The sequence below is a fragment of the Amblyraja radiata genome, chromosome 14 (genome assembly GCF_010909765.2).
Source record: "Amblyraja radiata isolate CabotCenter1 chromosome 14, sAmbRad1.1.pri, whole genome shotgun sequence".
Lineage (NCBI taxonomy): Eukaryota > Metazoa > Chordata > Chondrichthyes > Rajiformes > Rajidae > Amblyraja > Amblyraja radiata.
Window position 1 is genome coordinate 4,845,634 of NC_045969.1, and position 71,769 is coordinate 4,917,402.

Consider the following 71,769-nt stretch of genomic DNA (forward strand, 5'->3'; position numbering starts at 1 on the left):
TGACTTGGCTTCAGATTTCAGCTCTGAACAGGTGGACAGCCATCATCAAGGATATCAGGCCATGCGGAGTGTAACCTGTTTGTGTCGAGTGAATGACACAATGTTTTGACAATCTCCAGCCACTTTAAGTTGAGTGCGACTATAAAAGAGCACGACCAAGTCTCCGAGTCTCACGTTCAATGGGGTTGTACACCTGCAGGCACATATTCTAACTTAAGTAGCAAAGCGAAAAATTGTATTTTCAAAATGAGTACTGTATTGGGAATATAGAACATAGAACATAGAACGTATTACGGTGCAGTACAAGAACAGGCCCCTCATCCTGCAATGTTTTGCCCGCATATGAGCCACAGCCCTCCATTCCCTGCATATCCATGTACCTATTCCAAAACCCCTTAAATGCCATTGTTGTATCTGCCTCCACCAACACCCCTCGTTCAGTTTAGTTTATTGTCACATGTACCGAGGTACAGTGAAAAGTTTTTGCTGCGTGCTGACCAGTCGGAAAGACAATACATGTTTACAATCTTCATTGCGGGTGTGAATTTCAGACAGCGCTCCCCCGCTTTCCCTGGCCCCCGCCTTTGCGATGCGTTTGTGTGTGTGTGTGTGTGTGTGTGTGTGTGTGTGTGTGTGTGTGTGTGTGTGTGTGTGTGTGTGTGTGTGTGTGTGTGTGTGTGCGCGTGCGTGTGTGTGTGTGTGTGTGTGTGTGTGTGTGTGTGTGTGTGTGTGTGTGTGTGCGTGTGTGTGTGCGGTCGGTCGATCCAGCTCGCGGTTTCAACATGGACGGTCGATCCAGCTCGAGGTTTTCCGGGCGAGTGCCCTCGAGCTTGAAGGTCGAAGACACTCTTCTTAACTCGTGGATTAGGTCGCCGCAGTGGGACAGCCCCTTTATTGTTCTTGCCACCAAAGTGGATAATGGGTCACCGTAACCTTTGATGCCCTTTACTAATCAGCAAGCTATCAATCATTGCCCTAAAAATACCCAATGACTTGGCCTCCACAGCCGCACGTGGTAACGAATTTCCACAGATTCACCGCCCTCTGGTTAAAGAAATTCCTCCCCATCCCCATTTTGAAGATACGTCCTTTTATTCTGAGGTTACGGCCTCTAGTCCTAGACTCTCCCATTAATGGAAACATCCTTTCTATGTCCACTCTGTCCAGGCCTTTCACTATCCAATAAGTCTCAATGAGATCCCCCCACTCATCCATCTAAAGTCTAGCGCGTAGAGGCCTAGAGCCTTCAAAGGTTCTACAGATTCTTTGGGATCTTCTTGCCCACTGTGTCTATATCATGGCAATCCCTCCACAATGAAAGAATGGAAGCATTTTCACCAAAAGGACTGTGAAATAAAATGGTGGCTCACCACCACTATTACAAGGGTGATTAGGTATGTGAGATGAAGGCTGACTTTACCAATTATTTCGTTTTGTTTAGTTTGGAGATACAGCGCGGAAACAGGCCCTTCGGCCCACCGAGTCTGTGCCGACCAACAATCCCCGTACACTCGCACCATCCTACACACACCGGGGACAATTTACAATCTATACCTGAGCCAATTAACCTACAAACCTGTACGTCTTTGGAGTGTGGGAGGAGACCAGAGCACCCGGCAGAAACCCGCGTGGTCATCGGGAGAACGTACAAACTCCACACAGACAGCACCCATAGACTATCTATCAATCCATGCCGCCTATAGAAACATTGAAACATAGAAAATAGATGCAGGAGTAGGCCATTCGGCCCTTCGAGCCAGCACCGCCATTCAATATGAAGATGGCTGATCATCCTAAATCAGTACCCCGTTCCTGCCTTCTCCCCATATCCCTTGATTCCGTTAGCCCTGGGAGCTATAACTAACTCTATCAATGGCAAGATGAGGCCTATTAGTCATAAAATTAATTTAAAGAAAAAAATCCTGCTCAGAGGACGGGCCCATGCGTAAAATCTCCACATCAATCTGTTCTCAGGCCTTTCTTCAACCCTTTTCCCTTGTTTCCCTGCTCTCTGGGGAATTGGTCAAATTATGCCCTGAGCACTGTCACTTCCTCGAATCCCTTCCTCTGTTCTTTTCCCAGGCACTGACGTCCCAGATGCCAAACTGAGCCGAGACGTCAGGGAGGAAACATTCCCGACAATTGCGTCCAAGTACTTCACGCAAGTACGCAATGTTGTTTGTGGCACAGCGTTTGTGTTGATTCCCCAACAACTGAGATAGACAGAGAGAGAGCAAGATGGAGAGATAGATAGATAGATAGATAGATAGATAGATAGATAGATAGATAGATAGATAGATAGATAGATAGATAGATAGATAGATAGATAGATAGATAGATAGATAGATAGATAGATAGATAGATAGATAGTTTGAAAGATAGATAGATAGATAGATAGATAGATAGATAGATAGATAGATAGATAGATAGATAGATAGATAGATAGATAGATAGATAGATAGATAGATAGATAGATAGAGAAAGAGAGCGATAGAGAGAGAGAGGGAAAGAGAGAGAGGGAGAGAGAGAGAGACAGACAGAGAGACAGACAGACAGACAGACAGACAGACAGACAGACAGACAGACAGACAGACAGACAGACAGACAGACAGACAGACAGACAGACAGACAGACAGATACAGTGCCCTCCATAATGTTTGGGACAACGACCTATTATTTATTTATTTGCCTCTGTATTCAACAATTTGAGATTTACCAAATTGATCTGTTTGGGACATCATTAAGAAGAAAGAGAGCACTGGTGAGCTTACTAATCGCAAAGGGACTGGCAGGCCAAGGAAGACCTCCACAGCTGATGACAGAAGAATTCTCTCTATAATAAAGAAAAATCCCCAAACACCTGTCCGACAGATCAGAAACACTCTGCGGGAGTCAGGTGTGGATTTGTCAATGACCACTGTCCGCAGAAGACTTATTGAACAGAAATACAGAGGCAAGTTGCAAACCACTGGTTAGCTGCAAAAATAGGATGGCCAGGTTACAGTTTGCCAAGAAGTACTTAAAAGAGCAACCACAGTTCTGGAAAAAAGGTGTTGTGGACAGATGAGACGAAGATTAACTTATATCAGAGTGATGGCAAGAGCAAAGTATGGAGGAGAGAAGGAACTGCCCAAGATCCAAAGCATACCACCTCATCTGTGAAACACAGTGGTGGGGGTGTTATGGCCTGGGCGTGTATGGCTGCTGAAGGTACTGGCTCACTTATCTTCATTGATGATACAACTGTTGATGGTAGTAGCATAATGAATTCTGAAGTGTATAGACACATCCTATCTGCTCAAATTCAAACAAATGCCTCAAAACTCATTGGCCGGCGGTTCATTCTACAGCAAGACAATGATCCCAAACATACTGCTAAAGCAACAAAGGAGTTTTTCAAAGCTAACAAAATGGTCAATTCTTGTGGCCAAGTCAATCGCCTGATCTGAACCCAATTGAGCATGCCTTTTATATGCTGAAGAGAAAACTGATGGGGACTAGCCCCCAAAACAAGCATAAGCTAAAGATGGCTGCAATACAAGCCTGGCAGAGCATCACCAGAGAAGACCCCCAGCAACTGGTGATGTCCATGAATCGCAGACTTCATGCAGTCATTGCATGCAAAAGATATGCAACAAAATACTAAACATGACTACTTTCATTTACATGACATTGCTGTGTCCCAAACATTCTGGTGCCCTGAAATGGGGGGACTATGTATAAACACTGCTGTAATTTCTACATGGTGAAACCAAAATGTATAAAAATGGCCTTTATTAAAATCTGACAATGTGCACATTAATCACATTTCTTTTTTTAATATTACATATCTCAAATTGTGGAGTACAGAGGCAAATAAATAAATGATGGGTCTTTGTCCCAAACATTATGGAGGGCACTGTGGATTGACGGCAGTGTTCTCGCTGTGTGTACATGTGGGGTGATGCAGGATATTACACTGGCATAGTCGCCCACACACGAAATGTGCGTTTTCCACACGCGGTCTATGAACACTGCTCCCTACTGGGGAACACGGAGCATTGCCTCGTAGTTTCTCCAGCATTTTTGTCTACCTTCCGATTGTTCCAGCATCTGCGGTTCCTTCTTAAACATTCCCTTACCTTTCATCGCTGTACACCAAATATGCATGCAGGACGAGGAGCATTGCAGGAATTAACCCATGTGCGTCCGATGTTAAAATTGATTAAAAGCAAGAATTTGATGCAAAGGCGAGAATTTCATTGTCCTATCTGGGACATATGACAACAAACTCTCTTGACTTGACTTGACTAAATGTAAAATGTTGTGCGCGGGGCTTTTGATTTATTTTTTCATTCGGTGTGTGCGAATATCTGTTTATTTCGCCTCCAGATCTTATTAACCTTGAATATCGCAGCACACGCGGTAGCGGTGAAATCACAACATCTCGGATCATTGGCGGGCGGTAGTCGCTAGTCAGGTGGATTCGGTCACAGACAGGGGTCTTTTTTCACTTTGGTGTTGTGTTTAAATGAAACGCCGACTCAAGACTTAAGACGCGGGATAAAATACGCCAATAGCGTTCGCCCATTATAAACAAAACGGCAATTTGGGGGGGGAAATGGTCCCGGTTTTAAAAACATCTCCTTTCAGGAAGAAGTGATGTTTACACATTCCCCACATTCTCATCCAAGACATTATACACCAGTGTGTTGGAATGCTAAGGGCCTGTCCCACTTGCATGCGACTGCATGCGTTTGGCGCGACCAAACGGAAGCGGAGTTCCCACGAAGTACGGGCTAAGTACGCGCTAAGTACGCGTTAAATACGCGCTAAGTTCGCGCGTGACGGGAGATAGCTGGACACAAAATGCTGGGGTAACTCAGCGGGACAGGCTGCGTCTCTGGAGAGGAAGATACCTTCACTCACATACCATCTCTGCCTGTCCCGCTGAGTTACTCCAGCAATTGTTATGTCTCAATGATGCACCGGCTCAGACTGGGAATGAAAGATGTCCCGGCGCAGGTGGCTTCTCAATGGGTTAGTTCGGAGCGAGAGGGGGAGGCTTCTCGTGTCAGAGAACCAGTTTCGTGGGCTTCGGAGTCTGAAGAAGCGCCTCGACCCGAAACTTCACACCCACAGCTTCCTTTTCTCCAGAGATGCCGCCTGGGTCCGCCGACTTCCTCCACTACTTTATTGTGCTTTGCTCAAGATTCCTGCAGCTGCAACGTGCTGGAGGAACTCAGCGGGTCAGGCAGCATCTGTGGAGAGGGGAGACAAAAGTGCTGGAGGAGGAACTCAGCGGGTGCGGCAGCATCTATGGAGCGAAGGAAATAGGCAACGTTTCGTCCCGAAACGTTGCCTATTTCCTTCGCTCCATAGATGCTGCCGCACCCGCTGAGTTTCCCCTCCAGCACTTTTGTCTACCTTCGATTTTCCAGCATCTGCAGTTCCTTCTTGAACATCTGTGGACAGGCGATCTTCATGGCCGAACATGGACACCAAAATGCTGGAGTAACTCAGCGGGTCAGCTGGGGGAAAAATAAGGCGGATGGGTGACTTTTCGGGTCGGGATAGCCTGAAGAACCGAAACGAAACCCATCCTTTTTCTCCAGAGATGCTGCCTGGCCCGCTCAGTTACTCCAGCACTTTGTGTCTATCTTCGGCCTAAGCCGGCATCTGCAGTTCCTTGTGGTTCCATTGCTACTGGTATACTATGGTGGCATTTGAGAGACTGTTAGATGGGTTCACGGATATGCAGGGAATGGATAGGTTTACCGAGACGGTTGGTCTTGGCATCATGTTGGGCACGGACATTGTGGGCCGAAGGGCCTGTTCTTGTGCTGTACCGCTGGCCCATGTTCCATGACTCGCCTAGTCGGCCAGCGGCGCGGGAACTAATTGGAGATTACTAGACATTTAGACATTGGAGATTCAGCGCGGAAACAGGCCCTTCGGCCCACCGGGTTCGTGCCGCCCAGCGATCCCCGTGCATTAACACTATCCTACACACCAGGGATAATGTCCGATTTCACCGAAGCTAATTGACCTACAGACCCGACCGTCTTTGGAATGTGGGGGGAAACCTCAGATCCCGGAGAAAACCCACCCGGTCCCAGGGAGAAGGTACAAACTCCGTACAGACAAGCACCCGAAGTCAGGATCGAACCCGGGTCTCTGGCGCTGTGAGGCGGCAACTCTACCGCTGCGCCACCGTGCCGCCAGTACTTGAACCAGGCGCCTTCGGTCGGAGAGTCCCGACCCTAAACGTCGTTTAGCTTTGAGGCTAGTTCGGAGATACAGCATGGCAATAGACCCTTCCCCCATCGATCACACTATCCGAAGACAATTGACCTACAAACCCGCATGTCTTTGAGATGTGGGAGGAAACCGGAGCGCCCGGAGTAACCCCAGGTGTTCACCAGGAGAACGAGCAAACTCCACATCCTGACAGCACCCGAGGTCAGGATCGAACCCTGATCTCTGTCGCTGTAAGGCAGAAACTCTACCCGCCCGTCGGCAACAGTGTGTCATCTGTCCATTCCCTCCACAGGTGCTGCCTGGCCCGCTGAGTTCCTCCGGCACTTTGTGATTCGCTCGCGTTTGCAGCACTTGCAGTTCCTTGGGTTTCCAACTTGGCCGAGCGCTTTGTACCTGGGCGCTGGTTATACACTGAATGTAAACCCTTCCAAAACACTGTGCCCACCCCCATAACAGTCTGATACACATGGCAGCCAGCTTCTAAAACGCAACATGCCATAAACCAGTTATTTTAGCTACATGTAAAAGATACTTGGACAGGTACATAGTCATAGTGTCACACAGAGTGGAAACAGGCCCTTCGGCCCAACTTGCCCACGCCAACTAACATGCCCCATATCCCACCTGCCTGCGTTTGGCCCATATCCCTCCAAACTTGTCCTAACCATGTACCTGTTAAATGGTGGGGTAGCTCCTGCCTCGATTACCTCCTCTAGCAGCTCGTTCCATACTCCCACCACCCTTTGTGTGAAAAAAAGTTACCCCTCAGATTCCTATTAAACCTTTTCCCTTTCATCTTAAACCTGTGTCCTCTGGTCCTCCATTCGCCTACTCTGGGCAAGAGACTCTGTGCCTCTACCCCATGAGAGGAATAGATCGGGTAAATGCACAGAGTCTCTTGCCCAGAGTAGGGGAATCTAGAACCGGGGGACACAGGTTTCAGGTGAGGAGGGAAAGTCTTAATAGGAACCTACAGAGTAACATTTTCACACAGGTGGGTGTATGGAATGAGCTGCCAGAGGAGGTAGTTGACGCTGGGACTATCGCAACGTTTAAGAAACAGTTAGGTAGGTACATGGATAGGACAGGTTTGGAGAGATATGGACCAAACGCAGGCAGATGGGACTAGTGTAGCCGGGACACGTTGGCCGGTGTGGGCAAGTTGGGCCGAAAGGTCTGTTTGCACGCTGTATCACTCTATGGATTGGAAAGGTTTGGAGGGATATGAGCCAAACGGGAACAGGTGGGACTGGTGCAGACGGGGCATGTTGGTCGGCATGGGCAGGTTGGGCCGAAGGGCCTGCCCCCGTGCTGTGTGACTCTACGACCCTTCTCGACGTACAGTAAGAATAAATGGTATGTGCTGGGAAGCGGAGAGAGGAATCGTGATGTTTCCAAAGATAGACACAAAAAGCTGGAGTGAAAGGCAGCGTCTCGACCCGAAACTTTCAAGAGAGAGCTAGATAGGGCTGTTAAAAATAGCGAAGTCTGGGGATATGGGGAGAAGGCAGGAACGGGGTACTGATTGTGGATGATCAGCCATGATCACATTGAATGGCGGTGCTGGCTCGAAGGGCCGAATGGACTCTACTCCTGCACCTATTGTCTATTGTCTATTGAAACGTCACCCATTCCTTCTCTTCATAGATGCTGCCTGTCCCGCTGAGTTACTCCAGCATTTTGTGTCTGCCTTCGGTGTAAACCAGCATCTGCAGTTCCTTCTTGAACGTGATTTTTTTTTAATTGTCCAAATTGTGTTATGTTTGACAACCAGCCGTGTCTTTACGCTGGGTGATAATTTCAGTGATACCTGAACTTGGTGCCAAAGACACCGATTTTTAAACCATCAAGTCAAGTGAGTTTGTTGTCATGTGTCCCTGATAGGACAATGACATTCTTGCTTTGCTTCAGCACAACAGAACATAGTAGGAGGTACACAAAATTGCTGGGGAAACTCAGCGGGTGCAGCAGCATCTATGGAGCGAAGGAAATAGGCGACGTTTCGGGCCGAAACCCTTCTTCAGACGGAGAACATAGTAGGCATTGACTACAAAACAGATCAGTGTGTCCATATACCGTAATATAAATATATACATCAGTCGTGATGTGGTTAAACCCTGCCAGGTTTTTGGTGGCTGGCTCCGTGGATTCCGCGTCGCTTTGGCGAGGAGATCTCGGCTTGAGGAGGGGAGGGGAGGGGAGTTGGGGAAAGGGGAGGGGAGGCTGCTTGAGCCGGCGGCGATTGGGTTGTCGCCGGCCGGGGAGGAAAGGAGGGAGAGAGGGAGGAGCGCTGGGAAGCCTCCGCCTCCCTCACGCAGCCGTGACGAGCGGCAGCAGCCGGTGTTTTGAGGCTGCACACAACTCTCTATAAATTCAAATGCACCGATTGCTTCGCCTCTTACACACCCATTGATCCCTTTCCCCAATTCGCAGGGAGAGCGGACAAGAGAGGGGGGGGAAAACAAAAACAAAAAAAGCAGCAAGCAAGCAAGCAAAAGAAAAAAACAACAAAATATATATAGAGAGAGAGGGAGACAGAGGGAGAGAGAGCAAAGAAGTCTTCTTTGCAATAGAAGTTTACTTGCAAAATAAGCACTCATTGTCGCGATTAGTAACTTGGAAAGTTAGCTTTTTTGTTGTTGATAAAGCCGAGGAATAATTGTTTAGGAAACTGTGCGTTTTTTCAGCTTTCACCTGTAGGTTTAGCAAACCCCGGGACGATGTTGTGGCTGGTGTTCGGCGTGTGGTGTATCCCGGTGCTGTGCCTTGCTGGGGACGAGTCTAAACGCCCGGCTCGGCGGCTGCCGGACGAGAACCCGCGGCCGGGATGGAGGCGGACGAGCGGGCTGGTGAAGTCGGTGGACCGCATCTACGCCGGCGACGGCAAGCTGGGCTACATGGTGTACGCGGACGGCAAGAGGTTCCTGCTCGACCTGCAGCGAGACGAGGCGGTGGCTTCGGTCGGCTTCGGCCACCAACCTGTCACTCTGGCGGCGGGGGGCTGGCAGCCGGCGGACGGGCCGAGCGGCCGCTGCTTCTACCGGGGCACGGTGGACGGTAACCCCGAGTCACTGGCCGTGTTCAACGTGTGCGGGGCACTGGATGGCTTCTTCGCCCTGGGGAGCTGGCGATACACCATCAGCCCGCGGCAAGGCGAGGAGAGGCGGGGGGACAACCGGGCGTTCGGGGACGGTTCAGCCCCGGTGCATCACCTCTTCACCCGGGACTCGTTCAGCTTCCAGACGGTGGGGCACCCGAGCCGCTGCGAGATCCGTGGCTCCGGGCCGAGGGGCGGGGAGCCGCCGGGAGCCGCCGGGCAGCGGGGACACCGGACGGGGCGATCCAGGCGCTCGGTGTCCCGACCCCGCTACGTCAAGCTGCTGCTGGTGGCTGATGCCACCATGTCGGCCAAGTACGGGCGCCACCTCCAGCACTACCTGCTTACCCTGGCCTCCATCGCCTCCAAGTTGTACGGGCACGCCAGCATCGAGAACCCGCTGCGCCTGGCCGTGGTCAACATCACGGCGGTCAGGGATGCGGCCGACGGGCCGAAGGTCGACAAGAACGCGGCGGCCACCCTGAAGAACTTCTGCCGGTGGCAGCACTCCCGGTACAGCGGCGCCGGACAGCACGGAGACCGGCACGATGCAGCCCTGCTCTTCACCCGGGAGGTAGGTCCTCGGCTAGTAATATGCTCTCTAACACCCACGTTCCCCCAACCTCCCAACTCCCCCCCCCCCCCCCCCCCCCAACCTCTCACCACCCCCACCCACCCGTTCCCCTCCCCAACTTATCCCCTCGCCAATACCCCCCCCCCCCCCCCCCCCCCCCACCTTTCCCCCTCCAATCTCTCCCCCGGACCGCCCCAACCCCCCCCCCCCCCCCAATCTATCCCCTCTCCAATCTCCCCCACCTTTCCCCCTCCAATCTCTCCCTCTGTGTGTGTGTATCTGTGTGTGCGTGTATCTGTATCTGTGTGTGTGTGTATATGTGCGTGTTCAAGACACAAGGAACTGCAGATGCTGGAACATTGAGCAAAACACAAAGTGCTGGAGGAACTCAGCGGGTTGGGCAGCATTTGTGGAGGGAATGGGACATGATATTTTTGGGTCGGTAGCCTTCAGTATGTATTGCTGTTGATGGCTTGCACTCTGCATGAACCTCCAACACCCCCCCCCCCCCCCCCCCCCCCCTCCCTCCCTGTAAACAGAGAGACTGTAAGACAGACACAAAATACTGGAGTAACTCAGCAGGTCAGGCAGCATCTCTGGAGAACATGGAGAAGTGCCATTTCGGGTCGAAACCCTTCTTCAGGTGCCTATCCACGTTCTCCTGACCCGCTGAGTCACTCCAGCACTTTGTGTCTACCTTTGGTATAAACAGGCATCTGCAGTTCCTTGTTTGGACTTTCTGCTGCCTGTTATATTGGTTAGGAGTCAACAGAGACAGGTCCTTGGGTTCTGTCCGTCCCAGAGTAACTGGTTAACACATACCTCATGCATCAACTCTCATCTACCCCCTTCCCCAATCCTTCACTAATACCCTTGTCTCTATCTCGAATTAGCTCAAAGAGTGATAACCTCACAATTCTATCATGTAGAGGTCTATTCTGAAGTAGGGACCCAACCTGAAAGGTCGACTGTCCACCACCTCGGCGGATGCTGCCTGACCCACTGAGTCACTCCACCACGTTGTTTTCGGCTCAGTATGCCACCGTCTGTATCAATCAATCAATCAATCAATCAATCAGTTTTATTCATCACATACACATGTAAGTGCAGTGATATGAATTTGCCAGCAGCGACACACTTGAAAAGAACACACAATACACAATAAGATTTAACACAAACATCCACCACAGCATTCTTCACTGTGGTGTAAGGCACAAAGTACAGTCAGTCCTCCTCCTTTGTTCACCCGTGGTCGGGGCCATAACCCTCCGTAGTCGCAGCTACGGACGCCCCAGTGTACAGGCCCTCTCGTCGGGATGGTCGAAACTCCGACGTCGGGACGGTCGAACACTCTTGGAGGTCCCGAAACGGCCACTTTCCAACCTAGAGGCCGCGGCTTCAGGATGTTGTAGCCGCAGCCTCCGGCAGGAATGAGTAAACCAGTCAGGATCTGTATGATTTATACAATGGTTATTAAGCCACTGGATAGTGAACTGATCGGTTTTCCCTCCAAACCAATTTGCGGAAAAATAGACACAAATAGATCGGATCGATGGCCAGAGTAGGTGAATCGAGGACCAGAGGACATAGGTTTAAGGTGAATGGGAAAAGATTTAATAGGAATCTGAGGGGTATCTTTTTCACACAAAGCGTGGTGGGTGTATGGAATGAGTAGTTGAGGCCGGGACTATCCCAACGTTTAAGATACAGTTAGACAGGTAAATGGATTGTACACAAAAATGCTGGAGAAACTCAGCGGGTGCAGCAGCATCTATGGAGCGAAGGAAATAGGCAACGTTTCGGGCCGAAACCCTTCTTCAGGACAGGACAGGTTTGGAGGGCTGTGGGCCAAGCGCAGGCAGGTGGTACTGCAGTGTAGCTGGGACATGTTGGCCGGTGTGGGCAAGTTGGCCGAAGGACCTGTTTCCACGCTGTATCATTCTATGACTAAGACTCTAAATATTTGCAAAATGACACGTATTTGCAAAAGGAGCTACAAAATTTGTAATTTTATGACAGGGGAATAAAAAAAATAACACATTGCTGAGGTGTCATCTTGATGGAAATGTGTTGGAGGTGGGATCTTGAGTTGTATTTGGAGATGATTCAATTGGAGATGGTTTGTGCTGCTGAAGATGGTTTGGACTGGAGATGGTTTAGATTAGAAATGTTTGAGTCTGAAGAAGGGTCTCGACCCCGCAAAACGTCACCCATCCCTTCTCTCCAGAGAGGCTGCCTGGCCCGCTGAGTTTTACTCCAGCACTTTTTGAATATGTCAAATATAGAGTTGGACATGGCTTATTTTGGAGGCGGTTCGGTTCACTGGCTTGGCGCTGTCTCTGGTGCTTTGGAATGGGGCGGTAAAGGGATGCATTCTTTCCGCAGAGCGTCTTGGAGTCAACGTGAACCAGAAACACCCTCCCAATCTCGGTCAGCTGTTTGTAAACACAGCGCTGTGGATTTGCAAGCCTTGTGTAGCACGCGTGTGCAACATTAAAGGCAGCTCCAAGTTCATGAGTTATTTTCCACTGGTTCACAAACATGTCAGTGGAGTAAGTTGCAAGCTTGTCACGGCCGGGCAATTTATAGGCTATTCCCTCTGAGGAGCTCATGAGATTGTTTTTGCCAAACGTTTAATTTTCCTTTAAACACAAAAAAAAAAAGGCGGCGCCCCTTTAAGCCGGACCGCTGCTAATTCTGGAGCATTCGGTAAAGTGCCAGAGGTTTTTTTGACTCGGTCGGAATTTCAGCAGCAGATACAGTCTGTGACCGGGACCAGGTCACACACATACAGCACTTGCATAACATGCAACCCACCCCCACCCCCCCTGCACCCTCAGTGTTTCTGTGGCCGTGCATCGATAGGAAGCTTGTGGGATGTTTAATATAGGCTGCAGGTCACCCGTTAGAAACACAAGCACTGGATCAGGGATGGTGAAGGAGAGATAATACTCCAACCCTTCAATATTGAGGCGGAGGGAGAGACGGAGAGGGGAGTAGAGAGATGGGGGGGATAGGGAGAGAGAGGGGGGTAGGGGTAGAGAGAGAGAGAGAGGGGGGGTAGGGGTAGAGAGAGAGAGAGGGGGGGGGTAGGGGTAGAGGGGGGGGGTAGGGGTAGAGAGAGAGGGGGGGGTAGGGGTAGAGAGAGAGAGAGGGGGGGGTAGGGGGAGAGGAGGGGGGTAGGGGTAGAGAGAGGGGGGGTAGGGGAGAGGGGGTGGGGTAGAGAGAGAGAGAGAGAGAGAGGTAGAGCGATGGAGAGGGGGAGGAAGAGAGTGAGGGGAGGAGGAGGGAGAGGGGGAAGAGGAGAGAGAGGAGGGGAGGTAGAGAGAGGGAGGGAGGTTGAGAGATGGGAAGTAGAGAGAGAGGGAGGTAGAGAGAGAGGGGGTAGAGAGAGGGAGAGAGAGGGGAGGGGAGGAGAGAGAGGGGAAGAAGAGATAAGGGGGAGGTAGAGAGAGAGTGGGATGGAGAGAGAAGGGAGAGGAGGAGAGGGGAAGTAGAGAGAGAGGGAGGTAGAGAGAGAGAGAGAGAGAGAGAGAGAGAGAGAGAGAGAGGGGTAGAGAGAGAGGGAGGTAGAGAGAGAGAGAGAGAGGGAGGTAGAGAGAGGGGAAGTAATAATAATAATAATAATGGGTGGGATTTATATACCGCCTTTCTAATACTCAAGGCGCTTTACATCGCATTATTCATTCACTCCTCAGTCACACTCGGTGGTGGTAAGCTACTTCTGTAGCCACAGCTGCCCTGGGGCAGACTGACGGAAGCGTGGCTGCCATTCTGCGCCTACGGCCCCTCCGACCACCACCAATCACTCGCACACATTCACACACAGGCAAAGGTGGGTGAAGTGTCTTGCCCAAGGACACAACGACAGTATGCACTCCAAGCGGGATTCGAACCGGCTACCTTCCAGTCGCCAGCCGAACACTTAGCCCATTGTGCCATCTGTCGTCCCAAGTAGAGAGAGAGGGAGGGGAGAGGGGGAGATAGACATGAACATCAGTCTGAAGAAGGGCCCCAACATGAAACACCACCTATCCATATTCTCCAGAGATACCGCCGGACCCACTGAGTTACTCCAGCACTTTGTGTTTCTTTCACCCACAGATATCCTCTCCTAGTTAGTATTATTTGCGCAGGGATGCTGCCTTAGATTGGAGGGCTTTATCTAACGTGGAGATATTGGATAGGCCATGGCAGATCATTGGTGCAAGTTCATAGGCTCATAAGCAATAGGAGCAGAATTAGGCCATTCGGCCCATCGAGTCTACTCCGCCATTCAATGGTGGCTGATCTATCTCTCCCTCCCAACCCAATTCTCCTGCCTTCTCCCCGTATCCCCTGACACCCGTACTGATCAAAAATCTGCCAATCCCAGCCTTAAAAATGGCCAATGACTTGGCCTCTATCGCAACAACCCTAATAACAATACAGCAATCCTTCCAGTAATACACTAACTCCACTGATAACTCCGCTCGACTGACTTAGGATGAAAGAATGGGTCGACTGGGCTTGTATTCACTGGAATTTAGAGGGATTAGAGGAGATCTTATAGAAACATATAAAATTCTTAAAGGATTGGACAGGTTAGATGCAGGAAAAAATGTTCCTGATGTTGGGGGAGTCCAGAACCAGGGGTCACAGAATTAAGGGGTAGGCCATTTAGGACTGAGATGAGAAAAAATAAATCACCCAGAGAGTTGTGAAACTGTGGAACTCTCTGCCACAGAAGGCAGTGGAGGCCAATTCACTGGATGTTTTCAAGAGAGAGTTAGATTTAGCTCTTGGGGGCTAACAGAATCATGGGATTATGGGGGGGAAAAGCAGGAACGGGGTACTGATTTTGGATGATCAGCCGTGATAATATTGAATGGTGGTGCTGGTTCAAAGGGCTGATTGGCCTACTCTTGCACCTATTTTCTATTTTTCTATGTTTCTAAAGCATTAATCACCTTGCCAATGCTTTAACCATAATTCTATGGCTTTTACACAGCTGGATGTTTTGAGATGCATTAGGCTGAGGTCCTTTGTGGTCCAGAGTTCTGTTAATATGTGTCTAGTGGGACCTTTCATCAGACTTTAGTGTGCCTTTCATTGAAGCAACCTGCCCATGTTATTTCATATATTACAGGGGGGAAATGCCCATTAATTACTTATCTATCTGCCCACCATGTGATATTTTATTTCTGGTACTTTTTTAAGAAAAATCATTTAAAATGTCTATCCTGTAGAGGCAGGAAACATGTTCCCGATGTTGGGGGAGTCCAGAACCAGGGGCCGCACATTTTAAGAATAAGGAGTAAGCCATTTAGAACGGAGACGAGGAAACACTTTTTCTCACAGAGAGTGGTGAGTCTGTGGAATTCTCTGCCTCAGAGGGCAGTGTAGGCAGGTTCTCTGGATGCTTTCAAGAGAGAGCTAGATAGGGCTCTTAAAGATAGCGGAGTCAGGGGATATGGGGAGAAGGCAGGAACGGAGGTACTGATTGGGGATTATCAGCCATGATCACATTGAATGGCGGTGCTGGCTCGAAGGGCCAAATGGCCTACTCCTGCACCTATTGTCTATAGTCTGTTTTAGAGAGGGTGTGTGGATTCAGAGAACAGATAGAACCTCTTTGGTTGAGTTCAGGGGTTTATAGAGTCCTATCGCGTGGAAACAGGCCCTTCAGCCCAACTTGTCCATGCTGTACTAGATGCCTCATCAACGCAGGTCCCACCTGCCTGCGTTTGGCCATTATCCCTCTAAGCCTTTCCTATCCATGTGGCGTAGTTTAGAGATAGCATGGAAACTGGCCCTTCGGCCCACCCTCTCCATGCTGACCATCTATCACCCGTTCACATTAGTTCTATGTTTCCCCACCTTCTCATCCACTCCCCACACACTAGGGGCAATTTACAGAGGGCCAGTTAACCTACAAACCCACAGCGCCTTTGAGGATGTGGGAGGAAACCGGAGCACCCGGAGGAAACCCACGCAGTCACAGGGAGAACATGGAAACTCCACACAGGCAGCAGCCAAGGTCAGGATCAAACCTGGTTCTCTGTGCGCTGTGAGGCAGCGGCTCTACCAGCTGCGCCACCTGTCTAAATGACATTTAAATGCTTAAAGTACCTACCCGAACTACCTCCTGTGCCAGCTCAGCGGGTCAGGCAGCATCTCTGGAGAAAGGCGATAGCTGACGTTTTGGGTCGAGAGCCTTCTTCAGAGGTCCCAGGAAGTGTTTCGGCCCGAAACGTCACCGATTGCTTTTCCCCAGAGACGCTGCCTGACCCGCTGAGTTACTCCAGCACTTTGTGTCCATCTTCGGTGTAAACCAAGCACCTGCAGTTCCTTCCCGACACATCTCCACTGGCAGCTTGTATCAACCACCCTCTCTGGTGGTAAAAGGTTCCCGCTCCTGTTCCTGTTAAATCTCTCCCCTCTCACCTTAGGGTTCAGTTCATGAGTGGTCAGGAGCTTGTGTGTGTGTGTTTGTGTCAATAACTGCACTATGAATAGATGGCAGTTAGTTTCCCTCTGGGGATGCTAACTGCTCAACAAAACTTGCCATCAAATCCCACATGATTGTGACCGACAGCGTTGTGAGATTGTGTAAATATTAGACACCAAGGCTGTTTGTTTCCCCTGTGTTTGTCCACATATATTTGTGCATCTCTTCCTCATGTGCTGCGACACACTCTCACCGACATCTATTTATTTTCCTAAAGATATTTTGTCAGCCAAAAGAAAAAATGCACTGTTGCCCTGTGACTTTTATGGGATGTCCCATTGCAAATATCGGGCTGAGCAGCACCTGATTCATGGGTCTAGTGTAGTTTTGTGATACATAGAAAACACAGAAACATAGAAAATAGCAGGAGTAGGCCATTCGGCCCTTCGAGCCTGCACCGCCATTCAATATGATCATGGCTGATCATCCAACTCAGTATCCTGTACTTGCCTTCTCTCCATACCCCCTGATCCCTTTAGCCACAAGGGCCACATCTAACTCCCTCTTAAATATAGCCAATGGAACTGGCCTCAACTACCTTCTGTGGCAGAGAATTCCATAGATTCATCACTCTCTGTGTGAAAAATGTTTTTCTCATCTCGGTCCTAAAAGATTTCCCCCTTATCCTTAAACTGTGACCCCTTGTCCTGGACTTCCCCAACATCGGAAACAATCTTCCTGCATCTAGCCTGTCCAACCCCTTAAGAATTTTGAAAGTTTCTATAAGATCCCCCCTCAATCTTCTAAATTCTAGCGAGTACAAGCTGAGTCTATCCAGTCTTACTTCATATGAAAGTCCTGACATCCCAGGAATCAGTCTGGTGAACCTTCTCTGTACTCCCTCTATGGCAAGAATGTATTTCCTCAGATTAGGAGACCAAAACTGTACGCAATACTCCAGGTGTGGTCTCACCAAGACCCTGTACAACTGCAGTAGAATCTCCCTGCTCCTATACTTAAATCCTCTTGCTATGAATGCTAACATACCATTCGCTTTCTTTACTGCCTGCTGCACCTGCATGCCTACTCTCAATGACTGGTGTACCATGACACCCAGGTCACGTACAACATGGAACATTGGCCCACCGAGTCCATGCCGACCAGCGATCATCCCATGCACTAGCACTATCCTACACACACTCGGGATGGTTTAAAGCCCTGTCCCACTGTACGAGTTCATTCAAGAGCTCTCCCGAGTTTAAAAAAAAATCAAACTCGTGATAACCATATAACCATATAACAATTACAGCACGGAAATAGGCCATCTCGACCCTTCTAGTCCGTGCCGAACACGTATTCTCCCCTAGTCCCATATACCTGCACTCAGACCATAACCCTCCATTCCTTTCCGTCCATATAACTATCCAATTTATTTTTAAATGATAAAAACGAACCTGCCTCCACCACCTTCACTGGAAGCTCATTCCACACAGCCACCACTCTCTGAGTAAAGAAGTTCCCCCTCATGTTACTCCTAAACTTCTGTCCCTTAATTCTCAAGTCATGTCCCCTTGTTTGAATCTTCCCTACTCTCAGTGGGAAAAGCTTATCCACGTCAACTCTGTCTATCCCTCTCATCATTTTAAAGACCTCTATCAAGTCCCCCCTTAACCTTCTGCGCTCCAAAGAATAAAGACCTAACTTGTTCAACCTAGAATATACATAGCGAGTACATCGGAGGTAGGGGACGTCTCTTAGTGGCTCGTAACGCTAACGGCGGGTACTCGGGAAATGCGGTAAGCTCGGGAAGACTCGTGAAGATTTTTCAACGTGTTGAAAAATGTCCACGAGAGCCCCGAGTACCTGCGAGCGGCTGTTATCGTAAATCTCCGAGTTCGAATCAGGGCAAACTCGGGGGAAACACTTGAATGAACTCGTACAGTGGGGCAGGGCCTACAATTTACAGAAGTCAATTAACCTACGAACCTGAGATGGACACAAAATGCTGGAGTAAAGCCCCTGTCCCACTTTCCCGAGTAACTCACAAACTCTCCCGAGTTTTCCCCTTGATTCGAACTCGGAGAATTACGGCAATAGTCGTTCGTAGGTACTCGGGGCTATTTCTTTAACTCGTGGACATTTTTCAACATGTTGATAAAACGTCCCGACTTACCTGATGCCCCGAGTTCCTACGGCTGGCGTTACGAGCCGCTAGGAAACATCCACGGACTCCTACGGACTCGCTACCGATTATTTTCCGACATTCCTCAAGTTCGAATCAAGGGGAAAACTCGGGAGAGTTCGTGAGTAACTCGGGAAAGTGGGACAGGGCCTTAACCCAGTGGGTCAGGCAGCATCTGTGGAGAACGTGGATGGGTGACGTTTCAAGTCTTAAGATTGCTTTCTGCTCGACTTACAAACACGCACTGTGGTCAACTTGCAATTTTAGAAGCCAATTATAACCGAGAAACTTGCACGTCTTTGGAATATGGGCGGAGACCGGAGCACCCGGAGAAAACCCACGCAGGTCACGGGGAGGACGTGAAAACTCCGAACAGACAGCACCCGTGGTCGGGGTTGAGCCTGGGTCCCTGGTGCTGTAAGGCAGCAACTCTACCGCTGCGCCACTGTGCCACCATATTTTTCAGTATTTATTTTGTTCTATGTTGATTTAATTGTGCGTTCAACAGCAACTCTTCCACCACGCCTCTGTACTGATGCTTGTTTCAGGATCTTGGAGCTAATGCCAGCGACTTGCACAAAAACACCAGTCATTTGCTTTCCCTTTCTACCATGTTATTTTTATAATTATCATGTTTTGCTGGTTCTCTGCAGTGTTGGGTTTTTTTCTCTTCCTCTCCCTTTCCATTGCTCCACTGGTGACCAGTTTGCACAGTGCTCCATCTTCCTCGGTTAGCTGACAAGCCACCACTGTTGCCCACGGTGGGACAAGACTTCAGTCTCGTCAACTTCACAGAGCAACTTAGTTTAGTTTAGAGATACAACACGGAAACAGGCCCTTCGGCCCACCGAATGCATCGGCCAGCGATCCCCTACACATTAACACTATCCCACACACACTAGGGACAATTTACATTTATACCAAGGCAATTACCCTACAAACCCCGGCGATGTCTTTGGAGTGTGGGAGGAGACCGAAGATCTCGGAGAAAACCCAGGCAGGTCACGGGGAGAACATACAAACTCCGTACAAATTTCAGGAAGGACATTCTTGCTATTGAGGGAGTGCAGCGTAGGTTCACAAGGTTAATTCCCGGGATGGCGGGACTGTCGTATGCTGAGAGAATGGAGCGGCTGGGCTTGTATACTCCAGAGTTTAGAAGGATGAGAGGAGATCTTATTGAAACATATAAGATTATTAAGGGTTTGGACACGCTAGAGGCAGGAAACATGTTCCCGATGTTGGGGGAGTCCAGAACCAGGGGCCACCGTTTAAGAATAAGGGGTAAGCCATTCAGAACGGAGATGAGGAAGCACTTTTTCACACAGAGAGTTGTGAGTCTGTGGAATTCTCTGCCTCAAAGGGCCGTGGAGGTCGGTTCTCTAGATACTTTCAAGAGAGAGCTAGATAGGGCTCTTAAAGATAGCGGAGTCAGGGGATATGAGGAGAAGGCAGGAACGGGGTACTGATTGTGGATAATCAGCCATGATCACATTGAATATAGCCAATGTGGCAGAGAATGTAGTTGAGGCCAGTTCATTGGCTATATTTAAGAGGGAGTTAGATGTGGCCCTTGTGGCTAAAGGGATCAGGGGGTATGGAGAGAAGCCAGGTACAGGATACTGAGTTGGATGATCAGCCATGATCATATTGAATGGCAGTGCAGGCTCGAAGGGCCGAATGGCCTACTCCTGCACCTATTTTCTATGTTTCTAAGTTTCTATGAATGGCGGTGCAGGCTCGAAGGGCCTAATGACCTACTCCTGCACCTATTGTCTATTGTCTAACTCCGTGCAGACAGCACCCGTAGTCTGGATCGAACCCGGGTCTCTGGCGCTGTAAGACAGCAACTCTACCGCTGCCCCACGATGCCGCCCTAATAATCTGCAGCGTTGTTTTAATGTCTGGCTCTTTAAGCTAAAGTGTTTGTGTGTCCACTGCTCCAATCACTACTCCTCTGGGCTGTGCTCTAAATAAATAATTTTGGATAATCATAGCTGCTTGCTAATGTTAGATTCAATCTCGGAAGGATTCTGCAACAGATAATCAGTTTCCTTCCTGGTTTTATCTTTAAAATTGTTTGCATTGCCTGGCTCTTCACTAGTTTTCAAAAGTATCATAATTGTTACAGAGTGTTACAGCAGCACAGTGGTAGAGCTACTGCCTTACAGCGCCAGAGACCCAGGTTCGATCCCGACTACGGGTGCTGTCTGTACGGAGTTTGTACCTTCTCCCTGCTGTGACCTGCGCGGGTTTTCTCCGAGTGCTCCGGTTTCCTCCCACACTCCAAAGACGTACAAGTTAGCAGGTTAATTGGCTTGGTATAATTGTAAATCGTCCCCAGTGTGTGTAGGAAAGTGCTAGTAGTTGGGGGTCGCTGGTCAGCGCGGACTTGGTGGGACAAAGGGCCTGTTTCAGCGCTGCCTCTCTAAACTAAACTAAACTCTGGGTGATATGAACATTGACTTCTCTAATTTCAGGTAGTCATAGAAACATAGAAACATAGAAAATAGGCGCAGGAGTAGGCCATTCGGCCCTTCGAGCCTACACTGCCATTCAATATGATCATGGCTGATCATCCAACTCAGTATCCCGTACCTGCCTTCTCTCCGTACCCCCTGATCCCCCTAGCCACAAGGGCCACATCTAACTCCCTCTTAAATATAGCCAATGAACTGGCCTCAACTACCTTCTGTGGCAGAGAATTCCACAGATTCACCACTCTAGTCCTTACTTTCTACTCCCCTCCTCAGCTCTCCCTCAGCCCTCTGGCTCCACCAGTTCCTTTCTTCCTTCCCCCGCACCCTCACGTCAGTCTGAAGAAGGGTCTCGACCCGAAACGTTGCCTATTTCCTTCGCTCCATAGATGCTGCCTCACCCGCTGAGTTTCTCCAGCATTTTTGTCTTCCTTCGATTTTCCAGCATCTGCAGTTCCTTCTTAAACATAAACTCTGGGTGCTCCTGTTTCCTCCCGCACTCCAGGTTTGTCGGACAATTGGCTTGGTATAATTATAAAAATCTCCCTAGTGTGTGTAGGATAGTGTTAATGTGGGGGCTGGTTGGTCGGCGCAGACTCGATGGGCCGATGGGCCGAAGGGCCTGTTTCCGCGCTGTATCTCTAAACTAAAAAGGTGATGTTTCGGGTCAGGACCCTTCTTCAGACTGATGTTTCATGTTGGGAATCTTCTTCAGACAGGGTTTCCCAACCCGAGGAAGAAAGCTTCCGAATGTCTTAGTTTGAATCTAATAATTTTCCATCTGTCTTGTCGTCCTCTTCACAGAATCTGTGCGGCCACCATTCGTGTGACACGTTGGGGATGGCGGACGTGGGGACCATCTGTTCCTCTCACCGTAGCTGTGCGATCATTGAAGACGACGGGCTGCACGCCGCGTTTACCGTCGCTCATGAGATCGGTGAGTCGAAGAGAGCCCCCTGCCCCTTCGGGGAAACCCCTGGTGGACCCCAGACAAACTCGGCCCATATCACAGTATTAGAGTCGCTGCCTCAAAGCGCCACAGACCCGCGTTCGATCCTGACTACGGGCGTGCTGCCTGTACGGAGTTTGTACGTTCTCCCCGTGACCTGCATGGGGTTTCTCCGGGAGCTCCGGTTTCCTCCCACGCTCCAAAGACGTGCAGGTTTTGTAGGTTAATTGGCTCATAGGTAAAATTGTAAATTGTCCCTAGAGTGTGTGTGGGATAGTGTTAGTGTGCGGGGATTACTAGTCACCGCAGACTCGGTGGGCCGAATGGCCTGTTCCACGCTATATCTCTAAATTAAACTAAACTAAATCCCTCTAAACCTTTCCTATACATGTGCCTGTCCAAATGTATTTTAAATGCTGTTTAAGCTACCTGCCTCATTTATCTCCATTGGCAGCCCATTCCATAATCCCACCACCCTCTTCACTTAAAAAGTTGCCCCTCAGGTTCCTTTTAAATCTTTCCCCTCTCGCCTGAAACCTATTTACATTGTGCACCTTGTTGTCACCTTCCCCTCAGCTAACAATGATCCATTCTATATTTCCTTGAGCCTCATCCCCTTTGATCTCTAATTTTCACACCTTACCCTTCCATATCTCTATGTCCCCCTCTCCCCTGACTCTCAGTCTGAAGAAGAGTCTCGACCCGAAACGTCACCCATTCCTTTTCTGTAGAGATGCTGCCTGGTTAAGAATAAGGGGTAAGCCATTTAGAATGGAGATGAGGAGACTTTTTCACACAGAGAGTTGTGAGTCTGTGGAATTCTCTACCTCAGAGGGCAGTGGAGGCCGGTTCTCTGGATACTTTCAAGAGAGAGCTAGATAGGGCTCTTAAAGATAGCGGAGTCAGGGGATATGGGGAGAAGGACGAAACGGGGTACTGATTGGGGATGATCAGCCATGATCACATTGAATGGTGGTGCTGGCTCGAATGGCCGAATGGCCTACTCCTGCACCTATTATCTATTGTCTGTCCCGCTGAGTTACTCCAGCATTTTGCGTCTATCTTAGGTGTAAATGTTGTCAAGCTGGAAAGGGGACAAAGAAGATTTACGAGGATGTTGCCAAGACTAGAGGGTGTGAGCTACAGGGAGAGGTTGAGCAGGCTGGGACTCTATTCCTTGGAGCGCAGGAGGATGAGGGGTGATCTTATAGAGGCATATAAAATCATGAGAGGAATAGATCGGGTAGATGCACAGAGTCTCTTGCCCAAAGTACGGGATTCGAGGACCAGAGGACATAGGTTTAGGGTGACGAGGAAAAGATTTAATCTGAATCTGAGGGGTAACTTTTTCCACACAAAGGGTGGTGGGTGTATGGAGCAGGTAGTTGAGGTAGGGACTATCCCAATGTTTAAGAAACAGTTAGATGTTTATCCCAATGTTTAAGAAACAGACAGCCTGTTCCGCTGAGTTACTCCAGCACTTTGTACCTATCTTCGGTGTAAACCAGCATCTACAGTTCCTTCATAAACCCACCCTGGGTAAAAGACTCTGTGCACTCACCCTATCCATTCCCCTCATGATTTTCATATAATATCACCACAAAACCTCTTGCATTCTAATCAGCACATGGAACAGTAGAGATGGCCCTTCGGCCCACAATGTCCGTGCTGAACATGATGCCAAGTTAAACTCATCTCCTCCTTTAGTTTAGTTTAGAGATACAGCACGGAAACAGGCCCTTCGGCCCACCGGGCCCTCGATGATGCCAAGTTAAACTCATCTCCTCCTTTAGTTTAGTTTAGAGATACAGCACGGAAACAGGCCCTTCGGCCCACCAGGCCCGCGCCGACCAGCGATCCCCACACATTAACACCATCCTACACCCACTAGGGACAATTTTTACATTTGCCCGAACCAATTAATCTACAAACCTGCACGTCTTTGGAGTGTGGGGGGAAACTGAAGATCTCGGAGAAAACCCACGCAGGTCACGGGGAGAACGTGCAAACTCCGTACAGACAGCACCCATAGTCCGGATCGAACCCGGGTCTCAGGCGCTGCATTCGCTGTAAGGCAGCAACTCTACCGCTGCGCCACCGTGATATCACTCTCAATTAGCTCTCACTTTAAACTTGGTTTCACTATTTTAAGGCGTCACATTGGATAGAGAATAGAATAGAATAGAATGCCATTTATTGTCATTCAAACGTACATGGTTCGAACGAAATGTTGTGTTTGAACAGACGGCACTGTGGCGCAGCGGTAGAGTTGCAGCCTTACAGCGCCAGGGACCCGGGTTCGATACTGACCGGGGGTGCTGTCTGTACGGAGTTTGTACGTTCTCCCCGTGACCTGCGTGGGTTTTCTCTGGGTGCTCCGGTTTCCTCCCACACTCCAAAGACGTACGTTAGCAGGGTAATTGGCTTAGTATAATTGTAAATTGTCCCCGGTGTGTGTAGGAAAGTGCTAGTATACGGGGATCACTGGTCGGCACGGACTTGGTGGGACGAAGGGCCTGTTTCTGCGCTGTCTCTCTAAACTAAACTTCATAAGTTTAACTTCATAACTGTGGCCTCCAGAACCAGGGACCACAGTTTAAGAATAAGGGGTAAGCCATTTAGAACGGAGACGAGGAAACACTTCTTCACACAGAGAGTTGTGAGTCTGTGGAATTCTCTTCCTCAGAGAGCGGTGGAGGCCGGTTCTCTGGATGCTTTCAAGAGAGAGTTAGATAGGGCTCTTAAAGATAGCGGAGTCAAGGGATATGGGGAGAAGGCAGGAAAGGGGTACTGATTGTGGATGATCAGCCATGATCACAGTGAATGCTGGCTCGAAGGGCCGAATGGCCTACTCCTGCACCTATTGTCTATTGTCTATTTAGGAGCAGAATTAGGCCACTCGGTCCATCAAGTCTACTCAGCCATTCAATCACGGCTGATCCATCTCTCCCTCCTAACCCCATTCTCCTGCCTTCTCCTCATAACCCCTGACTACCCGTACCATATAACCATATACCATATAACCATATAACAATTACAGCACGGAAACAGGCCATCTCGACCCTTCTAGTCCGTGCCGAACACATAATCTCCCCTAGTCCCATATACCTGCGCTCAGACCATAACCCTCCATTCCTTTCCCATCCATATAACTATCCAATTTATTTTTAAATTATAAAAACGAACCTGCCTCCACCACCTTCACTGGGAAGCTCATTCCACACAGCTACCACTCTCTGAGTAAAGAAGTTCCCCCTCATCGTACTAATCAAGAATCTATCTATCTCCGCCTTCGAAATATCCACTGACTTGACCTCCACAGCCTTCTGTGACCGTAAGTTCCACCACCCTCTGACTGAAAACTAAAATTAAATAACGTTGTTGTTGATCGCAGGGCACCTGCTGGGTCTCTCGCACGATGATTCCAAGTTCTGCGAGGAGTCTTACGGCTTGACGGAGGATAAGCGATTGATGTCGTCCATCCTGACCAGCATCGACTCTTCCAAGCCCTGGTCCAAGTGCACCTCGGCCACGGTAACAGAGTTCTTCGATGACGGCCACGGTATGTACATTGACAGACGCGCTCTTGATGTCGTATCTTTTAATCCTCCACATGCGCAGCGTGGGCGGCGTGATGATTGCGTTCATGTACAGCCTTGTCTTTGAACAACGACTTTTCACTGCACCTCGTTTTCATAGAAACATAGAAAATAGGTGCAGGAGTAGGCCATTCGGCCCTTCGAGCCTGCACCGCCATTCAATATGATCATGGCTGATCATCCAACTCAGTATCCTGTACCTGCCTTCTCTCCATACCCCCCGATCCCTTTAGCCACAAGGGCCACATCTAACTCCATCTTAAATATAGCCAATGAACTGTGGCCTCAACTACCTTCTGTGGCAGAGAATTCCACAGATTCACCACTCACTGTGTGAAAAATGTTTTTCTCATCTCGGTCCCAAAAGATTTCCCCCTTATCCTTAAACTGTGACCCCTTGTTCTGGACTTCCCCAACAATCTTCCTGTATCTAGCCTGTCCAACCCCTTAAAAATGTTGTAAGTTTCTATAAGATCCCTCCCTCAATCTTCTAAATTCTAGCGAGTACAAGCCGAGTCTATCCAGTCTTTCTTCATATGAAAGTCCTGACATCCCAGGAATCAGTCTGGTGAACCTTCTCTGTACTCCCTCTATGGCAAGAATGTCCTTCCTCACATGGTCTTTCCTCATCTTTCGGTGCACATGGCAACAATAAACTAAACTAAAGTAAACACTCGCAGTGGTGCAAGCTTGAGAACAACAGGTCTGTATGGAGTTCTCTGTGTACAGTTCGGAATTCTGCCACACTCACCTACTCACCATTAGGAGAATCCTGATTATTTTACCGCTGTCCTTGATACCAGTGTTTATTGCTCCCGTCCCACCTTGCTGTATTAGTGACTGCTCATAACCCCTACCAACAGGGCACATCCCAAATCCTGAGGAAGGGTCTCGCTATTGAGGGAGTGCAGCGTAGGTTCACCAGGTTAATTCCCGGGATGGCGGGACTGTCATATGTTGATCGAATGGAGCGGCTGGGCTTGTATACTCTGGAGTTTAGAAGGATGCGAGGGAATCTCATTGAAACATATAAGATTATTAAGGGTTTGGACACGTTAGAGGCAGGAAACATGTTCCTGATGTTGTGAGAGGCCACAGTTTAAGAATAAGGGGCAAGCCATTTAGAGCGGAGATGAGGAAAAACTTTTTCACACAGAGAGTTGTGACTCTGTGGAATTCTCTGCCTCAGAAGGCAGTGGAGGACGGTTCGCTGGATGCTTTCAAGAGAGAGTTAGATAGAGCTCTTAAAGATAGCGCAGTCAGGGGATATGGGGAGAAGGCAGGAATGGGGTACTGATTGTGGATGATCACATTGAATGGCAGTGCTGGCTCGAAGGGCCGAATGGCCTGCTCCTGCACCTATTGTCTATTGACCCGAAACGTCACCTATTCCTTTTCCTTAGGAGATGCTGCCTGACCCAATAAGTTGCTCCAGCACCTTGTGTCTATCTTCGGTGTAAACCTGCCTCTGCAGTTCATTTTTATTACAACCCAAATCATGTTGTGTCCTCAAGAGGATGGATGCACCAGGGCTGCAGCAGGTTCATTAGGTTGAGGTGTGTTATTGTCACATGTGCTGAGGTACAGCAAAAAGCTTTGTGTTGCACGCTATCCAAACATATCAGTTATGGATACAACCATATGTAGATACAATCAGTTCAGGTGGAGCCAAGGGGAAGATACAGAGTGCAGAATATAGTTCTGAGCATCGCAGCGCATCACCTCCATATAAACAAAGTCCAATGTCCGCAATGGGTTAGAGGTGAATCGGACAGTCCCCTGGCTTGTGGTAGGAACTTTCAGAAACCTTATTATCAAGTGTAACAAGGTACAGTGGAAAACATTTTTTTAAGAAGGAACTGCAGATGCTGGAAAATCGAAGGTACACAAAAATGCTGGAGAAACTCAGCGGGTGCAGCAGCATCTATGGAGCGAAGGAAATAGGCAACGTTTCGGGCCGAAACCCTTCCGGGTTTCGGCCCGAAACGTTGCCTATTTCCTTCAGGGTTTCGGGCCGAAATGTTGCCTATTTCCTTCGCTCCATAGATGCTGCTGCACCCGCTGAGTTTCTCCAGCATTTTTGTGTACAGTGGAAAAAATTGTTTTGTTCACAAGTTATAGGAGTAGAATTAGGCCATTCGGCCCATCGAGTCTTCAAACATGGCTGATCTCTGCCTCCTAATCCCATTCTCCTGCTTTCTCCCCATAACCCTTGACACCCGTTCTAATCAAGAATGTGTCTATCTCTGCCTTAAAACTATTTACTGGCTTGCCCTCCACAGCCCTCTGTGGCAATGAGCTCCACAGATTGACTAAAGAAGTTCCTCCTCACCTCCTTTCTAAAAGAGCGCCCTTTAACTCTGAGGCTGTGACCTCTGGTCCTAGACTCTCCCACCAGTGGAAACATCCTCTCCACAACCACTCTACCCAGGCCTTTCATTATTCTGTACGTTTCAATGAGGTCCCCCCCCTCAACCTTCTAAACTCCAACGAGTAGAGGCCCAGTGCTGTCAAACGCTCGTCGTATGCTAATCCGCTCATTCCTGGGATCATTCTTGTAAACCTCATCTGGACCCTCTCCAGAGCCAGCACATCCTTCCTCCAATATGGGGCCCAAATTTGCTCACAGTACTCCAAATGCGGCCTGACCAGGGCCTTATAGAGCCTTAGCATTAGATCTCTGCTTTTGTCTTCCAGTCCCTTTGATATAAATAAATGCAAGCTTTGAACTTGCTTGGTTTACAGTCAAATCAGATAATACACCTGAATACAAGACCACAGCGTGCAGCATGGTGGCGCAGCGGTAGAGTTGCTGCCTCACAGTGCCAGAGACCCAGACTATGGGTGCTGGCTGTACTGAGTTTGCATGTTCTCCCTGGGTTTTCTCCGGGCGCTCCAGTTGCCTCCCACGCACCAAAGACGTGCAGGTTTGTAGGTTAATTAGCTCTGGAAATTGTGTCGGATAGAACTAGTGTGAATGGGTCGGCACAGACACAGTGGGGGCGAGAGGCCAGTTTCCACGCTGTATCTCTAAACCAAACTAAACAATCAAGCCAAACATAAGTACCTAAAGGCAGAGAGAAGTGAAAGATGCCAGGGTGCAGAATATAGTTCTCAACATTGTAGTGTAACAGCTCCAGGGAAGAAGTCCAATGCCTTCAATGGAGTAGGTTCACAAGACACTGCAGTGGGTCTGTTAGACAGGTTGATGTGCCCATTACACTAAGAAGATCCGAGGTTTGATCCTGTATTACTTTGTAACCTTGTTGGTGCCCTCTGTGTGGCGACTATTCGCATACCTTGGATAAGCAAGCAAAGAATTTCACTGTGACTTGTCACATGCGGCAACAAAGCATTCATTCATTCATTCATTCATTCATTCATTCATTCAGTATTCATTCATTCATGTATCAGCATTGGGTCGCTAGGTTAATGGCGACCCCAGGTCCCCTGCACTGAAGGGGGGAACCTCGACAGCCCACTCTCTGACCCTAAATTTAGTCAGAGGCTGGTGAATCTGTGGAATTCATTGCCACAGAAGGCTGTGGAGGCTAGGTCAATGCATATTTTAAAGGCAGAGATAGATGGATGGATGGATGGATGGATGGATGGATGGATGGATGGATGGATGGATGGATGGATGGATGGATGGATGGATAGATTCTTGATTGGTATAGGGGTCAGGGGTTATGGGGAGAGGGCAGGAGAATGGGGTTAGGAGAGAGAGAGATAGATAAGCCATGAGTGGCAGAGTAGACTTGATGGGCTGAATGGCCTAATTCTTCTCCTATCACTTCTGAACTTGTGTGTGGGCGTCAGCAGAAACATCATTAGACTCTGCTACCGTGTCCCCAGCTGGGAAACTTCGAAACTAAACTAATAGCGACTCTGAGGCATTCAGTGTATAAACATGGATAATTCATCAAAGGGCAGTACCTTTAAGAGTTGGGCACAAGTAACTGGAAGGAAACTCCAAAGAAAACACAGGGCAACATTAGTGTAAACAGATTTAGCTGAAATAGCTCGTTTGTTTATTTACTGCAAGTTTCCAAGTGGAAAGGATGAATGACCAACTTTGCATTTACGTGGAGACTTGGTGCATTTCTCGAGCTGCTGCAAAGTGATTCCCAACACTTGAGATGCAGTTAGTTTCAGTTCGGTTTCAGTTTAGTTCATTGTCAACTGTGTGCCGTTTTGGTCCCCTAATTTGAAGAAGGACATTCTTTCTATGGAGGGAGTGCAGCGTAGGTTCACAAGGTTAATTCCCGGGATGGCGGGACTGCCATATGCTGAGAGAATGGAGCTGGGCTTGTACACACTGGAGTTTAGAAGGATAAGAGGGGATCTTATTGAAACATATAAGATTATTAAGGGTTTGGACACGCTAGAGGCAGGAAATATGTTCCCGATGTTTGAGGAGTCCAGAACCTCAGAGGGCGGGTTCTCTGGATGCTTTCAAGAGAGAGCTAGATAGGGCTCTTAAAGATAGCGGGGTCAGGGGATATGGGGGGAAGGCAGGAACGGGGTACTGATTGGGGATGATCAGCCATGGTCACATTGAATGGCGTTGCTGGGTCGAAGGGCAGAATGGCCTACTCCTGCACCTATTGTCTATTGTCTATTGACACGCTAAAGGCAGGAAACATGTTCCCGATGTTGGGAGAGTCCAAAAAACAGGGCCACAGTTTAAGAATAAGGGGCGAGCCATTTAGAACGGAGATGAGGAAACTCTTTTTCACACAGAGAGCTGTGAGTCTGTGTAATTCTCTGCCTCAGAGGACGGTGGAGGCCGGTTCTCTTGAAACTTTCAAGAGAGAGCTAGATGGGGCTCTTAAAGATAGCGGAGTCAGGGGATATGGGGAGAAGGCAAGATCGGGATACTGATTGTGGATGATCAGCCATGATCACATTGAATGGCGGTGCTGGATCGAAGGGCCGAATGGCCTACTCCTGCACCTATTGTCTATTGTGTACCGAGGTACAGTGACAAGCTTTTGTTGCGTGCTAACCAGTCAGTGGAAAGACGATTCATGATTGCAAAGGAATAACATTTAGTGCAAGATAAAGCCAGCAAATTCCGATCAAGGATAGTCCGAGGGTCACCAATGAGGAAGATAGTAGTTCAGCACTGTTCTTTGGGTGTGGTAGGATAATTCAGTTGCCTGATAACAGCTGGGAAGAAACTGTCCCCGAATCTGGAGGTGTGCGTTTTCACACTTCTGTACCTTTTGCCCGATGGGAGAGGGGAGAAGAGGGAGTGGCCAGGGTCAGACTCGTCCTTGATTATGCTGCTGGCCTTGCCGAGTCAGCGTGAGGTATAAATGGTGTCAATGGAAGGGAGGTTGGTTTGTGTGATGGCCTGGGCTGTGTCTACAATATGCTGCAATTCCTTGGTTGGAGCTGTTCCCAAACCAAGCTGTGATGATTGCTGCTACTTGTTGCTGCTGTAACATGGGTGAGCATTGCAAGCAGTCTCAGACACATCACGTTCTACCAACAGAAGTGACTGAACAGTCATCGAGTTATAGTCAAGCTGCACGAAAACAGGTCCTTCGGCCCAACTTAGAGTCATAGGGTCATGCAGCATCGAAACAGACCCTCCCGCCCAACTTGTCAACACCAATCAACATGTCCCATCTACACTAAGTCACAGTGGCAGCAGAATGGCCCAATGATAGATTTGCTGCCTTACGGTGCCAGAGACCCGGGTTCGATCCTGACCTTGTGTGCTTTCTGTGTGTTTAGGCTAATTGGCTTTGATAAGAAATGTAAATTGTTCCTGGTATGTGCTGGTGTACGGGGAGATCGCTGGTCAACGTGCACTCGATGGGCTGAAGGGCCTGTTTCCGCGATGTATCTGTAAAGTAAACTAAATCTAAAAGTACTTTCTCCAAGGGATAGTCCAGAGGAGGCTTACACAAACGATTCATGGAATGAGTAGGTTAACATATGATGGCATTCGATGGCACTGGGCATGTACTCGCTGACGTTTAAAATAATGAATGGGGACCTCATTGAAACGTACAGAATAGCGAAAGGCCTGGATAGAGTGGATGTGGCGAGGATGTTTCCACTAGTGGGAGAGTCTAGGTCACAACCTCAGAATTAAAGGACGTTCTTTTAGGAAGGAGATGAGGAGGAATTTCTTTGGTCAGAGGGTGGTGAATCTGTGGAATTCATTGCCGCAGAAAGCTGTGGAAGCCAGGTCAGTGGGTTTATTTAAAACTGAGACGGATGGATTCTTGATTAGTACGGGTTATGGGGAGAAGGGGGTTAGGAGGGAGAGATAGATCAGCCATGATCGAATGACAGAGTAGACTTGATGGGCCGAATGGGTTGGTTCTGCTCCTATCACTTATGCCTTATGACCTTATGACATGACCTTACGACCTATGACATAATATGACCTTATAATATTATGAATTTATGATATGACCTTATGACCTATGACATAATATGACCTTATGAACTTATGGTATGACCTTATGACCTATGACATAATATGACCATATGATCTTATCACACGACCTTATGACCAATGACATAATATGATCTTATGATCTTATGGCCTTATGATCGTATGTGCTTATGTTGGCGTGCCTTCCTCCTGGGGCTTGCGCGCAGTGCGTGGGTGATTCATGGACTATCGATTCTCTCCCCGTACAGGCGATTGTCTCCTCCACCCTCCGAAGAATCCGCTGCGGTCACCGGATGAGCTGCCGGGGCAGAGCTATGATGCGGCCCGTCAGTGCAAGCTGGCCTTCGGGCCGGAGTACACGGTGTGCCCCGGCATGGACGTCTGCTCCCGCCTGTGGTGTGCCGTCATCCGCCAGGGCCAGATGGTGTGCATGACCAAGAAGCTGCCCGCGGTGGAGGGAACCCCCTGCGGCAAGGGCAGGATCTGCCTACACGGCAAATGTGTCGACAAGACCAAGAGGCGGTACTACCTGGTGAGCGGGCGCGGTGGGAACACCTGTACTGGCGGCTCTGGGATCCATTGTAAAGTAGGCCCGGGGCACTGGGATCCATTGTAAAGTAGGCCCGGGGCACTGGGATCCATTGTAAAGTAGGCCCAGGGGGCACTGGGATCCATTGTAAAGTAGGCCCGGGGCACTGGGATCCATTGTAAAGCAGGCCGTGGGCACTGGGATCCATTGTAAACTAGGCCTGGGCCTCTGGGATCCATTGTAAAGTGGGCCAGGGGCACTGGGATCCATTGTAAAGAGGGCCTGGGGCACTGGGATCCATTGTAAAGTAGGCCCGGGGCACTGGGATCCATTGTAAAGTGGGCCTGGGGCACTGGGATCCATTGTAAAGTAGGCCCTGGGCTCTGGGATCCATTTTAAAGTAGGCCTGGGGCACTGGGATCCACTCTAATGTCAGCACTTTGATCAGCATGGGTGTCAGAAGTTATGGGGAGAAGGCAGGAGAATTGGGTTAGGAGGGAGAGATAGATCAGCAATGAATGAATGGTGGAGTAGACATGATGGGCCGAATGGCCTAATTCTTCTCCTGTCCCATGAACTTATGAAGGCATGGGCTACTGTGAGCCATTCTAACGTAGGAACACAGAAGAGTGCAGCACAGGAACAGGCCCTTCGGCCCACTGTGCCGAACATGATACTAACTCCTATCTTGCCTGCACACAGTTCCATGCTCCCAAGAGCTTCCAGTCTTTCCTGCACTGACGTTGTGTTTCTCCTCTTGTGTCGCAGGCTTCGGCTAACGGGAACTGGGGTTCGTGGGGTACGTGGGGTCCATGCTCGCGGACCTGCGGGGGGGGCGTTCAGTTCGCCCGCCGCCACTGCAACAACCCCGCGCCCCGGAACAACGGCAAATATTGTGTGGGCAAGCGCGCAGTCCACCGATCGTGCAACGTGACGCCCTGCCCGCTAACTGGTAGGTGCCTCCAGAAAATACCCCCCCCCCCCCCCCGCCTATGTAGTTCATCCCCTGACTCTGCTATCTTTAAGGGCTCTATCTAACTCTGTCTTTGGGAAAGAACTGCAATTGCTGGTTTAAATCGGAGTAAAATGCTGGAGTAACTCAGTGGGACAAGCAGCATTCTGCAGACGGTTCTCGACCCGAAACGTCACCCATTCCTTCTCTCCAGAGAAGCTGAGTTTCTCCAGCATTTTGTCTCTACCTTCAGGTCAGTTTAGTTTATTACCACGTGTACCAAGGTACAGTCAAAAGCTTTGACTATACCTCGGTGAGGCAGCATCTATGGAGCGAAGGAATAGGTGACGTTTTGGGTCGAGACGCTGAGTTTCACCAGCATTTTTGGCTACCTTCGTCATTTTTCTTTGTACACTTCAGCATTGCTGAATGCCTGTTATATTAGCTCATAGTTCATTTTTTTTATGACTGTTATTGGATGTGGAAAAGAAATCCTCGGGCTCCATGGCAAGATTTTGTCTGCCTTGGAAGGATCCACGAATTCCTTACCATTTGATACAACAGACTGTGTTACTTTAACCTTGAAGGGAACGACTTTTAGCAACGTCAAAAAAAAACTTAATTTTAAATAGTCTCCATGTCCTAAATCTGTGACCTTCAGATTCTCAGGAAAAAGAGCTGCCATCAGATATTTGCTTCATTGATCAGTTGGGATCAGACACAGAAGTGCGTTATATAACTGTGGCTGTATTAAAGTTCCAAGATCTATTCCAAAAAACTTTGCCAGAAGTTTGAATGAAAGCAGAGACACGAAAGGTGCTGGAATCTGGAGCAAAAAACTGGAGAATCTGTCCTGACACTACATACTGTCTCGATCGAAAACATCCACCATTACTTTGCCTCCACAGATGCCTCCAGAACAAGGGGTCACAGTTTAAGGATAAAGGGGAGGTCTTTTAGGACCGAGATGAGAAAAACATTTTTCACACAGAGAGTGGTGAATCTGTGGAATTCTCTGCCACAGAAGGTAGTTGAGGCCAGTTCATTGGCTATATTTAAGAGGGAGTTAGATGTGGCCCTTGTGGCTAAAGGTATCAGGGGGTATGGAGAGAAGGCAGGTACAGGATACTGAGTTGGATGATCAGCCATGATCATATTGAATGGCGGTGCAGGCTCGAAGGGCCGAATGGCCTACTCCTGCACCTATTTTCTATGTTCCTATGTTTCTATGATGCTGAGTTCCCAGATCAGTTTGCTTGTTACTCAATGAAACATCACATATCATCGGCGGCATGGTGGCGTGGCGGTGGAGTTGCTGCCTCACAGCGCCAGGGACCCGGGTTTGATCCTAGCTATGGGGCGCTGTCTGCACGGAGTTTGCACGTTCTCCCCGTGACTGCCGTGGGTTTTCACCGGGTGCCCCGGTTTCCTCCCACACCCCAAAGAGACGTGCAGGTTTCGTAGGTTCATTGGCTTCGGTAGAAGTTGCAAACTGTCCCTAGTGTGTGGTGGATAGTGCTAGTGTGTGCGGGGATCGCTGGCCAGCGCGGACTCGGCAAGCCTGTCTCCTCGCCGTATCACTAAAACTAAACCGAAACATATGTGCGCAAGGGAATTCTGTGACATTTGCTGGAATTCGCAAGAAAAGGGCAGGAGGATCTCTGGTGCAAATATCTAGAGGGAACGCCAGGGGAAAAGATTTGACCTAAATAAATTTGACTGATTTTATCCAACAAGTTTTATGGTCAACCTGCCTGAAACATAGTCAACCTATCCAAGCAGTATTTCACAAGTGTCTCTCCAGATGGAATTCGCGGACAAATGCCAGGAAAATCCTTTGGATTATCCCAGTTGTCCATGGGAGCCAAATTCTTCACATCACAGTGGCTCTGCAACTAAAGCTAAGGAGACAGCCAGAGTTTTTCATAACACCCCACCTGTAAGCTAGATACCGTAGGCACGAAGTGTTGGAGTAACTCAGCGGCTCGGGCAGACATCTCTGGCATTGCCATCCAAGACCGCAAGAAATTGCAGCGGATGGCGGATCGTGGACGCAGCCCAGACCATCACACAAACCAACCTCCCTTCCATTGACTCCATCTACACCTCACGCTGCCTCGGCAAGGCCAGCAGCATCATCATGGACCAGTCACACTCTGGCCACTCCCTCTTCTCCCCTCTCCCATCGGGCAAAAGGTACAGAAGTGTGAAAATGCACACCTCCAGATTCAGGGACAGTTTCTTCCCAGCTGTTATCAGGCAATTGAACCATCCCACCACAACCAGAGAACAGTCCTGAACTACTATCTACCTCATTGGTGACCCTTGAACTATTCTTAATCGGACCTTACTGGCTTTATCTTGCACTGAACATTATTCCCATATCATGTATCTATACACTGTAAATGGCTCGATTGTAGTCATGTATTGTCTTTCCACTGAATGGTTAGCTTGCAACATAAGCTTTTCACTGTACCTCGGTGCACACGACAATTAACGAAACAGAACTGAACTGTAAACGAATGTGACATTTTGGGTAGAGACCCTTCTTTAGACTCAAGCTAGATACCATGAAAGATAGAGACATAAGGAACTGCAGATACTAAAACCTTGAGCAAAAAGTGCAGGAGGAACTCAACAGTTCAGGCAGCATCTGTGGAGGGAATGGATAGACAACAATTCAGGTCGGGGCCCTTCTTCATGGTATAGAGTGGTTGTGGAGAGGATGTTTCCACTAGTGGGAGTCTAGGACTAGAGGGCACAGCCTCAGAATTAAAGGACGTTCCTTCAGGAAGGAGATGAGGAGGAATTTATTTAGTCAGAGGGTGGTGAATCTGTGGAATTATTTGCCACAGAGGGCTGTGGAGGCCAAGTTAATGGATATTTTTAGGCAGATAGATAGATTCTTGATTAGTACGGGTATCTGGGCTTATGGGGAGAAGGCAGGAGAATGTGGTTAGTAGAGAGAGATAGATCAGCCATCGGATCTGGAGAAAACCCACACGGTCACAGGCAGAACGTACAAACTCCGTACAGACAGCACCTGTGGTCAGGATCGAACCTGGGTCTCTAACGCTGTGAGGCAGTAACTCTACCGCTGCACCTTCCTGTGTTCTTCCTGTGACTGCGTGGGTTTCCTCCCACATCCCAAAGACGTGCTGGTTTGTCGGCTAATTGGCCTCCAGATGTGACATGCACCTGATGTGTGGGGAGTGGATGGGAAAGTGGGATAACATAGAACTAGTATGAACGGCTGATCGACGGTGGGCCGAATGGCCTGGTTTCCCAGCTGTACCTTTTGAGTGCTGCTGTTCGAACTTTCTCCCCTCATCCCTTGAACTCACCAAGCCTTTAGGAAAATATCTAACTCCTTCACAAATATATTTAATGATTTGGCTTTTTGCTTCTGTGGCAGAGAACGGCAAGAGTTCACCGTGAGGATAAATAGAAATACTGTGGAAAAGCACATTTCAGCTCCAGACACCATTTAACATTCCAATAAAGTTGAAAGCCTTGGGAAATAACATCATATCGTATCGTAATGCATTTTTCAACCCTGTAAGGTTGGCCTGTGTAAGAGTGGGCGAGTCTGGGACTAGAGGTCTCAGAATTAAAGAACGTTCTTTTAGGGAGACATTTCTTTAGTCAGAGGGTGGTGAATCTGTGGAGCTGTTTGCCATAGAAGGCTGTGGAGGCCAAGTCGATGGATATTTCTAAGGCAGAGATAGATGGATTCTTGATTAGTACGGGTGTCGGAGGTTATGGGGAGAATGGGATTAAGAGGGAGAGATAGATCAGCCGTGATTGAATGGCGGAGTAGATTCAGCTCTACTCCTATTCCTTGTGACCTTATGACCTGTAGTTTTAGTGCACAATGCACTGGAAACTAGTTTGTGTCAAGTTTGTGTTCGGGGTACTGCCCTGCCTTCAATGGTGAATTTCACATCTGGCTACCTCAACCTCTCCAAAAACACCTGACCATTCAATCCCGTTGGGGGGCTGCGGCACGGTGGCGCAGCGGTAGAGCTGCTGCCTCACAGCGCCAGAGACCCGGGTTCGATCCCGACAATGGGTGCCGCCTGTTCGGAGTTTGTACGTTCCCCCCGTGACCTGCGCGGGTTTTCTCCGGGTGCTCTGTGTTCCTCCCACACTCCAAAAGAGGTTTGTAGGTCAATTGGCTTCTGTAAATTGGATGTGTGTGTGTGTGTGTGTGTGTGTGTGTGTGTGTGTGTGTGTTAGTGTGTGTGTGTGTGTGTGTGTGTGTGTGTGTGTGTGTGTGTGTGTGTGTGTGTGTGTGTGTGTGTGTGTGTGTGTGTGTGTGTGTGTGTGTGTGTGTGTGTGTGTGTGTGTGTGTGTGTGTGTGTGTTAGTGTGTGTGTGTGTGTGCGCTAGTGTGTGTGTGTGTGTGTCTGTGTGTGTGTGTGTGCTAGTGCGCATGTGTGTGTGTGCGCGTGCGTGTGCGCTAGTGCGTGTGTGTGTGATAGTGCATGCTAGTGCCTGTGTGAGTGCGTGTGTGTGTGTGTGTGTGTGCTAGTGTGTGTTTGTGTGTGTGTGCTAGTGTGTGTGTGTGTGTGCGTGCTAGTGTGTGTGCGAATGCGAGGCGCGCTAGTGCGTGTGTGTGTGTGCTAGTGCGCGTGTGCATGCTTGTTTGTGTGCGTGCTAGTGTGCGTATGTGCTAGTGCGTGTGTGTGTGCTAGTGCGTGTGTTAGTGCGTGTGTGTGCTAGTGTGTGTGTGCTAGTGCTAGTGCATGTGTGTGTGTGTGCTAGTGCTAGTGTCGGGGGGTCGCTGGTCAGCGTGGAGCGAAGGCCCCGTTTCCACGCTGCATCTCCAAAACTAAAACTGAAAACTAAAATAAATGCGAAACTTGCAGCAAATGCAAAATAAGAATGAAGTAGTGATTAAGGTTGACTTTGCTGAGGAAAGTTCAGTTAGTTTGGAAGTTCAGCCTGTGTGTTCTGCAGAGCTGCACAGAGCTAAGTGCAGAGGGGTTGATCGAGGCGGCCACTTGAAAGACCCTGGGCTTATTTGTACTTTGAAGCATTAGTGGTGGCAAGTGTTTTTCAGTCTGCTGTCAGATCCTGTTGTTCTTGGCTTCCGATGGCTCAGTGTCTTGTTGCTCCGTGCCAGAAAAAGGAATATTTTCCAGTCTGCCGCTCGCCCAGCCGTACTTTGTATTCTGATCGTTTGAGTCCAAAGTGTGGCTGGATTTCCAAAGGAGTGGAAAGCACTAAAAGATGTGCAGCGCTCTGCAGAGCAGAAAAGGGAAAGGAATGCTGGACAGACATGGCAGAGACTATTTCTCAGTGGCAAGGCGTGGCAAGTGTGGAATAAGGATTATGGATGGTTGGTCAGGAGAGGAAGGGAGTCCGATAAAATATGGCAGAAAAGCATGTGTGTTGGTTGGGAGACTGTGGCATATTAGAAATGGTAAATAAAAGTTACTTGAGAACAGTTGCTTGGTACGGTGGCACAGTGGTAGAGTTGCTGCCTCACAGCTCCAGAGACCATGGTTCGATCCTGACCACCGGTGCTGTCTGTACGGAGTTTGCACGTTCTCCCCCGTGACCCGCGTGAATTTTCTCCGGGTGCTCTGGTTTCCTCCCAAACTGCAGACATGCAGATTAATTGGCTTCTGCAAATGGTCCCGAGTTAGAGGAAGGACATTCTTGCTATTGAGGGAGTGCAGCGTAGGTTTACAAGGTTAATTCCCGGGATGGCGGGACTGTCATATGCTGGGCTTGTACACTCTTGAGTTTAGAAGGATGAGAGGGTATCTCATTGAAACGTATAAGATTGTTAAGGGCTTGGACACGCTAGAGGCAGGAAACATGTTCCCGATGTTGGGGGAGTCCAGAACCAGGGGCCGCAGTTTAAGAATAAGGAGTAAGCCATTTAGAACGGAGACGAGGAAACACTTTTTCTCATAGAGAGTGGTGAGTCTGTGGAATTCTCTGCCTCAGAGGGCGGTGGAGGCAGGCTCTCTGGATGCTTTCAAGAGAGAGCTAGATAGGGCTCTTAAAAATAGCGGAATCAGAGGACATGGGAAGAAGGCAGGAACGGGGTACTGATTGGGGATGATCAGCCATGATCACATTAAATGGCGGTGCTGGCTCGAAGGGCCGAATGGCCTACTCCTGCACCTATTGTGTATTGCGTAGAATGAAACAAGTCTATGGGTGATCACTGTTCAGTGTGTTCGTGTTGGGCTGAAGGGCCTATTTCCGCGCTGTATCTCTGAACTAGACTAAACTAAACCTCTCATGCCTCCTTTGGCCTGATCACCGAGGCAGAGCCATACCGCACAGAAACAGGCCCTTCGGCCCAACTTGCCCATACTGACCAAGATACCCCATCTACACTAGGCCCACTTGCCCGCGTTTGGCTCATATCCATATTGCAGGTACCTCATTGAAACGTATAAGATTGTTAAGGGCTTGGACACACTAGAGGCAGGAAACATGTTCCCGATGTTGGGGGAGTCCAGAGCCAGGGGCCGCAGTTTAAGAATAAGGAGTAAGCCATTTAGAACGGAGACGCAATGTTTAAGAAACATTTAGACAGATACATGGCAGAAAATAAAACGCTGGAGAAACTCAGCGGGTGAGGCAGCGTCTCTGGAGAGAAGAAATTGGCGACGTTTCGGGTCGAGACCCTTCTTCCAACTGGATACATGGTTAGGATAGGTTTAGAGGGATATGGGCCGAGCGCAGGCAGGTGGGACTAGTGTGGATGGGGCATGTTGGCCAGTGTGGGCAAGTTTGGCCAAAGGGCCTGTTTGACTCTGTGACTATCCCGGTAAACCTTTCCTGTCCATGTAGCGGTCCAGATGTCTATTAAATGCTGTTATAGTACCTGCCTCCTGCGGCAGCTCGTCCCGTGCACCCAGCTCCGTGCAGGGTTCGTTAATAAGGTAGACACAAAATTCTGGAGTAACTCAGCGGGACAGGCACCATCTCTGGAGAGAAGGAACGGGCGACGTTTTGGGTCGAGTCCCTTCTTCAGACGTCAGGGGAGGGGGCGGGACAGAGATAGAATGTAGGCGGAGACAGTAAGACTGGTGGGATAACTGGGAAGGGGGAGGGGGCGGAGAGAGAGGGAAAGCAAGGGCTATCTGAAGTTAGAGGAGTCAATGTTCATACCGCTGGGGTGTGAGCTGCCCAAGCGAAATATGAGGCGCTGTTCCTCCAATTTGCGCTGGGCCTCACTCTGACAATGGAGGAGGCCCAGGACAGAAAGGTCAGATTGGGAATGGGAGGGGGGAGTTGAAGTGCTGAGCCACCGGGAGATCAGGCTGGTTAAGACAGACTGAGCGGAGGCGTTCAGCGAAACGATCGCCGAGCCTGCGCTCGGTCTCGCCGATGTAGAGAAGTTGACACCTGGAACAGCGGATACAGTAGATGAGGTTGGAGGAGGTGCAGGTGAGCCTCTGCCTCACCTGGCAAGATTAATAAGACGTCTTTTTATCCAACTAGGCAAATCTTTCCGAGACGAACAATGTGAGGCGAGAAACGGCTACCAGACCGACGCCAAAGGAGTGAAGACGTTTGTGGAGTGGGTGCCCAAGTACGCTGGAGTTATCCCTGCTGATGTGTGCAAGTTGACCTGTCGGGCCAAGGGAACAGGTTACTATGTCGTCTTTTCCCAGAAGGTAAAGAAATGAATTGCGCGCGTGAAAAATCACCCACAAATTACAATTAAAACACCAGCTGTGTGCAGGGAAGAGCGGCAGATGCTGGTTTAAATCGAAGGTAGGCACAAAATGCTGGAGTAACTCGGCGGGACAGGCAGCGTCTCTGGAGAGATGGAATGGGTGACGTTTCGGGTCGAGACCCGTCCTCAGACTGATACAAAGTACTTGTGCCATAACGCCAGGATAAGCGCTCAATCGAGAGAACCAAGCCCAAAGCCAATCTAAACTGATTATACCAACTTATGCTCAGGACAATAACTAAGCATCGAAATACTCCAAGGGTGCATAGAAACATAGAAAATAGGGGCAGGAGTAGGCCATTCGGTGCTTCGAGCCTGCACCGCCATTCAATATGATCATGGCTGATCATCCAACTCAGTATCCTGTACCTGCCTTCTCTCCATACCCCCTGATACCTTTAGCCACAAGGGCCACATCTAACTCCCTCTTAAATATAGCCAATGAACTGGCCTCAACTACCTTCTATGGCAGAGAATTCCAGAGATTCACCACTCTCTGTGTGAAATTTTTTTTTCTCATCTCGGTCCTAAAAGATTTCCCCCTTATCCTTAAACTGTGACCCCTTGTACTGGACTTCCCCACCATCGTGAACAATCTTCCTGCATCTAGCCTGTGATAGCCAGATTAGGAGACCAAAACTGTACGCAATACTCCAGGTGTGGTCTCACCAAGGCCCTGTACAACTGCAGTAGAACCTCCCTGCTCCTATACTCAAATCCTTTTGCTATGAATGCTAACATACCATTCGCTTTCTTCACTGCCTGCTGCACCTGCATGCCTACTTTCAATGGTACACAAAATTGCTGGTGAAACTCAGCGGATGCAGCAGCATCTATGGAGCGAAGGAAATAGGCGACGTTTCGGGCCGAAACCCTTGCCTACTTTCAAGGTCTCGTTGCATCTCCCCTTTTCCTAATCGGCCACCGACAATGTTTATGACGTAAAGGTAGAAACATAGACAATAGGTGCAGGAGTAGGCCATTCGGCCCTTCGAGCCAGCACCGCCATTCAACGTGATCATGACAGAATCAGACGGAGGTTCCTGTTTTCTTCCCATATCCCTTGATTCTGTTAGCCCAACGAGCTACATCCAACTCTCTCTTGAAAGCATCCAGTGAATTGGCCTCCACTGCCTTCTGTGGCGGAGAATGCCGCAGATTCACAACCGTCTGGGTGAAAATGGGTGAATGAAACTGATATCGTGAGGCAACAGGGTAAGGTACAGTCGGGGCGGCACAGTGGCGCAGCGCCGGAGGTCCGGGTTCGATCCTGACAACGGGTGCTGTCTGAATGGAGTTTGTAGGTTCTCCCCGTGACCTGTGTGGGCTTTAACCCAGTGCTCCAGTTTCCTCCCACACTCCGAAGACGTGCAGGTTTGCGAGTTAATGATTTGTAATAATTAATGCAGTACTTTGTAAACTGTGAACATGGTTTTTGAACAAGGTCCTTAGTTGAGGGGGAGGGGAAGAACGAAGTAACAGGAAGAGTGCCTCGGGTTACACCTTTGGCCGAATGCAGTGGCATTGTCGGGCTGGCGTGAAGCGATTTTTCTTGGGGAGGGGCTGGCTTTGGTTTACGAGGCCCAGCGTGGGATTAGGTGGTTCCCTGGGCTCAGATCCACAGAGATGGATGGACAGAGCCACTCTCGCTGCCAGCTGTCACAGTCCCAAGCCAAACATGACTGGAATGGGCTCAGCCCAACCTCGACCGGCAACACAGTGTGACATTCGCTTGTACGGGGGTCGGCCGCTCCCAAATGTTCCAGGCACGTGGCTGAGGGAAGGGGAAGGGCAGGAGGGCGCGCTGTGCTGTCTCCGAGTTCAAATACATAGGCAAAGCTACAATAAGCAGAGCAGCTAAGATGCTCACAGTTTGCGATGAAAAATTGCAGGCCTACTTAAAGCATGTAAATCCACCTCCGTTTATAGACTTTACTTTGGAGAGACTGCATGGGAACAGGCCCTTCGGCCCACCCAGTCCGTGCCGACCAGCGATCACCCAGTACACTAACACTATCCTCTCATAGAAACATAGAGAATAGGTGCAGGAGTAGGCCATTCGGCCCTTCGAGCCTGCACCGCCATTCAATATGATCATGGCTGATCATCCAACTCAGTATCCTGTACCTGCCTTCTCTCCATACCCCTTGAACCCTTTAGCCACAAGGGCCACATCTAACTCCCTCTTAAAAATAGCCAATGAACTGGCCTTGACTACCCTCTGTGGCAGAGAATTCCAGAGATTCACCACTCTCTGTGCGAAAAATATTTTTCTCATCTCGGTCCTAAAAGATTTCCCCCTTATCCTTAAACTGTGACCCCTTGTTCTGGACTTCCCTAACATCGGGAACAATCTTCCTGCATCTAGCCTGTCCAACCCCTTAAGAATTTTGTAAGTTTCTCTAAGATCTCCCCTCAATCTTCTAAATTCTAGCGAGTACAAGCCGAGTCTATCCAGTCTTTCTTCATATGAAAGTCCTGACATCCCAGGAATCAGTCTGGTGAACCTTCTCTGTACTCCCTCTATGGCAAGAATGTCTTTCCTCAGATTTGGAGACCAAAACGTTTAGTTTAGTGCTGCAGAGTGAAAACAGGCCCTTCGGCCCACCGAGTCCACGCAAATCAGCGATCACCCCATACACTGTCACTGTCCTACACACACTAGGGACAATTTACAATTTTTACCGAAGCCAATTAACCTACAAACCTGTTTAAGAAGGAACTGCAGATGCTGGAAAATCGAAGGTAGACAAAAATGCTGGAGAAACTCAGCGGGTGAGGCAGCATCTATGGAGCAAAGGAAATAGGCAACGTTTCGTGCCGAAACGTTGCCTATTTCCTGCGCTCCATAGATGCTGCCTCACCCGCTGAGTTTCTCCGGCATTTTTGTCAACCTACAAACCTGGTCGTCTTTGGAGTGTGTGGGGAAACCGGAGCACCGGGAAAAAACCCACGCAGGTCACGGGGAGAACGTGCAAACTCCGTACAGACGGCACCCGTATCTTTCAATCAATCCACCGATCGATCAATATGATTTTGGGAAGGGATTTTACTGCCTTTACCTGCGCTGGCTTATCTGTTGCTAGTTATGTTAGTTAAGATTGGTCCCGAAGATTGGCCCCAAAAACACATTGATGAGCAGTGAGGAATGAATATCCAATGTGAAACTATCTGTATGGAGTTTGCACGTTCTCCCCGTGACCTGCGTGGGTTTTCTCCGGGTGCTCTGGTTTCCTCCCGCACTCCAAAGTCCCACAGGTTTGTAGGTTAAGTGGGTTCAGTAAAATTGTAAATTGTCCCTCGTCCAGAACCAGGAGGCACAGTTTAAGAATAAGGAGTAAGCCATTTAGAACGGAGACGAGGAAACACTTTTTCTCACAGAGAGTGGTGAGTCTGTGGAATTTTCTGTCTCAGAGGGCGGTGGAGGCCGATACTCTGGATGCTTTCAAGAGAGAGCTCTTAAAAATAGCGGAGTCAGGGGATATGGGGAGAAGGCATGAACGGGGTACTGATTAACCATATAACCATATAACAATTACAGCACGGAAACAGGCCATCTCGACCCTTCTAGTCCGTGCCGAACACGTATTCTCCCCTAGTCCCATACACCTGCGTTCAGACCATAACCCTCCATTCCTTTCCCGTCCATATAACTATCCAATTTATTTTTAAATGATAAAAACGAACCTGCCTCCACCACCTTCCCTGGAAGCTCATTCCACACAGCCACCACTCTCTGAGTAAAGAAGTTCCCCCTCATGTTACCCCTAAACTTCTGTCCCTTAATTCTCAAGTCATGTCCCCTTGTTTGAATCTTCCCTACTCTCAGTGGGAAAAGCTTATCCACGTCAACTCTGTCTATCTCTCTCATCATTTTAAAAACCTCTATCAAGTCCCCCCTTAACCTTCTGCGCTCCAAAGAATAAAGCCCTAACTTGTTCAACCTTTCTCTGTAACTTAGTTGCTGAAACCCAGGCAACATTCTAGTAAATCTCCTCTGTACTCTATTTGGGGATGATCAGCCATGATCACATTGAATGGCGGTGCTGGCTCGAAGGGCCGAATGGCCTACTCCTGCGTCTATTGTCTATTGTCTATTGCGTATAGGGCAGCGTTAGTATGTGGGGATCGCTGGTCGGCCCGGACTGGGTGGGCCGAAGGGCCTGTTTCCTTCCTGTGTCTCTAAAGTGAACTAAGGATGGTGACCAAAATGTCTCGGCCTTTTGGCTCATCGCGACTATAATTGAAGAAAGATAGCTTTCCTTCACATCCTTGCCAACACCAATCTAAAGTGTCATCGAGAGAGACAGCTTGTCTTTGTTAACATTGGGTTCGAAACATTCCTTCCCCGCCCCACAACTAACTAGTAATAATCTATAACCACATCCCAATTGAGTAACGTAAAACCAATACTTAATGCCCGTGACTTGAAGCCGCTGCCTTTCTTGATCGGCGGCCATTTCACATAAACATTAGAGGTGGGGCGTGTGCCCTGCCCGGGTGTGACTCACAGCTAAGTCACGGTTGAGTTGAACGCTGGTGGAAGAGTTAGAAAGTAGTTAAATAAGGAAGGAAACATTCTTGGAGAGCCGCTGCACACTCCACTTCTGTCCTAGAGAGCAGCTAGCTGTTCAGCAGCCATCCGATTCACCATAGCTAAATTCAAGAAAATGCAGCGTCTTAACCTACCTGATCTCCCGGTGGCTCGGCACTTCCACTCCCCCTCCCATTCCCAATCTGACCTTTCTGTCCTGGGCCTCCTCCATTGTCAGAGTGAGGCCCAGCGCAAATTGGAGGAACAGCACCTCATATTTCGCTTGGGTAGTTTACACCCCAGAGGTATGAACGTTGACTTCTCTAACTTCAGATAGCCCTTGCTTTCCCTCTCTCTCCATCCCCTTCCCCTTCCCAGTTCTCCCACCAGTCTTAAAGCCCTGTCCCTCGGTGCTAGTTCATTCCAAGAGCTCGCCCGAGTTTGCCCTGATTCGAACTCGGAGATTTACGGTAATGGCCGCCCGTCGGTACTCGGGGCTCTCGTGGACATTTTTCATCATATTGAAAAATCTTCACTTCATTAGTCTTCCCGTGCCTACCTGCCAGTAGCGAGTCTTCGCGAGTACCTGCCATCGGCGTTATGAGCCGGTAAGGGACGTCCCCGAGCTCCGACGTACCGCTACGTTCATTCTCCGTGCTTACCACGAGTTTGATTTTTTTTTAACTCGGGAGAGATCTTGGAATGAACTCGTACCATGGGACAGGGCTATCACTGTCTCTGCCTACATTCTATCTTTGTCCCTCTCCCCTGACATCAGTTTGAAGAAGGGTCTCGACCAGAAACGTCACCGATTCCATCTCTCCAGAGATGCTGCCTGTCCCGCTGAGTTACTCCAGCATTTAGTGTCTACCGAGGGTTTTGGATTATGTGCAGAAGGATAAGAGCAGGTTTTGGTATCATGTTTCTACGTTCTCCCCGTGACCCGCGTGGCTTTTCTCCGGGTGCTCTGGTTTCCTACCACAATCCACAACTGTTGTACGGTTGTGCCTGTAAGAAAGAACTACAGATGCTGGTTTGCACCAAAGGTAGGCACAAAATCCTGCAGTAACTCAGCGGGTCAGGCAGCATCTCTGGAGAAAAGGAATAGGTGACGTTTCGACACAGGCCGATGAAGGGTCCCTATTCCTTCTCTCCATGAGATTCTCCCTGACCCGCTGAGTGACTCCAGCATTTTGTGTCTGTCTTCAAGTTTGTAAGTTAATTGCATCCCGTAAATTGTAAATTGCCCCAAGTGTGTAGGGTGGTGCTGGTGTACAGGGTGATCGCTGGTCGGTGGGGACTCGGTGGGCCGAAGGGTCTGTTTCCATGCTGTATCTCTAAAGTCCAAGGTAAGGTGTGTGCACCGGGGCTTGGTATACCTTTGGTATAAACCAGCATCTGCAGTTCTTTGTTTCCACATCTTCCCCTCACACCCATTCCTTGAATATGCCTCCAAACCTTGCGGAGGAAGGAACTGCAGGTGCTGGTTTACACCGAAGATGGACGCAAAATGCTGGAGTAACTCAGCGGGACAGGCAGCATCTCTGGAGAGAAGGAATGGGCGACGTTTAGAGTCTCGACCCGAAACGTCACCAATTCCTTCTCTCCAGAGATGCTGCCTGTCCCGCTGAGTTACTCCAGCATTTTGAGTTTTAGAAGGAACTGCAGATGCTGGAAAATCGAAGGTAGACAAAAATGCTGGAGAAACTTAGCGGGTGAGGCAGCATCTATGGAGCGAAGGAAATAGGCGACTTTTCGGGTCATTACCATTCTTCAGACTGAAGTGGAGGTGGGGGGGTAGCTCTCCCACAGCCCACTGTCTCCGCCTCTTCCTTTCTTCTTCCCCACCCCACCCCCACATCAGTCTGAAGAAGGGTCTCGACCCGAAACGTCATCTATTTCCTTCGCTCCATAGATGCTGCCTCACCCGCTGAGTTTCTCCAGCATTCTTGTCTCCCAACATTTTGTGTCTATCTTTGGTTTAAACCAGCATCTGCAGTTCCTTCCAACACACTTCACAGCCATTCCCCTCAGTTGGAGAGGTCTTCTACGGAAAAAGGACCCTGACAAAATTAATCCTGCAATTGGCTCCTACACTACAGAGACTTTCTTGTTTGTCGGTATTATTAATTAATTGGACTTCACAGGAGAGATGATGGCAGGTCTGGATAATATCTGGAGAACCAGAATGGCCCAGAATGTGGAATATTGACTGAGTTAACACACCAGCAGAGTTAGATATCTAAAGAAAAGATATATTGTGCGGCTCGGAGGGGCAGTGGTAGAGCTGCTGTCTCACAGCGGCAGAGACCCGGGTACGAAGTTCATACGTTCTCCCTGTGACCTGAGTGCATTTTCTCCAGGAGCTCCGGATTCCTCCCACACTCCAAAGACCAACAGATTGGAGAATTCAATGTTGTAACCTACCTAGAATACCCGGAATATGAGGTGTTGTTCCTCCAGTTTGCGTATAGGCCTCACTCTGGCAATGGAGGAAGATTAGAGGTTTCGTGGAGTTTAGTTTAGAGATGCAGACCCTTCGGCCCACCTAGTCCGCGCCGACCAGCGATCTCCGCACATTAACACTATCCTACGCACACTGGGGATAACTTACATTTATACCAAGCCAATTAACTTACAAACCTGTACGTCTTTTGGAGTATGGGAGGAAACAGAAGATCTCGGAGAAAAGTCACGGGGAGAACGTACAAACTCCGTACAGACAGCACCCGTAGTTGGGATCGAACCCTGGTCTCCGGCGCTGCATTCGCTGTAAGGCAGCAACTCTACCGCTGCACCACCTGTATCTTTCCAGAATGTGTTAAGAATGGTTTATGTTAAAATGAGAGACTTGTAACATTGAACGGCGCCCTTTCTGTAGCAGCCCTTTGCATACCTCAGGGGCATGAGAAACAAAGAATATCACTGTGGCTCGTCGCACGTGCCAATAAAGTATTGTTCACTCGCTGGTTCATTCGTTCACCCACTTTGCTGTAACCCCCAGGTGACAGACGGGACGGAGTGCCAACCCTGCAGCAACTCCGTGTGTGTGCGTGGGCGCTGCGTTCGGACGGGATGCGACGGGATCATCGGCTCCAAGCAGCAGCACGACAAGTGCGGAGTGTGCGGCGGGGACAGCAGCACCTGTGTGAAGATCTCTCGGAGTTTCACCAAGAGGAGGTAACGTGATCCGATCTAATCTCGTCGTCACCTTCCCCTCAACCAACAATGAACCATTCTTGCATTTCAATAGATAATGGGGTGCGGGAGTAGGCCATTCGGCCCTTCGAGCCAGCACCGCCATTCACTGTGATCATGGCTGATCATCCCCAATCAGTACCCCATTCCTGCCTTCTCCCCATATCCTCTGACTCCACTATATTTAAGAGCCCTATCTAGCTCTCTCTTGAAAGCATCCAGAGAACCCGCCTCCACCGCCCTCTGAGGCAGAGAATACAACAGACTCACAACTCTCTGTGAGAAAAAGTATTTCCTCGACTCCGTTCTAAAAGGCGTACCCCTTATTCTTAAACTGTGGCCCCTGGTTCTGGACTCCCCCAACATCAGGAACATGTTTCCTGCCTCTAGCGTGTCCAAACCCTTAACAATCTTATATGTTTCAATGAGATATCCTCTCATCCTTCTAAACTCCAGAGTGTACAAGCCCAGCTGCTCCATTCTCTCAGCATATGACAGTCCCGCCATCCCGGGAATTAACCTTGTAAACCTACGCTGCACTCCCTCAATAGCAAGAATGTCCTTCCTCAAATTAGGGGACTAAAACTTCACACAATACTCCAGGTGTGGTCTCACTAGGACCCTGTACAACTGCCTTACCATCGCCTGCTTTGCTCTGTCGTTTTCACACCTTACCCTTCTCAGGAATTCCCTTAACGAATCCCTTCTAACTTACTGAATAGCGAAAGGCCTGGATGTGGATGTGGTGAGGGTGTTTCCACTAGTGGGAGAGTCTAGGACTGGAGGTCATAGCCTCAGAATTAAAGGACGTTCCTTTAGGAAGGAGATGAGGTGGATTTAGTCAGAAGGTGGTGAATCTGTGGAATTCTTTGCCACAGAAGGCTGTGGAGGCCAAGTCAATGGATATTTTAAAAGCAGAGATCGATAGATTCTTGATTGAGAGATAGATCAGCCATGATTGAGTGACGGAGCAGACTTGATGGGCCGAATGGCCGAATTCTGCTCCTGTCACTTCTGACTTTATGAACTTATGAACTCCTTCTCCCCGACTCGCAGCCTGAAGAAGGGTCTCGACCCGAAATGTCACCCATCCCTTCTCTCCAGAGACGCTGCCTGTCCCGCCGAGTTACTCCAGCGTTTTGTGTCTGTCTAATCTACACAGCTACAATAACACCGAGAGGGGGGGGGTGGGGGGGGGGAGTAGTGTCGGTAACAGGGAATATGAGTGGGAGATGGAATTGCTCCGTGAACTAGTATAAACTCAACATGCTGAATGGTTTCTTTCTGAGCCATGAAGAAATAAACGAAGAAATGCGGCGAATGGTATTTATTGAGGCATCTACCTGATAAACATCCAAAACTTCACCAACACAACTTTCTCAAATAGTGAAAGGCCTGGATAGAGTGGAATGTGGAGAGGATGTTTCCACTAGTGGGAGAGTCCAGGACCAGAGGTCATAGCTTCGGAATTAAAAGACGTTCCTTTAGGAAGGAGATGAGGAGGAATTTCTTTAGCCAGAGGGCGGTGAATCTGTGGAATTCTTTGCCACAGAAGGCTGTGGAGGCCAAGTCAGCGGATATTTTTAAGGCAGAGATAGATAGATTCTTGGTTAGTGCGGGTGTCAGGGGTTAGGGGGAGAAGGCAGGAGAATGTGTTTGAGATGGAGAGATAGATCAGCCGTGATTGAATGGCGGAGTAGACTTGATGGGCCGAATGGCCTAATTCTGCTCCGATCACGTCTGAACATGAACCACAACTCACGCCCAAAGCCCTCAAAGTATTAACATCATTTCCATTGACCGTATGAATTCACTGTTGACCTGTTTATATTTTGTGGGGACAGGAATGTTAATGCAGGGAATAGCAATATTATGCCCGTTTATTTTTCCCGATTTTCCTCTCATTTGTAATAATCATTCCGACTATCATTTTGTATCAAACGCCTGTGGATTACAGCGGCCTGATCTTAGCTGCCATCTAGAACAGTTTAGAGACACAGCGCGGAAACAGGCCCTTCAGCCCACCAAGTCCGCGCCGACCAGCGATCCTCGCACACGAACACTATCCTACACACACTAGGGACAATTTACAATTATACCAAGCCAATTAACCTATAAACCTGCACGTCTTGTTCGAGCACCCATTGAAAACCCACCCAGTCACGGGGGGAGAACGTACAAACTCTGTAGGGACAGCACCCGTGGTCGGGATCGAACCCGGGTCTCCTGCGCTGTGAGGCAGCAACTCTACCGCTGCGCCACCGAGCCATCGATCATAGAACGTAGAACAAACAGTGCAGCACAAGAACGGGCCCTTCCTCCCACAGCGTCTGTGCTGGACATGATGCCAAAACCAACTCCTGTCTGCTTTGACATACTCTGTATCCCTCCATTCCCTACATATCCATGTGCCAAGAAATGTCTGATGCTTACTCCGACTAAAATTATACCATATATTTTGAGACACAAAGAACTGCAGACGATGGTTTATGGGGGGAAAAAAGACACAAAGTGCGGGAGTAACTCAACGGGACAGGCCACATCTCTGGAGAAAACCCTTTCACACAAAGGGTGTTGGTTGTATGGAACGAGCTGCCAGAGGAGGTAGTTGAGGCTGGGACTATCCCAATGTTTAAGAAACAGTTAGACAGGTACATGGATAGGACAGGTTTGGAGGGATATGGGCCAAGCGCAGGTAGGTGGGACGAGTGTAGCTGGGACACGTTGGCCAGTTTGGGCAAGTTGGGCCGAAGGGCCTGTTTCCACTCTGTGTGACTCTGTGACTAAAAGGAATAGGGTCGAGACCCTTCTTCAGACTGAGAGTCAGGGGGCTATCAACGGTTTTAACCAGTGCTCCGGGGAATATGGATAGGTAACGTTTTTGGTGTGGACCTTCTTTCAAATCCGGGTTGGGAACAGAAAAATAATGGCCTACACCTGCACCTATTTTTTATGTTTCTATGCTGCCGCACCCAGCTGAGTTTCTCCGGCACTTTTATCTACCTTCGATTTTCCAGCATCTGTAGTTCCTTCTTATAATAATAATAATGGATGGGATTTATATAGCGCCTTTCTAATACTCAAGGCGCTTTACATCGCATTATTCATTCACTCCTCAGTCACACTCGGTGGTGGTAAGCTACTTCTGTAGCCACAGCTGCCCTGGGGCAGACTGACGGACGCGTGGCTGCCATTCTGCGCCTACGGCCCCTCCGACCACCACCAATCACACACATTCACACACAGGCAAAGGTGGGTGAAGTGTCTTGCCCAAGGACACAACAACAGTATGCACTCCAAGCAGGATTCGAACCGGCCACCTTCCGGTCGCCAGCCGAACACTTAGCCCATTGTGCCATCTGTCGTCCCTATACATACTATAGTACCCAGATTCTCATGAAATCAGAACAGAAGCAGGGATCAGATATCTCCAGAAGTGCAGGGAAGCCGGCACTTAGCAGGCAGGCAGTTGAGAAATGCACTTAAGATACGTTAATGACCAATAATTGTCGGGAAGAGAGGAAAGATCGTTTGCAAACAACAGTCTCCAAATATTTACAGCCCTGTCTCCCTGCGGTTTCCCATCGCCTCTGCTTATACAAGAGGCTTTTCATTCACTTAGTTCAAAGCACGGCCGCGATGTGCGATGTAACGCTGGCTGTGTAGTGGAGCTGGTCCTTAATGGACGTTCATCCTCAGCCGGTCAACATCGACGTGTTGGGCTTGTACACTCTGGAGTTTGGAAGGATGAGAGGAGATCTCATTGAAACTTTAGGGCTTGGACATGCTAGAGGCAGGAAACATGTTCCCGATGTTGGGGGAAATCCAGAACCAGGGGCCACAGTTCAAGAATAAGGAATAAGCCATTTAGAACGGAGGCAAGGAAACACTTTTTCTCACAGAGAGTGGTGAGTCTGTGGAATTCTCTGCCTCAGAGGGTGGAGGCAGTTTCTATGGATGCTTTCAAGAGAGAGCTAGATAGGTCTCTTAAAAATAGTGGAGTCAGGGGAAATGGGGAGAAGGCAGGAACAGGGTACTGATTGGGGATGATCAGCCATGATCACATTGAATGGCAGTGCTGGCTCGAAGGGCCGAATGGCCTACTCCTGCACCTATTGTCTATTGACCGATTTATCCACCGGGTGGCACTGCGGTAGGTCATAAGGTCATCAGTGATAGGAGTAGAATTAGGCCATTCGGCCCATCAAGTTTACTCCGCCATTATATCATGGCTGATCTATCTCTCCCTCCTATCCCCATTCTCCTGCCATCTCCCCATAACCCCTGACACCCGTACTAATCAAGAATCTATCTATCTCGGCCTTAAAAACATCCATTGACCGAGTCTCCTCAAGGGCCTGTCCCACTGTACGAGGTAATTCAAGAGTTCTCCCGAGTTTCCCCGAGATTCGAACTCGGAGAATTACGGTAATAGCCGCTCGTAGGTACTCGGGGCTCTCGTGGACATTTTTCAACATGTTGAAAAATCTTCATGAGCTTACCGCGTTTCCCGAGTACCTGCCGTTAGCGTTACGAGCTCTGTCGTACACGCTACGTACATTCTATGTACTTACCACGAGTTTGATTTTTTTTTTAACTCGGGAGAGCTCTTGGGTAAACTCATACAGTGGGACAGGCCCTTCATCCTTCTGTGGCTAGGAATTTCACAGATTCATGATCTGTTTTAAGAAATTCATCCTCCATCATGGTTGATCTCTGCCTCCTAATCCCATTTTCCTGCCTTCTCCCCATAACCCTCGACACCCGTTCCAATCAAGAATCTATCTATCTCTGCTTTAAAAATATCCTCTGACTTGTCCTCCACAGCCTTCAATGGCAAAGAATTCCACAGATTCACCACCCTCTGACTAAAGAGTTGCTGCCTTACAGCGCTTCCAGCTCCAGAGACCCGGGTTCGATCCTGGCTATGGGTGCATGTTTGTGCGGGATTTGTGTACAAATCGCCCCATGACCTGCGTGGGTTTTCTCTGAGAACTTCGGTTTCCTCCCACGCTCCTAAGACATACAGGTTTGTCGGTTAATCGGCTTGGTATAAAAAAATGTGAAAATTGTCCCTAGTGTAGAATAGTGTTAGTATGCGGGGATCGCTGGTCGGTGCGGACTCGGTGGGATGATGGGCCTGTTTCCGCGTTGCATCTCTAAACTAAATCCCACCCCTGGTGCAGAACCCTGTCTGAAACAGACAAAAGTTTGTTTTTTTGAAACTTTCATTTCAACATTGGTATTTCCTTCATGGAACTAATTTTCCGCTCATGGGAACTAATTTATCCCTGATTTTTGATATAGAAAGATAGAGAGATTTTAGTTTAGTTCAGAGGTACAGTGCGGAAACAGGCCCTTCGGCCCACCAAGTCCACTCCGACCGGCGATCCCCTTACACTAATATTATCCTACACCCACTAGGGACAATTTACAATTTTTACCGAAGCCAATTAACCTACAAATCTGTACGCATTCAGAGTGTGGGAGGAAACCGGAGCACCCGGAGAAAACCCATGCGGTCACAGGGACAAAGTACAAACTCTGTACAGACAGCACCGGCGGTCAGGATCGAACCCGGGTCTCCGGCGCTGTAAGGCAGCAATTCTACCGCTGCGCCATCGTGCCGTAACCTACCCTTGCTCCAGTGTCTTCATGGTGGCGCAGCGGTAGAGTTGCTGCCTCACAGCGCCAGAGACCCGGGTTCGACCGCCCTGACCGCCGGAGTTTGTACGTTCTCCCCGTGACCTGCGTGGGTTTTCTCTGAGATTTTTCTTCGGCTTTCCTCCCACAAGGTCATACAGGTTTGCAGGCTAATTCGCTTGGTATAAGTGTATAAATGTAAAATTGTCCCTAGAGTGTGTTCAGGGAATGTGCGGGGATCGCTGGTCCGCAAGGACTCGGTGTTTCCGCGCTGCAATAAACGAAACGAATCGAAACGTTTGGTAGACGTGACTATAAAAAACTGAACCTTAAAGCTAAAGCGACATCTTCTCTCCATATGCACTGTCCCAGAGCTGGGTGTCAAGGCCTTAAACGCAAGCCTCACACCGAGAATTTGCTTGGCCGACTGTCCTGCACGCACACACGGTCTGTTTATTAAACAGCTGGTAACACTTGATGTTTGAACGTTCCACTGGCCCCACCCACATCTGTGCGAGATGCCCTGGCCAGTTCGTGCATCTGGATCGCGTGTTTTGTGTACGGTATTTCCAGCAGCATTAGAAAGACCTCCATTCATCAGTGAGAGATTGTCATCTCTCCAGTTTTTGTTTCAGAAGCCCCTTAATTTTTCGAGCGTGTGGGTCTCTCTGGAGCTGCACCGGACCACAGGGCCAGCAGTTGTCATCGGTGACTCGGTGGCCCCAGTAATTATGCTCCTCTAACTGGGAATCCCATGGAGTTGCTTCAGTCAGTTTGCCTGTCGCTGAGTCTGCAATCCAATGCCATTTATTTTTTCAGCACATTCTGCGGCACGCTGGAATTTCCTTCACTTTAACTCGCAGGAACTGTAGGTAGTATAAATCCCTGCACTGGCCAAGGTACATCAAAGCAGACTTGCCCAGGCCGTTAAGTGCTTAACCCTTTGATGATCAGTCGTTCTGTTACAAATGCCTTGCTAGCTGCACTGTGTGTAGTCATAGTCACACAGTGTGCAAACAGGCTCTTCCGCCCAACTTGCCCACACCGACCAACATGCCCCATCCACACTAGAGTGTAGGCTTTAGTTTTTGTTTAGTTTAGAAACATAGAAAAATAGGTGGAGAAGTTGGCCATTCGGCCCTTCGAGACAGCACCGCCATTCAATATGATCATGGCTGAACATCTAAATCAGTACCCCGTTCCTGCTTTTTTCCCCGTATCCCTTGGTTCCGTTAGCCCTAAGAGCTAAACTCTTTCTTGAAACATCCGTGAAATGGCCTCCACTGCCTTCAGTGGCAGAGAATTCCACAGATTCATAATCTCTGGGGAACAGAATTTAGTTTAGTTTAGTTTTGAGATACACTAAGGCCCCTCGGCCCACCGAGTCCGCGCCGACCAGCGATCCCCGCACACTATCACCCACTAGGGACAATTTACATTTGTACGCCTTTGGAGTGTGGGAGGAAACTGAGGATCTCGGAGTAAACCCACGCAGGTCACGGGGAGAACGTGCAAACTCTGTGCAGGCAGCGCCCGCAGTCGGGATCGAACCCGGGTCTCTGGCGCCGTAAGGCAGCAGCTCTGCCATCCAGCCTCGAGAGAAAGCCATCTGTAGCCTGTACCTTTAATATGACCTTGTGGCTGCAAATTAAATGTGAAACTGCTTATTCAATATTCCAGCAGCAGTATTAATACATTCTTTTTCAATGAGTGAACATATCTCTTGCTTGAAGCCTGAAGGATTTTGCACAGTTGGAGTGCATGGCTTATTTTGCAGCTCATGGCCTGATGTTACCATGGATACCAGTATGTGTTCAAGGCAATGCATGTATGGTCCCCGTAAACAGATTATGATACGAACTGCAGCAATATTCTAGTTTGTTGCCACATATTGCAAATAGCAGATCTGTACATTATAACGTCTGAGAAAAGCATAAAAGCCGAACATTAGTCCCAGCACTCCTGGGGTGGCTGATCTTCCACGTTGATTGTTTGAAAGACACAGCGTGGAAACAGGCCCTTCGGCCCACCGAATCCATGCCGACCATCCATCATCAGTTCACTCCAGTTCTATGTAACTTTCTCATCACACTCCATAGAAACATAGAAAATAGGTGGCAGGGGTAGGCCATTCGGCCCTTCGAGCCAGCACTGCCATTCAATATGGGGCATTTTACAGAGGGCTAATTCACCTTCAAACCCAAACGCCTTTGGGATGTGAGAGGAAACCAGAGCACCCGGAGGAAACCCACGCCGTCACAGGGAGAACGTGCAAACTCCACACCCGGAGCCAGATCAGGATCGAACCCGGGTCTATGGCGCTATAAGGCAAAATGGACACGGCTGACTACTTGACTACGGGTGCTGTCCGTACAGAGTTTGCACGTTCTCCCTGTGACCGCGTGGGCTTTCTCCGGGTGCTCCAGTTTCCTCCCAACACTCCAAAGACGTACAGGATTGCGGGTTGCGCTGAAAGTAGTCAGAAGAACTTTCCCCACCAGAAACATCACCCATCCCTTTTCTCCAGAGATGCAGCCTGACCCGCTGAGTTATTCCAGCACTCTGTGCTTCTCTCAGGATTGCAGGTTAATTGGCTTCCGCTAATTGTAAATTGTCCCCAGCGTGTAGGATGCCGCTAGTGTACGGGGTGATCGGGGCTGGTCGTAAAGGACTCGGTGGGCCGAAGGGCCTGCATCTGCACTGTAACTCTAAAGTCTACAGGTCAAGATTCAAGATTCAAGAGAGTTTATTGTCATGTGTCCCAGATAGGACAATGAAATTCTTGCTTTGCTTCAGCACAACAGAATATAGTAGGCATGAATACAGAACAGATCAGTGTGTCCATATACCATTGTATAAATATATACACACCTGAATAAATAAACAGATAAAGTGTAAATAAACAGATAATGGGCTATTAATGTTCAGAGTTTTGTTTGAGTTGAGTTTAATAGCCTGATGGCTGTGGGGAAGTAGCTATTCCTGAACCTGGACGTTGCAGTCTTCAGGCTCCTGTACCTTCTACCTGAAGGTAGCGGGGAGATGAATGTGTGGCCAGGATGGTGTGGGTCCTTGATGATGCTTCCAGTTTAGGGTGTCCACCAGAATAGATGGTGGAAGGGGATTTTCAAGTATTTTTTGACTTACTAACATGGATATTTGGGCAAAACGCAACCCATTCACTATCCGCGCATGACCTATAAGTTGACGGTTTTACCACCTAATGGTTTAGTTTAGTTTGGGTTAGAAATACAGCATGGAAACAAGCCCTTCAGCCCTCCGAGTCCACGCCGACCAGCGATCCCCGCCCACGAGCATCATCCTACACAAACTAGGGACAATTTACAATTTTACCGAAGCCAATTAACCTACAAACCTGTACGTCTTTGGAGTGTGGGAGGAAAGCGGAGCTCCCGGAGAAAACCCTCGGAGAACCTACAAACTCCGTACCCGTAGTCAGGATCGAACCGGGGTCTCTGGTGCTGTAAGGCTGCATAGTTCGTTAGTTAAGTTTATTGTCACGTGTACCGAGGTACAGTAGAAAGCTTTTGTTGCCTGCTATCCAGTCAGCAGAAAGACAATACGTGATTACAATTGAGCCATTTACAGTGTACAGATAGATACATGATGAGGGAATAACGATTAGTGCAAGGTAAAGCCAGCCAGCGGTAGCGTTGCTGCCTCACAGTGCTTGCTGTGCCAGAGACCCGGGTTCGATCCCGACTACGGGTGCTGTCTGTATGGAGTTTGTACGTTCTCCCCGTGACCGCGTGGGTTTTCTCCGGGTGCTCCGGTTTCATCCCACACTCCAAAGACGCACGGGTGTGTAGGTTAATTGGCTTGGTATAAGTGTAAATTGTCGTGTCGTGTCGTGTGTGTGTGTGTGTGTGTGTGTGTGTGTGTGTGTGTGTGTGTGTGTGTGTGTGTGTGTGTGTGTGTGTGTGTGTGTGTGTGTGTGTGTGTGTGTGTGTGTGTGTGTGTGTGTGTGTGTGTGTGTGTGTGTGTGTGTGTGTGTGTGTGTGTGTGTGTGTGTGTGTGTGTTGGTGGGGGTGGATGGATGGATGGATGGATGGATGGATGGATGGATGGATGGATGGGTGGATGGATGGATGGATGGATGGATGGATGGATGGATGGAGCGGACTCGGTGGGCCGAGGGTCCTGGTTCAGTGCTGCGGTCTCTGAAGTAAGCATTGCTGATGTCGTTTTTTTTTTTCCTCTCTTCTTCTTTCCCCCTCAGTGTGGGCTACAGAGAGGTGACCAGGATCCCCGCCGGGGCAGTCCACATCAAGGTGAGACAGCACAAGCCCAAGGGCCAGCAACGGTTCACCGCCTACCTGGCAGCCAAGAGGAAGAACGGCGACTACTTGTTCAACGGCAAGTACATGATCTCCACCTCGGAGACGGTCATCGAGATGAACGGCACCGTGTTCAACTACAGCGGCTGGAGCCAGCGGGCCGACGAGGTCCACTCCATGGGCCACGGGCCGCTGACGGAACCCTTGATCATCCAGATCTTGGCCACCAACCCCGGGATGCCCCTGGACATCCGCTATAGCTACTTCGTGCCAAAGAAGCCGGTGCAGCCGGCCAGCGACAACACCATCGGGGCCCTGGCGGTCCAACCCCACTTCCCCAAGTGGATGACGGGACGCTGGTTGACCTGCTCCAGAACCTGTGGCGTTGGCTGGCAGACCCGAACCGTCCAGTGCAAGAGTGGAGAAGGCAAACTGGCTCGAGGGTGTCCTCTCTCCCAGCGACCATCGGCATTCAAACAGTGTTTGCAGACCAAATGTTAATGCACATTGCCCCCCCCCCCCCCCTCCCACCCATCCCAAGTCAGAGTCTCGTTTTTTTTCCCCGTTTTTTTTCTGCTTGGGTTTGTCATTCCATTTCCTGTTTTAGCTTCTCGGTGGTGAGGTGAGGGGGGGGGGGGGGGTGGGGGGAGGGAGTGGTGAGGAAGGAGAACGTTCTTGGCCGTTCGACAGAAAGCGCCCTGGCGTCGAGAACGCGGTCAAGAATCCGTCTCCTTATCCAATTACGTGGACGTTGCAGTGTGTGGGGGAGGGGGGGGAGAGCTCTGGATGCGGGAAGTCCAGGAGTCTACGGACTACAGTCCGAGCGAGAAGGAGAAGGTAGCTGATGGCTGCTGGCAGGCCACCTACCTCAGATGCCTCTCTTACCCCAGGCGGAAATGAGAACCACGCAGCTACCCTTTCGTAGAAACATTGAAAATTGGTGCAGGAGGAGGCCATTCGGCCCTTCGAGCCAGCACCGTCATTCATTGTGATCATGGCTGATCGTCCCCTATCAATAACCCGTGCCTGCCTTCTCCCCATATCCCTTGACTCCACTAGCCCCTAGAGCTCTATCTAACTCTCTCTTAAATCCATCCAGTGACTTGGCCTCCACTGCCCTCTGTGGCAGGAAATTCCATAAATTCACAACTCTCTGGGTGAAAAAGTTTTCAGTCTTAAATGGCCTCCCCTTTATTCTAAGACTGTGTGGCCCCTGGTTCTGGACTCGCCCAACATTGGGAACATTTTTCCTGCATCTTTCCATGGCTGTTGACTCCTGGATCCTGGACTGGATCCTGGATCTGATGAACCACCTCCTAGACCCTATTCCGGAACTCTTGGTTCCCGGACTGTATTCTGCATCTGATTAACCATCTTTTGGATCCTCTCCTGAAATTTTGATCCCTAGACCGTATCCAGGATCTGATGAACCATCTCCTAGATCCCTGGATCCTGGATCGGGTCCTGGATGTGATGAACCATCTCCGAGATCCTCTCCTGAAGTCTCGGTTCCTGGACTGTATCCTGGATCTGATGAACCATCTCCGAGATCCTATTCCTGAACACCCGATTCCTCTTGGCTCCAGGATCCTTCCATCTCCCTCTCGGAGAAGCAGATGTCTACGGTTTTTGGCCCCGTCTCCGCCTTGCCACGCTCTCCCCATCCCACACTCGATTGCGGAGCTGGTGACCGACTCCTCGGACTTTGACCAGGGGAGCGCATCCTCGAATGGTCTCCAGCGACGGTGAACGTGGCCAACTGGGCGAAGAGTTGAATATATGGATGGAATGCGTGTGGGCGAGACCACCGCACTTGGCGGGTCTCTCGAGTGGGACGTACGCCACAGCGGTTGCAACAGTCCAGCCATCCCAACGTTATTCCCTTTCACCACAGTATCTGCCCGTGAACCATTGCCGACGGACTCTCGTAAACGACCGACTGTGCGATTCCATTTTGCAGTGACCACCCTGCCTGGTGCAAGGATGAAGCCCAGCCTTTGGATTCGACTGCAGAAGGCAAGTGGATATGGAAAGCCCAACGCTGTAACCGTGACGGGCCAAGAACGAGACTGAGTGGCTTCCCACGCCGGCCTCCAAACGGCAAATGCAAACCTGAGACCCCCGCCAAAGGTCTCTAACGGGGTTTTACACCACGTCAAAATCGGTTACCATCTCAACTCACTGCTCCGGACTCTACTCTTCACGATGAACTACGGCCTTCAGTATTGGTGTGTCCCAAACAACTGCAATGGACAGTTTGCCGTTCATCTCTGACGGAAGGAATACTCTTCCTTCGACACGGACTTTATCTGCCGCGCAGTGCAGGACATGTTGTAAACTGGTGGGGGCGAGGGATCGATTGTCACTATGGTACTCTGATCTTCCTTGCAAAGTCACATCAAGGCTGTGGAGGCCAAGTCAATGGGTGGTTATTGAGTGGTACGGGGGTCGGGGGTTGTGGGGAGAAGGCAGGAGAATGGGGTTTGGAGGGAGAGATAGATCAGCCATGATGGAATGGCAGAGTAGACTTGATGGGCCGAATGGCTTAATTCTGCACCTATCACCTATGAGCTTCTGAACCAGGGAGGTGAGGGAGGAGTAAAACTCGGGTCTGCTACTGATGTTTGTTTTGAACGATAAATAAGTTGGACATTGTTTGTAGCAAACATTCCAACATCACGCGAGATGCCAGCAACATTGGCGCAGTGGTAGAGCTACTGCCTTACAGCACCACAGACCCAGGTTCGATCCTAACCACGGGTGCTGTCTGTATGGAGTTTGTGCGTTCTCCGCGTGACCACATGGGTTTTCTCCAGGTGCTCTGGTTTCCTCCCACATTCCAAAGACATGCAGGTTTATTGGCTTTGGTAAAATTGTAAACCATCCCTAGTGCATAGGATAGTGTTAGTGTACGGGGTGAAAGACAATAGACAATAGGTGCAGGAGTAGGCCATTCGGCCCTTCGATCAGCACCGCCATTCAATGTGATCATGGCTGATCATCCCCAATCAGTACCCCGATCGCTGGTCAGCACGGACTCGGTGGGCCGAAGGGCCTGTTTTCTGTGCGTTATCTCAAGTAAAGTCTAACTGGACAAGGCAGGTTCATTTCAACTCCAGTTACTCATTGGAATAGTGGCCTCGAAAACCAAGGCTGTTTTACAAGACCACACTAGGGATGTAACCCTGGTCCACTTGTGTGAAACACACGCATGATTAGAAGCCTCTGGTGTACAGCTATGAGCTTGAAGAGGGCAATCGGCCATTCAAGTCATGGGCTTCACAAACGGTCCATTGCCAATTGCAAAAAGGACGATGTGACTAACTTTTAAAAGTAGATGGTTCTGCTTACAATCAATCCTGCATGGGCCCCTGTGGTGTTATATGGGGTGTGTTTCTGATCAGCTGGCTGTGATTTCCATGCTCCAGAATCTTATCTCATCGGAAGTCGTACGCAGGTGGGAAAATGTGCAATTTTTGTATAGTTGATGTTCTAGTTTCTGCGTTTAATCCATCGTCTTATGAAGCATCCGGTGGCCACGCCACTTATAGATGCACCAGATCGAGGCAAGAGTTGCCTCATTGTTACTTTCCAGACGGTTTTGTAGTTTTGACATTGTTGGGATATAGTTGGACTTGCAAAGCCAAATCTCTTCCCATCCCAATTTATCAGGAGATGCTGTAATTGGCCAGGACGTTCCATTTGGTACATCGGTACTTAGTATTGTGCTTGCCAACTCTGTTAAGAGTCGACCACATTGGCCTAGGGTTGGAGTCACGTATAGGCCCGCCAGATTAAGACAGCCATTTCCTTTTCATCCAGTACATTAAGTGATCACTCCAGCACTTGCGATGTCCAAACCCCCCGTGGTCACCTCTACTGCTGCGGGCTTGTGAACTCCTGAAGTGAATCTGAAGCCGTGTTCTTGCAAGCAAGAAGAGATTTGGCTTTGAATGACTTTGGCCCAGCCAGGGTATATATATATACGTGACTTCAGTCCGGTCATCCCAGTGACATAACCACTACAGTAAATGCATGGTGTTTGTACTGAACCGCAGCTGGAGTCCCTTCCTTCCGTCCGACCTCAATGGGTGGTCACTAAAGGGGCTGTCCCACTGCGGCGACCTAATCCGCGAGTTCTGACGAGTTTGCCCTCGACTCATACTCGCAGCACGGTCGACAAGCGGTCCTAGGAGGTCTTTGTAACTCTCCTTCATGCTCGAGAGTGGTCCCCGCGTACTCGAGGCCTCAGCTAGGTCGCGGCGTATTTTTCAACGTGCTGAAAAATGCCCGCGAGTAAAAAAAGGTCGCCATGGAAAAAATCGATACTTTTTTTACTCGTAGGTTTAGGCGAAGTAGGTCGCAGTAGGTCGGCATGTTAGTCGTAGGTAATCGAGGGTAGTCGTAGGTAGTCTTCATCATAGTCGGAGGGAGGTCGAAGGAGGTCGTCTTCACTCCCCACTATTCGGTGTCCAATTTTCCCAAAGTTAGTCGCAGCTAGTCGTAGCTAGTCTTCAACATAGTTGAAGGAGGTCTTCACCATGGGATTTTTTCAAACTCTCCTAAACTCTTCTAAACTCGCCAATTAGGTTGCCCAAGTGGGACAGCCCCTTTACGAGATAAGATGGTTCAACTCATTGAAGTTGCTCCTCTCATGGCCTTGCTCAACCAGCCTATTTGGAGTCATAGAGTCTGACAGCATGGAAACAGGCCCTTCAGCCCAACATGTCCCCATCTGCACTAGTCCCACCTGCCTGCTTTGGGCCCATATCCCTCCAAACCTATCCTATCCAAGTCCCTGTCCAAACGTTTCTCAAACGTCGTTATGGTTTCTGCCTCAACTATCTCCTCCAGCAGCTCGTTCCATACGCCCACCACCCTTTGTGTGTTATAACAAGTTACCCCTCAGGTTCCTATTCAATCATTGCCACCCCTCCCTCCCCCCTCACCTTAAACGTATGACTTACAGTCCTTGATTCTCATACTCTGGGCAAATTATTCTGTGTTTAAGAAGGAACTGCAGATGCTGAAAAAATCGAAGGTAGACTAAAGTGCTGGAGAAACTCAGCGGGTGCAGCAGCATCTATGGAGCGAAGGAAATAGGCAACGTTTCGTCCCGAAACGTTGCCTATTTCCTTCGCTCCATAGATGCTGCTGCACCCGCTGAGTTTCTCCAGCACTTTTGTCTACCCTGAACGACTGTGTGTTCCTCTCATGATCTTGTACACCTCGAAAAGATCACCCCTCATCCTCCAGTGCTCCAAGGAATAAAGTCAGCATCTTCCTATACCTCCGTCCCTCGAGTCCTGGCTAGTTCCTTGAAAATCATCTCCGCACCCTTATTAAGCTTGACAACATCTTTCCTGTAACATGGTGACCAAAACTGAACGCGTTACTCTAAATGTGGCCTCACCAATGCCTTGTGTAATTGCAACAGGACCTCCCAACGTCTATATATTCAATACTTCGACCGATGAAGGCCAAGCTTTTTTGACCACCCTATCTACCTGTGATGCCACTTTCAAAGACACATGCACCTGCCAATTTCAAGGAACAATCTACTTGTGTTGTGGTCGATGAGTGTGGCCACGCACAGGATTAATCACATCGGTAGGGAAAAGGATTGTGTTATGCCCCTGTCCCACTTAGGAAACCTGAACGGAAACCTCTGGAGACTTTGCGCCCCACCCAAGGTTTCCGTGGGGTTCCCGGAGGTTGCAGGTGGTTGCCGGAGGTTGCAGGTAGGGAGACTGACAAAAACCTCCGGGAACCGCACGGAAACCTTGGGTGGGGCGCAAAGTCTCCAGAGGTTTCCGTTCAGGTTTCCTAAGTGGGACAGGGGTAGCGAGCTTCATATCTTTTGGCGACCCTGATACGTCAGCCAATGACGCCGGCAGTCGCCGAAAAAATCGGCAAGTGGGACAGCCCCTTTAGTTTGCATCGTTCCCCAAGGGAAACTTGGCAAACGGCAACAAGAGCCTCACAGCGCCGGAGACCCGGGTTCGATTCCGACCTCGGGCGCTGTCTGTGCGTGTGAAGTTTGCACGTTCTCCCTGTGACCGTGTGGGCTTTCTCCAGATACTCCAATTTCCTCCCACATCCCAAAGACGTGCGGGTTTGCTGTTTCATTGGCTTCTGTGAAATTGCCCCTGGTGTGTAGGGGAGTGGTTGGGAAAGTGGGATAGCTGAGAACCAGCGTGAACTGGTAATCGATGGTCGGCAGGGACTCCGTAGGCTGAAGGGCCATAAAGATTCCATGCTGTATCTCCACATTAAACATCCGGGGTACCTACTGCTTTTCTTCCAGGAAGATAAAGGAGGGGGGGGGAAATCCTAGCATTTGAAAACAAATAGTACTTGAGGTTAGTTTGAATGGGAATAAGTGAGATATAGACTTGACTTTCGCCTTTATTTGGATGAAGGCCAATATCTACTATATATTGTTACCTGTGGATAGTATCTCATGACATAGATGGCACATCGTACAATAGTGAAACTCCAGTTCCAGCAGCCAACGTTTGCTTCTGGGTGGAATAAGGGACCTCTTCTCTTCCAGGATAATCGGTCAAGTGAAAACTGGTACCTGGGCCTGAAAGGTGCCAGATGGAGGGGGGACAGAATGTGTAGGGAATTTGTTCTTGTTTGGGCTTGTTGGGTGGGTGGGTGGGTGGGCAGGGGGGAGAGTTCGGTGATGGGTGAGAGCACCATCAGTTTCACCCAGGGCCTTGAGCGCCTGTTCCACTTGGGCGTAATCTGCGCGTAATTTACGCGACATCATTTACGCGTCACGACGAACGACGCGCACATCGTGCCACGCACGTGATGCGCGCATGGTGCGTATTACGTGCGCATGGTGCATGGTGACGTAGGCAGTGACGCCTGGTCGCGCGCGGCGCCCCAGGGTTTTGGGATGTGCGAAATCTTCGCCCGCCATCTGCGTGACGCGCAAATGACGCCCAAGTGGGGCAGGCCCTTTAAACTCGACAATCTTTGAGCAAATGGGTCCAACTGATCATTGGAAAGGGAAAAATAAAGCGGTGGAAACACTCACAAGGTCAGGCAGCGTGCGTGGAGAGAGGGGCAGAGTTAACGTCTCTGGTCAAAGAGTCATACGGCACGGAAAGATTCCCATCTGAACCATATCCCTTGTGCAAGAAGGAACTGCAGATGCTGGTTTACCCAAAGGTAGACACAAAATACTGGGACGGGCAGCATCTCCAGAGAGAAGGAATGGGTGACGTTTAAACATCACCCAGTCCTTCTCTCCGGAGATGCTGCCTGTCCCGCTGAGTTACTCCAACTTTTTGTGTCTATGTTCCCTCTATACCTTCATTGTCCATGTACCTGCTCTTCGATTGATTCTCTTTCCACAGTTGTTGCCGGACCTGTTGAGATGTTTCCAATCCAAGTGATTCCCACGAGATGTTTTCTGCCATCTTAGAGTGAGATCTTAAAAAGGGAAATTGTTGAATGGTGTAATTCTTGGTATGGTTTGGTACTTTATTTGTCACGTATACCGAGGTACAGAGAAAATAACTTTTGTATACAGATCAGTATAATAAGCATCTCAGATACAGTACAAGTGTATCACAGTAGTACAGAGTCACCAGTATACTGTCCCAGTGCACTACTGCAGTACCTACTTATCTAATATGTATCTAAGTGCTTGTGTATAGTGACACTTGTACTGGACTGTATACAACATTTATTTTCATTGCACCTCGGTGCAGTTTAGTTTAGTTTAGATATACAGAGAACAGGCCCACCGAGTCCCCACCGACCAGCGACCCCCGCACATTCACACCATCCTACACGCACTAGGGGCATTTTTACATTTATGCCAAGCCGATTAGCCTACCAGCCTGTAGGTCTTTGGTGTAAACCGAAGATCTCGGAGAAAACCCACGCAGGTCCGGGGGAGAATGTGCAAGATTCCGTGCGGACAGCACCCGTGGCCGGGATCGAACCCGGGTCTCTGGCGCTGCAAGTGCAGTAAGGCAGCAACTCTATCGCTGCGCCTCCGTGCTGCCCTAGTGACAAATAAAGTAGCACACCATACCATATGCCACCTGTCGGCACTGGGCCTGTACTCACTGGAGTTTAGAAGAATGGGGGGGACCTCATTGAAACATACTGAATAGTGAAAGGCTTGGATAGAGTTGATGTGGAGAGGATGTTTCCACTAGTGGGAGAGTCTAGGACTAGAGGTCACGACCTCAGAATTAAAGGATGTGCTTTTAGGAAGGAGACGAGGAGGAATTTCTTTAGTCGGAGGGTGGTGAATCTGTGGAATTCTTTGCCCCAGAAGACTGTGGAGGCCAAATCAGTGGATATTTTTAAGGCAGAGATAGATTGTTGATCAGTACGGGTGTCAGAGGTTATGGGGAGCAGGCTGGAGAATGGGGTTAGGAGGGAGGGATGGATTGAATGGCGGAGTTGACTTGATGGGCCGAATGGCCTAATTCTGCTCCCATCACTTATGACCTTACACCAAGAATTACAGCACATTCATCCATTGCTCTTTTGAAGAGCACACTCTGGGATGGCAGGTGGACCCTTTGTGTTCCACGCCGCTATTATTTTCATAGCTGGAGTGGAGAAAGTTTTCCAAAGTTGCTCAGCCGTGGTTTAACGGCTCACGCTTGATGTTTTGCAGCCTTGGAAAGAGAACGCAGCATTTCTGCCGTGAAAAGATTTAAAATGGGTGTCTGCAGAGAGGGAAGAGAAACATTCCATTTAAATGGTGGTGTGGGGGGTGGGAGGGGGGGTGGATAGAGAGTCTTGAGGCACAGCACTGAAATAATTTATTTGTCTTTGGACAACTGGTGTGTGAATTTTAACGTGTAGTTTTATTTATTGTTATTTAATGAATTTCGGAGAACACAACGTTTTTTTTTGAGAATGAAAATTGTGATTGTGTGTGTGTGTGTGTGTGTGTGACATGTTGTACAATTGTGGTTAATTTATTTCACTTTTTTGGTGAAATCTCACTTTCTTGAAGAAAATATGTATGTTTATGTCTATGTACAGCACTGGTTGCTTTGAGTATTATGGTGATTTGCTCTTTCCTCATGCAGTTTGCTGTTTATTTGCATTCCCGGTGAGGAGAGGTGCGTTTAACCTTTTTTTTTAAAATAATGAATTGACCGAGACTGGACACCAAGATCCAGTCTTAAAATATTTGTTTTCAAAAAAATGTAGCAGTTGTATAACACATATTAATCACGTCAAAGACATTTTTATGAATTATTTTACGCGCAGCGGTGATATACTGTAAAATATATATATATATATACTGTAATATTAATCATTGTATGTGAATCAAATGCCAAAATTCATCTTTTTTTTTATTGTGTGCAAATTATATATTCCCAATTGCCATCCCGCAGTCTCACAATTTATTGTTGTCTTGTTGCGTTTTGCGGTTGACTTCAAGAGATTATTGCACTGTCATTTTCAACCCTGAGGGTGTACTAGTACTTTCAATGCTCACGCTTATCACGTGTATAAGGAGCAGTGGCCTTGTGAAAGATCATTCAATTAAGTTCAAGGGAAGCAGGCAATAACAAAGCTTGCAAACTGCCTCTTGCTTTTGTGATTCTCTTGTGTCTCTCTCTGCCTCTGTGTCTCTCTGTGTCTGTGTCTCTATGTGTCTCTCTGTCTCTGTGTGTCTCTCCGTCTCTCTCTGTCTCTCTCTGTCTGTGTCTCTCTCTGTCTCTCTCTGTCTCTGCGTCTCTCTCTGTCTCTCTCTGTCTCTGTGTGTCTCTCTGTCTCTGTGTATCTCTGTGTCTCTATGTCCGTGTGTGTGGCTCTGTGTCTCTCTGTCTCTCTGTGTCTCTCTATGTCCGTGTGTGTCTCTGTGTGTCTCTGTGTGTCTCTCTGTCTCTCTGTGTCTCTCTATGTCCATGTGTGTGTCTCTGTGTCTCTCCCTGTTTCTCTGTGTGTGTCTGTGTGTGTGTGTCTCTGTGTCTCTCTGTCTCTCTGTGTCGTTCTGTGTCTCTTTGTCTCTGTGTCTCTCTGTGTGTATGCGTCTCTGTGTCTCTGTGTCGTTCGGTGTCTCTCTCTGTGTGTCTCTGTGTCTCTCTGTATGCATATAAGCATTCAACATCACGAATAGCATTTCTAGTGTCTCCTAAATAAAATTTAATTTTAAATATCCACCATTTCCCTGAACGGATAATAGGAATTAGAAGATAATTGTTATTTACTCCGGGATATTGTTCTTCAAGGCTGCATGCAGTGGTAGTGGCGATACAGTTTAACACTTGTACCTGGCTAGATTAAGTGAAATTCTTTGTGCCACAGTGGCGCAGCAGTAGAGTTGCTGCCTTACAGACCCGGGTTCAATCCCGGCTACGAGTGCTGCCTGTACGGAGTTTGTACATTCTCCCCGTGACCGCGTGGGTTTTCTCCGGGTGCTCCGGTTTCCTCCCACACTCCAAAGACGTGCAGGTTTGTAGGTTGAAAGGATCACCAACAATGGTGCCAGAAAAGTTACCACAATCACTCATCCCTTCGTGTGTGTGTGTGTGTGTGTGTTGTGCGTGTGTGCGTGTGCGTGTGTGTCCCACACTGGGTCCCCCATTAGTTCTCTGCGGGCCCCTCCAAGCCGGGTCCCCCTTTGTTCTTGGCGCCCCACCCCCTAAGCCGTGCCCCCCTTTGTTCCCTCAGCGGCCCCCCATGCGGGGCCCCTCTTTGTTCTCCGTGTGACGGGGGCCGGTCCACCTGGGCCCGACCCTGCCGTCGTCCCGTTTCAACCAGGGTTGCCAACTTTCTCACTCCCAAATAAGGGACAAAAGGTCAAAATAAGGGGCAAATTCCCGACGGCAATTCATTGACCGACTCGGCCGTGGCTGGGTGAATGATGAGTTGGCCCGGGTGCTGGACTGCACACAAAGCGGGCCAACATAGACACAGGCGGGCCAGCTGAGGAGTTTTGGCCCGGGACGCGCGACGTCGCGCGCCCCATCCAACTCATGAACCGATGATCGGCCATGAGAAGGAGGGGTGGTGGTGGTGGTGTCGGCGGTAAGCGAAGGTCCGAAGGTCGGACAGCTGGCGACCGACGGGGCCACGGGCGAGGTGCTGCTGCTGCACTCCATGGGCTGCACTACGTCGGGACGGGTGAGGCGGGGCCGGACGCGGCGCTCCGACCCGAGTAGTAGCGGTCAAATACGGGACAAGGGTGGTCCTGTATGGAACAAACCAATTTAGCCCAATATACGGGATGTCCCGGATAATACGGGACAGTCGGCAACCCTGGTCTCGACCCCTTGGCTGCATCCTGCCCCCGACTCTGTTTGAGGCTCCGTCCCGACCTCCATGAACTCCGACCTCGCACCACACCACACCACACCACACCAATAGACAGTAGGTGCAGGAGTAGGCCATTCGGCCCTTCGCGCCACCACCGCCATTCAATGTGATCATAGTTGATCATCCCCAATCAGTACCCCGTTCCTGCCTTCTCCCCATACCCCCATGACTCCGCTAACTTTAAGAGCCCTATCTAGCTCTCTCTTGAAAGTATCTAGAGAACCGGCCTCCACCGACTCACTACTCTCCGTGTGAAAAAGTGTTTCCTCATCTCCGTTCTAAATGTCCAACCCCTTATTCTTAAACTGTGGCCCCTGGTTCTGGACTCCCCCAACATCGGGAACATGACGTGGAAGTGAAAACAATTGCCCGGCAAACCTCACACAGCAACTTCATTCCATGTTATTCAGCGCGGAAACGGAATAAAGGCTCATCTACCCCGTGTGTGGTTTGTAAACTCGAGACCCTACACCTGCATCGTGCGGCCCACGTCAGTTATCGGTTTAGTTTATTGTCACGTGTAACGAGGTACAGTGGAAAGCTTTCGTTGCTTTTCTCGTTTGGAACTGGCGGCTGCTCTTACAGTGTGGGAAGGAGCAGAGAACTTTGCAAACGTGGGACAACCTTCCGGTACTTTCCAACTTACGGTGGTGCAGCGGTAGAGTTGCTGCCTCGCTGCGCCAGAGACCCGGGTTCGATCCTGACTGCGGGTGCTGTCTGTACGGAGTTTGCACGTTCTCCCGGCGACCTGCACGGGTTTTCTCCGGGTGCTCCGGTTTCCTCCCACACTCCAAAGATGTGTAGGTTTGCAGGTTAATTGGCTACTGTAAAAAAATTGACCTACCACCTAATCTTGTAAGTCTGAAGAAGGTTCCCGACCCGAAATGTTGTTTGTCAATTTCCTCCTCTGATGCTGCCTGAGCCCCTGAGCCTTTATTGCAGGCTCAGTGCAAATGAGGAGGTTGGGGTTTAGAAATTGGAAAGTATTGCTGCACCTGTACAGGCCGATTAGGAAAAGGGGAGATGCAACGAGACCTGGGTGTCATGGTACACCAGTCATTGAAAGTAGGCATGCAGGTGCAGCAGGCAGTGAAGAAAGCGAATGGTATGTTAGCATTCATAGCAAAAGGATTTGAGTATAGGAGCAGGGAGGTTCTACTGCAGTTGTACAGGTTCTTGGTGAGACCACACCTGAAGTATTGCGTCCAGTTTTGATCTCCTAATCTGAGGAAAGACATTCTTGCCATAGAGGGAGTACAGAGAAGGTTTACCAGACTGATTCCTGGGATGTCAGGACTTTCATATGAAGAAAGACTGGATAGACTCGGCTTGTACTCGCTAGAATTTAGAAGATTGAGGGGGGATCTTATAGAAACTTACAAAATTCTTAAGGGGTTGGACAGGCTAGATGCAGGAAGATTGTTCCCGATGTTGGGGAAGTCCAGAACAAGGGGTCACAGTTTAAGGATAAGGGGGAAATCTTTTAGGACCGAGATGAGGACAACATTTTTCACACAGAGAGTGGTGAATCTCTGGAATTCTCTGCCACATAAGTTAGTTAAGGCCAGTTCATTGGCTATATTTAAGAGGGAGTTAGATGTGGCCCTTGTGGCTAAAGGGGTC

At 49.2% G+C, this 71,769-nt stretch overlaps 1 protein-coding gene and 1 long non-coding RNA gene across 2 annotated transcripts in view; both read left to right on the plus strand.

Moving 5' to 3' along the window:
* Positions 1-8,559: 8,559 nt before the first annotated feature.
* On the plus strand, positions 8,560-59,794 carry adamts5 (ADAM metallopeptidase with thrombospondin type 1 motif 5). Its single transcript, XM_033032384.1, has 8 exons — positions 8,560-9,911; positions 21,805-21,937; positions 25,344-25,511; positions 32,215-32,498; positions 33,264-33,447; positions 40,920-41,095; positions 48,696-48,871; positions 58,773-59,794. The coding sequence occupies exons 1-8, from the start codon at positions 8,961-8,963 to the stop codon at positions 59,329-59,331; spliced, it is 2,631 nt and encodes an 876-aa protein (XP_032888275.1). The 5' UTR covers positions 8,560-8,960; the 3' UTR covers positions 59,332-59,794.
* Positions 59,795-69,984: 10,190 nt separating this feature from the next.
* The window catches only part of LOC116980300, a 16,217-nt gene continuing 14,432 nt past the window's right edge, over positions 69,985-71,769 (plus strand). The window contains exons 1-2 of the long non-coding RNA XR_004413922.1: positions 69,985-70,092; positions 71,289-71,298. This is a non-coding gene — a long non-coding RNA (uncharacterized LOC116980300). The remainder of the gene's footprint in view (positions 70,093-71,288; positions 71,299-71,769) is intronic.

What these genes read in the sequence shown, in the direction of transcription:
- adamts5 (XM_033032384.1), top strand. Translation starts at nt 8,961, where the DNA reads ATGTTGTGGCTGGTGTTCGGCGTGTGGTGTATCCCGGTGCTGTGCCTT. An exon ending in GTTCTTCGATGACGGCCACG is followed by an intron (nt 25,512 to 32,214) that starts GTATGTACATTG and finishes CTCCCCGTACAG; the next exon opens with GCGATTGTCTCCTCCACCCT. An exon ending in CCAAGAGGCGGTACTACCTG is followed by an intron (nt 32,499 to 33,263) that starts GTGAGCGGGCGC and finishes CTTGTGTCGCAG; the next exon opens with GCTTCGGCTAACGGGAACTG.